Source organism: Mytilus edulis, chromosome 8 (assembly GCF_963676685.1).
Source record: "Mytilus edulis chromosome 8, xbMytEdul2.2, whole genome shotgun sequence".
Lineage (NCBI taxonomy): Eukaryota > Metazoa > Mollusca > Bivalvia > Mytilida > Mytilidae > Mytilus > Mytilus edulis.
Genome location: NC_092351.1, coordinates 45,163,785 through 45,235,873, shown reverse-complemented (window position 1 = coordinate 45,235,873; position 72,089 = coordinate 45,163,785). Strand labels below are relative to the sequence as shown.

Here is a 72,089-nt window from a genome sequence, read left to right as displayed (position 1 = left end):
ATAAGCATCGTTGACTGTCATGTCATACAAGTTAGAGGTTTAGCTAGCTATAAAACCAGGTTTAATCCACCATTTTCTACATAGGAAAATACCTGTTCCTAGTCAGGAATGTGACAGTTGTTATCTATTCATTTTGGTTTGTTTGAGCTTTTGATTTTGCCATTTGATTAGTGACTTTCCGTTTAAAATAATCCTCGAAGTTCGTTGTTTTTGTTATTTTAATTTTTCTAGTACAATGTTTGCAACCCGCACGGAAAATTCCTGTAAGATATACCTTGATCATAAAAAGAATACATATCACGCATTTGTCGATATATGCCCCACCGATGGAATGCTAAAATAATAGTTGAAAAGCAATGAAATTCAAAAGTTACCAAAAGGTTTAATCTAAATGTAGTTAAGGCCATCTAGGAAAATATCGATGTTTAAACAGTTTTCTTTCGTTAAGATATGATGGCGACAATATCTTAGTGTATGAGGGTTGATAAAATGAAACAACTCATTGTCTAGGAATGATCTACATCATGCAACTCTGAAGACGTTGACAACTATAATTGACCTCTCATGCTTCATCCATTCAAAAAGAGTAACTACGTCTTCATTTCGTGATTGCGTATTATTCCTGTATATCACTCTTTGAATTAATGTAGATTCGTATGGTGCGGGTAATGTTTGAACAACAAGATCAGTCCATCGATCCTAATATTTTGCAACAGATTAGGCAAAGTTACCATAACGTTCGAATCGATCACGAATGAATATCTCTATTCTCCATGGTAAACATGCTAGAAAATCCCAATGCATTTAGCTCTAGTGATAGATTTTAATTATTAAAATAAGAAAATGTCGTATTACTACTAATGAGACATTTCTCCATCAGAGACTAAATGACATAGAGGTTAACAATTATAGATTACCATACGGCCTTCAACAATGAACAAAACCTATACCGCATAGTAAACTATAAAGGGCCACAAAACAAACGGCCTCATTTATGTACAAAACAATGAATGAAATACAATTATGGTATAAAGCACCAAAACCAAGGACTAAATTACAGGATCCTAACTTGGAACAGGCAGATATAGAATGTGGCGGGGTTAAACTAGTCTGCTGGCGTCAACTCCTCCTACATGGGATAGTGGTGTAACAGTAAATCATAATAACAAACTATAAAAATAAGTTGAAACTTAACTTATTTGATCGATGCAAATTAGCGGAAAAACAACAAACCACAGATCGGACGTGACAGGGAATTTATACATCCCTCGCAACAAAAAAGACACAAAATACAGATCTGAAAGTACTCACAGATACTGACAGCTAGTGCAAAGTCAATAACAGCCTATGTATCTAAGACTAACTAGACTTTCGTTTAGTGGTTGTCGTCTGTTAATGTGGTTGACTACGGGTAATCTCACTGCCCCGGAAGAGTATTTAGATCCTGCTCCACATGTGATACCAACTGTGTTCTTTATTTTAGTACAAACCCGGTAATAAGTCTAATTTGGTAGGTCACATTCGGGAAAAGTGACGGGATTGTAGTTACGACATTAGGTACATATTCGCTATCATCTGTGAAATGGATATTCCATAACGGTCACCCAACTCGTGATGGCGTCCGTAAAACTTACGAAGGAATGATTTCAACTTCTCCACTTTCAACTCTTGGTTTGATAGGTTCCTTATGAGCAACAACTCTCTATCAAGGAAATCATGATAGGAAATACAAGCCCTGGAATATCATGTCAACTGGGAGACATATGCTCCGTATGCAGGTGCTGCTGGAATGTTGCTACATAAAAATGGAAAGTTCACAATTGGGAAGCTGATATCATCTCTTTTGTCGTAAACTTTTGTTTTTAACCGACCCTCATCATAGAAATAAGTCAAGATATGAGGTAGATCTAACTGTATCTGTTAATTGTTCCCTTGATCCGAAGTTCGATTGGATAGATGTGTTCAACATTGTCACCAAATTTTGAAATATTTAGTAAGAGAACACCATCTTTATAGCTGAAAGTAAAGTTAAAAGATACAGCCAACTTCTTTTCTTTCTTCCAAAGCAATTGCTGACTAAATGCAGCAATATATGATTAAAGGAACAAGTCAGCAAGAAGAGGGGCACAGTTTGTTCCCATGGGAATGCCGATTGTTTGTTGAATACACGTCCTCCAAACGTAACAAATATATTGTCAATCATGATATCAAGCATCTTGATAATGTCAGTTCCAGAGAATTTTTTGTTTAAACTAAGTGATTTTTTACAAAGTAGGATTGATCCATCCCTTAGACTAGATACTTGTATCAATGTTGGCCCTTTTTTTATGAAACAAAGCAGGACCAATTTTTCAGTTTGCCATTTAGTTTGGAATGTGGAATGCCTGTGTAAAGTGTAGAAAAGTCAAATGTTTTAATACTTTTGCAAGATGAAAGAGTCTTAGATTGTATGCACTCTAAAAGATCTTTGGAATTTTCAGTATCCACTACGATTCACGCCACCTCTAGCATAGGCAGTATAATAATAACTTTGAAGCCCAGCTTTGATTGCTTATAAAATTTATGTAAATAATCTAAAAAGAAGTTTCATGGGGTACTTGGAAGACCCAGCAATATACCGTTATTTGTAAAGACACTTATGTAGTTTATGTATCCTATACAGTGATGGAAGATCCAGTTTTTCATCTTTGCGTGAAATGACCGGATTGTGCTGAAATATTTACACAATCTGTTGTATTGCATTGAAAAAAGTAATTGTTTTCCTTATTGACTTAATTTTGAGAAGACTTTTTCGAATACCTGGATTTCATAGCTGTTCCTTTGAGGACTTCCTAACCGAATTGTTCTGAAACATTTTCACAATCTGCCAACCCGTATTGCATTGGAACTTTCTTTTTAATGTTTTTATATAATGTATCTTATTGTTTTGATTGAGGAATTCCTTTAGAAAAACTTGATCATAACAAAATCTGAAATAAATTAGACACATCTGATGACACTTGAATCAACAACTCTTTCATTAAACACCGTTTTATTTCACAGTAAAATTGTAAATTGCGAACAATCTTAACACATTACGAAATTGTAAGTCGGACATTATACATTTAGGTCTAAATTAGTTTTGATATTTCCAAGGGTCCATCATGTACTTAGCCATATATATAAACAATTTTGCATTTCATGTACATTCTGCTCGTAAAACAGTTACCGGCTTTTCCGACATGGGGAGCGGTAATTTGAATCTGTGAGTTCTGCTAACATATCTTTTTTAGTATAGATATGCGAGTTCTACTAACAGTTATGTTCTAGTAAGAATTTGTGTGTTTTTTTCAATTTTATCATGTACAAAGTTCTTCTTAATTAATTTCATACGTTAAAGCTTCCATTAACGAATACTGAATCAGAGAGCAAATATGTTATAAAGGCCATTACGGTTGACATTTTTAAATGCAATATAACTCAGATTCAAAGACCCGAAACATGCAGAATCTGATAATAACAAAACAAGTACATGTACACAATTTATAGCTTAATATACTGGATGGGTTCTACTTATAGCTGAAAGCCGGTGACCTACATACATTTCTTTCATTGTATCATTGACTAGCATATCCGATTTACTACGTTTTATTAAATAATTCATAGTCGATTTTAAAAAAAAAAAATTTCCGTAAATTATGTTTCATACTACATAAACCATCTTATTTAGATTCATATACATGATATATGGCGGTTATACTCCATTAACTGATGTTTTCAGTTACGCACGAAAGATCTTGAAGGATGAGTTGCTCCTTTGAAATAATGAAAGGCAGTATTTTGCTTTCTTAAATGAACATTTAAGATCATTTAACAACCTTTGAACGTTTCTTATTGTAGACCATCTCATAAATGACGGAAAATGAACTAAAAAGAAGTAAAAATAAGGAGAACATCATAAAGTATCTGAGTATCTTACGATACTGCGAACTGTTAGTACTTGAAGTGCCACCCACCCAGTAACAAGTGATTTGACGATAAGTACTCGTATGATTTATATACAGTAAAGCAATTATTACGATAGATAGCCAGATTATATAAATGATAACATTAAACCAAAACAAAAGTTTCATTATTATCCTACAGAAAGAAAAGAATAAAAAGGGTTTATCACTGACTATAAACTCTACGGTCTATCCGGGGTTATAATAACATAAACAGTCCCAATTGCGATGGGTACCCATTTTCATTTTTATTTCAATATTTTACAAATTAGTGACAAAATTGAAATATGCTGCTTACGTTTGTGATCACTTTAGAGCGTTTAGCTTTTTTTATAACAACAAACAGAAATAAACATTCTACTGCTATTCAGTTTGCACCATTCACTTTTCACTGATAAGTCAAGGTTAGAATGTTATTGTAGCAACTTCTAGAACAGTTGCTTTATTATATTCGCAATCTTACTTTGTCAGTAAAATATTTGTTGAATTTGTTTAAGTATAATTAACATTGAGACATCAATCAACCAAAGACCAAAGTACTAGAATGTAAGCAACTATATGTCACCACACGGCTTTCAACAATTGGTACTATCCGTACCGTGTAATAAAAGCCCCATGTATGACCAAATGTGAAACAATACAAGAATCAAAACCAGCTTATGAGTGCTATAAACAAATAAACGAAAAACGAATGCGGCATACAGCAACCATCGACAACCATGTGTGCCGGTTTTGTTTTAATCAGAGAGAATGAAATACCAGTTTTTGATCAATGTTTGAATGAAATCACAAGAATACTCAACCTCTTGCTGCCGCTTATTTTAAAAAGTGACAACATGACCAATAATGACGTCATTTGATATGTGAAGTCACGTCCCAATGACGTTACATTTGGGACCCATTGAATTGAAAATATTCCACTGTTTTGGTTATTGATTTGAAAGAGATACAGCAATGAATAGACGCTTGCATGAATTATTCATATAGACATATGTTGCGACACCTGATTTATGTAGTAATCGTAATTTGTTTCTAAATAGCTTTCTGTAATTGGGAGTACTCTAAGATCAGTAACATCCTACTTTTTATGTTTTTCTCCAATCTAATGAAAAAGAAATCCTTCATAAATGATTTTTACAGTTTGTTTTTACGTTGTGCTGTTACACGACAGTATCGGGTTGAGATGGAAGTGTTGAGCACTTACAAACATGTTTATTCCTACCCAATCATGTTGTGACTGCCGGAAGTCAGAAGCCTGTTGTATAATCGTTGTCGGATGCCATATTTTATTTTCGTTCAGTGTTTAAGCATAAATCGGGCCGTTTGTTTTTTCGTTCGAATGTTTCCCTTTGTCATGCCTGGACCTTGTATAGCTTCCTATGTGATATGGGATTTGCTCATTGTTGACGGTCGTACGATAACCTCCAGTGCGGAATGTAATTGATTCATTCCACTATCGTTTGTATCTGGTGGAGGTTTGTCTCATTGGCAATCATACGCCATCTTCTTGGAAGAAAATATTGGTTCAGTTTATAATAAACTTTTATTCAAATCAGTTAAAACTAAATCCATTTGTGAAACCGAGATATATTATCAATGCCCTTTTTACAATGGGGAAATGGCAAGAATTTTGACAGTCAAGGGATTGGATAATGGGCAGAATTTACACCATGCAAAAAATAATTTACAGACCCCTTAGAAGTTGTTGTAAGATTTCTCTAACGTGGAGATAGTGTGTCACTCTCTCCAAACGAGGTACAGATTAAATGTCCCAATTCCAATCGTATGTATGTCATAATTCTTTATCGTCAATCACATAAATTTAATATTCGAATAAGTAATTGAAAGAGTCTACTCGCTGCCCTTTATGAGTTTGACCAAATGTAGTTTGGAACCTGAATGTTGTTACATCGTTAGTTATAACAATCTGAAACTTTATTACAAGCCTTTTCAACGCATTCCATCATATCATTTCATTACTATTATTCTAGTGTGAAAACAAGAAAAGAAAGGTAATTTTCTATAGTTCCACGTTCGTAAGAAACAGCACATTATAAAAAAAATAGTTAAACCGAAACTATAGCAAAATGCAACTACACACTTAACTACAAACCAGGATTCTTTTTGATATAACTTTTTGATATTTTAGGTGAAAAGAATCGTTATGGATATTGAAATACCATCGCCGTCGCATATTGACTATATCAACATACATTATGAATTAAATAAAGATAACTCTGTCTTGATATTAACCACTTGAATTTCCGTGCGTATTATATAGACAAGATTAATAAAAGATCCAGCTCAGATCGATAAACATGATTTGAGTTTCAAACTTTGGTTCACAAGCATAGACATGAACAAGCATATATACTAAATTAAAGCAATATTATAAAATATGAAAAAAAGACTTGCCTTCCAATAACTGAAACAGGACGGTATGACGGTATGAAAAATTAATGGTTTAATAGTTTATGTTAATAAACTGTTCATGCGTGTACCGTCAACATTTCGCACTACATTACTAGTCAACTTATTAAAGTTTATAGAGTCTAAAAAACAGATGGGAGAATGTTAAGGTGAAATTGATTTTGTTATGTAACTAAAAGGTGTTTTTGGTAGTATCAAATATACACAAATCTTCATATTTCTATCAAACAATTATACAAATCTTCATATTTCTATCAAACAATTCATGCCTATTTTAAAATGTGGTTCCCAAATTTGAGGCACTTGAAATCTTAAAAATCACTAAATATTAATTCTTATAAATGAGAGCAAAAGTATAGTTAATTTCCTTGTGAAAATGTATGCCTGAAATTGTACAAGTATATACTTAGAGTGCAAAGTAAATCAACTAATTTAGCTGTGTATAAAAAAGTTATTTATTTTGAAACTGACCATTCAAACTCTTAAGTCGAACACAAAGTCGTGTGCTATTTTGATCTGAGTTCCAAGGCAAAGTGATTTGAAATTGAATTCTTAGCAGCCACAGTCTTATATAATAATGTATAATACTTTTTAAACCAGCATATACAAAAATGTATTATTCTGGAGGAAGGCATGTCACCTACATATCAATTATTTATTAACTTAAAGCCTTACTGCTCATTATAACCGTTCAAATACAATATATACATATGGCATATTACACAAACTATAAACAATTTGTATAAATTACATGCAGGAGGCGACGTCAGAAATTTCACGTTTACAAAAAAATAAATAAACTGTTTCTTAATTTAAAAGAGAAAAGTAAATCATTTATATAAATGTTAAACTAATTTCCAGGTAACAAAGTTTTTTTTTTTTTTTACTTTTCAACAGACCATTATTATATTTACTTGAAAGTTGATGGCCTAGAAAATAAGCATATCTACTACATTGTAGGATGACAGGAAATTCATCCTCTATCCCTCTAAAATCACACAAAAAACACAATTTATATCATCTCAATTAGTACCAACATAACTTCCAGTTAAGACAAAATGATCCTTTGACATAATTATGTAATAAATTGGAGAAAAGGTACACGAATACATTTCCGTAAGTGAAAATGTAAATCTGAATTTGCTACCACTATTTATTTTGTTTAATCTACAATTGAAAGAAGAGTCTTGTAAAAATTGGAACTCGTTTTTGACTTGATCAAATAAATGTTGTCTAGTTAATCGTAAATATAAACTCTCTACATTCAACAGCAACTGATTATCAAAATCATTATTCATACCAAGACTGAATAACAATTTTTCTGACTCATTCATACTTTTTGAACAGTTGAACACTTGTTCTTTATTACAAGAACATAAGATACAATCCGAAGATGACCGTCTGATTCCAGGTCGTTTTTTGACACGTAAAACATTTTTTCTACAACATTAACCTTTTCTATTATAGGAAGTGTGTGTGCTCATATCTTACACCAATAATTTGATATATCTTGAAGGGTCAGCAGTCATTGTTCTTCTAATTACAACTGTGTATATCCTTGTACAATTACGATTGGTGAGTCATATATCATATGATAAGACATCAAATAAATTTTAATTTGTCAATTTATCTTCAAAAGAGACATATAAAAAGAACTGAATTTTAAATATTTTATAAAGCACTAACAGCTTAACTATATATCGCCTTGTTATGCATACGTTAATGAACGTTCTGAGATTTTAGTCAGAGGTATGATTATGCAACACTGTTCACAAATATTCGTATTATGTTTATTTCATTGATAACAGGATAGTTGTCTATATTCATGAATGATGTTGTAAAATAACTGCTCCTTTGTATAAATTGATAAAGCTGTCGTGCTGTGTTTTTGGTTTCCAACACGTAATTGCAATGTTTACAAATTTATTAAAATAGTTGTTATTATTTGTAGGTAATAGGGATGACAGGATACAAGGTTATCTAGTTACTTTTTGTTCCATTAAATGTCTTTTCTTTTCTCTACACTGATATGCAAGAAACATGATGTGATGATTGGTCATCTGAATCACTGAATATTTCCATATTCATAGCGGAAACATTTAGTAATTGATTTAGTGGTGGTAACAGAATAGATATGCATGTCATGTACGCCGATTGAATAAATTTTGTTGAAAAAATGTTACATATAGTAGATATGTTAATCATTTTACATTTTTCAAGTCGGGCCTATTATAGTTGAATATACGGTATGGATTTTGCTCATAGTTATAAGCTGATTTAACTAATAAAAATGTTCTTGCGGATAAACATACTAACATACTATGTCCATATTTTCTACAAAGTTTTATAAAATTCTGTTGTGTGGTTTCAGAGAAATTGCAATGACAAACTGTTGCAGTAATATATTGAGGCCAAAACGTTCAGAGGGGCATAACTCTAAGAAAAAACCTTAATCTTAATGTTCTATCGACATGCACATCTACATGTTATGTCCTTCTTATCTTCAAAATTTCATGAAATTCTGTTGCATGGTTTCAGAGGAGATGCAATGATACTGTTGCAGAGGTATATTGATACCAATAAGTTCAGCGTGGCATATATTTTAACTCCTAGAAACACATTTTAATCATGGTTTCCTGTCGAAAAGAACATCTACATGCTATGTCCTTTCTATTTACTATTTACAATGTTTCATAAAATTCTGTTGTGTGACAAGAGGGACGATGACAAACTCTTCGGTAGTATATTGAGGAAGGACATAACTCAAAAAAAATAATGGAGTCATAATTTCTTGTCGAAATGCATTTCTACAAAGCATGTCATTTTTATCTACAAAGTTTCATGAAATTATGCTGTGTGGTTACAGAAGAGTTGAGATGACAAGAACATGACTGACGGACGGACGGATAAACAGACGGATCAAAAACATTCTACCAGGAGCAATAACTTACATGGTATATAATTAAATTCAAGACTGCATCTTTTATTGAGCCTAAATCGTTTAGGTGCCACTGTGTTGATCCTTAGTATTTCGGAAAAAAAATCAACGTTGTTTTGTAAACAGTTCAGAATAACTACTAATATATCACTGACATTTTGACGTCAATAAGAAGTCCTGACTACTTAGCTTAGATGCTCACAGGAAGAGAACGTCCACCAGCAGCATGCTTTCTATCAAATATACATTTTATATATCAGGTAATATTATAATCCGGAGTATTTGTGTTAACGCTTTTATTAAACACATGTTTTCCCACAAATAGATACCATATTCTAGAAATACTTACAGTTATGTGATTAATTAGTTATCATAGGGGTTTAACATTTAAAACACCTACTAAATTGAAAATGGAAATGGGGAATGTGTCAAAGGGACAACAACCAGACCAAATGGGAGAAAACAACTGAAGGCCCCCAATGTGTCTTCAATTCAGCGAGAAAACCACGCATCTGGAGGCGTGCTTCAGCTGGGCCAAAAACAAAAATATGTACTGATTCAGTGATTATGGACACATACTAAACTCCGAAATATATACAAAACTAAAATAAAAAATCATTCAAGATTAACAAACGCCAGATTCTCCTGACCCGAGACAAGCGCAAAAATGCGGAGCGGTTGAATATGTTTTTTAGCCAATGTAGAAAAAACAAACACACAGCAATACTCACTCAGTTCAAAAGAAGTCCGAGTCCGATGTCAGATTAGGTAACATACATAAGTTTACAAAGGACAACTAGCAGTTACTGACATGCCAGCTCCAGACCTCAATTAAACTGATTGAAAGATTATGTCTTCAGCATGAAAAAACTATTTAGACTACAATATTGGTATATGAGACAAGACGTATTTCCTTTATCCTACACCTTTAATGAATAATTTAAATCTATGTTAAGTCAAAATATACATCCAGTTCATACATGTGTATACACAGAAACATAATGTTAGAAACAAATGATAAATACAAAAGCAGGTTAGGCAAATTGCGATATTGTCTACGGAGGAACCACACTACCCTTGCCCTTATAATTTTATTCAAGGTAACACAATGTGAATAAGTTATGATGTATTTAAAACTATTTTTGCAAAAAATTCCACTGTAGTCGGTTCTAGGGATCTTAAACTTCAGTTAGGTGAGAGTTTGTTTAGCCTGTTGAACGCCTCGCTGAGACTTTGACAATAGAAACAGCAATACAAGCGCTGCTCCTTTGCTTTTTGTGTATGTGTATGTTTTTTGTTGTTGTGCTAATTATGTGTGATGAATAGATACCCCACATTCACTATTTTAAAAAAATGTTTTCACAAACGTTTGTCTCGCCAAGTAGGTTAAGTTTGATTTTCTCTAGTACATTCAAGTCTGTAATTTCACACGGTCTCGTATTCTTGACCAACTGGTTTCCATTGTGATGTTGGTTTCAATGCATTTTCTGAAACAAATAAGAAAACACTATTATCCGATTACAAATAAAATGTACACGTATGTCGATATTTATTTGCTAGGTAAGTCCTTCATTTGGTAATTAAATATCTTCATTTCAATACCCACAGTTAATTAACACATACACAACAATAATCTTATTACTTGTGATTTTTTGTGTTTTTATGGAGAGAAAGGGATGTGATATGCCCAAAGCGTTAGGCAGATACTTCTACCTAATGGCACTAAAAATTTGATTAAAACGTATGATGCATTTGTCGAACGATCATTTATACCAACATTTGTTTTTATCAACTATCCTATGTTGCTAACGAGATTCAGATGACAAAACTTTAAAAGTTACAGCTAAACATCAACAGTTCGAATAATATGCATACAGTATTACTTTGTTGCTCTGAGACCAAAACAATAATAAATGAATACATGTACATACGTGAACCAATACATGAAAGCAAAATCTAAGAATCGATGCATTTTAAATTTGAAATAAGTGTGTCAGTTAGGCTATAGTTAAATCGGTAGTCAGTGCTTCGGTACTGACCTGATTTATAACATATTCTTTGTCAAAATTTCAGTTCATCAATAAAAATATAATTACAAGATTAAGGTTCCAACTCCTTCATACGAAGTTGACGTGAAATTAATAATGGTATTTTGTTTAGGTCCTTTTTGTGGTATAAACATGTAGCTCCTAATGTTGACGTGTATTTGTGCATCTATATCTTTCAAATGTGTAGATTTAATTTATCACGCAATGAAGATAAATAAAAGGACGAACGAAATGTATAGGCGTTTATTGTATGAAATTAGTATTAACATGATTAATGCATGTAGATAATATGTACATGCAATACTTAATAAATTGAGTTTCCCTTAGCCTTTATGATTGCATCCAATGCACAAATGATAATAAGTACTATAGGCAGAATAGATATCATCATTCCAAGGGTGACAGCTGTTGTGGTATACTTATAATTACCGGATGTCGGTGGCTGGTATCCAATTAATTTGGAAATAATTAGTACCTATCAAAACATTATATATCATATTATTATTAATAACGGTGACAGTAGTATACCGCTGTTAAAAAAAATCGATTGAAAGTAAACAAATGCGGGTTACAAACTAAAACCGAGGTAAACACATCAAGTATAAACGGAAAACAACGAAACAAAAGAAACGCTGAAGTACAACAAAAGCAAACGCCAAAGCAACATACTTAGATGCAAACAATTTGATGAAACTATTTACTACTCGTACCATATTCCTGACTTTGTAAAAACTCCGTTAAATGCATGTATAGAAACTTGTGTAGGTCTAATTATAAGAGAATTTATAATGTCATCTTAATATCTCGTTTTTGTTGTAAATTGCTATCAAAATGACGTTTGATTCACAAAATATTTTTTTCATATTAAATTTCGTTTTGTTTTGGTGTGGGTTCATGTTAAATGCCCTTTCATTCATATATTTGTCGTTAATGTTGAACAAATGTTCACTGACGCATCCAAATGTTATTTAATATTAATATTTCCCTAACAAAGAGACGGACATTACCAGAGACTCACCAAAAATAGAGGCATACTCAAATAGTCCTCAATTATATCAAATGTTTCATCATGCTGCAATCTACTTTGGGACCAGTAAGTTTTGATATTGGTTCTTCTGTTTAGCTTTTTGAGTTGATTTTTCTGACACGTTTGATATATAAGCCAACTAAGTTTAACTAACTTTCGGTATCCCACAAAACGGATGACTGTGAATCTGATATTAAATTTAAATTCGATACTATACGAAATGTCATACTTACAAACATTATTAGAGGTGTCACGTACCTGTAATGCTGTTTATAATGATCGACTAAAGGGTATGTACATGTTTTACAATAGTGACATCCACTGTTTGAATTTAAACTCTAATCCATAATTATTAATAAGGTTAATAACTGTCTTTACATTAACTTCCTATACGCTGGTAATCGGCACAGATCAGAGAGAGAGACTTAACTTGAAAATCGGCAAATGTTTATATAGGATGTGAAACGAAATGTAGTATTGATAAGAATATTATAAACACTTACATGCATTACACACATACACTCCCACAATAACACATTAAAGCTTACACTATATATTATCATGTTATATATTAAAATTCCATAGCAAATACAGTCACAGACACAGACTTACATTCAGACTTTTGCATTCAAAGAAACAAAATTTCACAAAACAACTAGCCACAGATAAAACGGCCAGGACGTATGCAATCCTCGACAAAAAAAGGTTATTCTAATGCAACAACGTTTGTAACGTTCATTTTGATTGGATAACGTCACTTTCTTACATGGCATCAATTGACAATTGATGCTATGGGACGTATGCGCAAGCGCAGACGGCATATAACAGATTTTAAATACATGTTTAACGTTGTTTTCTGTTAGTTTCATTAGAATGGAGATAACAATATTGTATTTTAAGCTCCGACGGCATCAATTGGGGATTTGATGGTCGCAAATACCCGTTTACTGTCTCCGCTAACGCGTCGCCAGTAAACTTAATTTGCGACCATCAAATCCCCAATTGATGCCGTCGGAGCTTAAAATACAATACAGTTATCTCCTAAATACTGATATTCTTGATTTGATATTCCTGTTATATAACCATTTTCTCATTTAAATATAAACATTAACCTTTCTTCACAGTGCTTTCTTTCACGTCCGCGATATGGTTTATAAATAGAATTTGAAAATGAAAGTTCTAGTACTATTTGTAGTGTACTTTTTTTAAACAAATAATTTATAGTAAAAAAAATATTGGAGCAAAAGAGTTTATTTGCCACCTGTGCGACATGTAATTTAGGAGATACTAGTACCTGTATTGTATTTTAAAGTTCCGACGGCATTAATTGGAGATTTGATGGTCGCAAATTAAGTTTAATGGCGACGCGTTACTTTATTGTAGTTTTAACATGGGTAGGCATTATATTCGTGATTAGTTTTGCCCGAGCGATAGTGAGGGCTAACATAACACGAATATAATGCCACACCATGTTAAAACTACAATAAAGTATAGCTTGCATCAATTGTGTCGATTCTGATTAGGACAATGAAGGTAATTTCTATGTCCGGTGTATAAGTGTAGATCGTTTTTGTAGGCTCTTCCATGGACCTCCCTTTTTTGTTTCAGTTAAACAAGAAAACGAATGGCAATGTGATTTTTCAGAGGGAGGAGTTTGAACAGCCAGCATGAACGGTTGTCGTATCTAGGTCAAATATATCAATTTCCAATTTCAACACATTACAGTCATAATAAATGAATTGATCACAACATGTGCATCATTTAACATGTTTAAGTGTTTTAAGTTAATGAAATATATTAAATGCATGCATGCCACTTTGATAAAGTTCATTATTCTGCAGTAGTAAATGAACGCATTTGCCAACAATTTTATTGGATTAAGAGCACGAGTTTATTCATAAAGCGAAAGAAGCACGTCATATTAGAATAGTATTTATAATTCGATACCAATTAAAGGTGAAAGTTAATGAATATACAAGTGTCTAGATAAATCATCACAAATCAGAATGAAACTGCCTGCAATTTTATACCAATTAAATAGTACCAGGATTATAATTTAGTACGTCAGACGCGCGTTTCGTCTACATAAGACTCATCAGTGACACTCATATCAAAATAGTTATAAAGCCAAACTATACAAAGTTGAAGAGCATAGAGGATCCAAAATTCCAAAAAATTGTGCCAAATGGGGCTAAGGTAATCTATTCCTTGGACAAGAAAATCCTTAGTTTTTCGAAAAATTCAAAGTTTTGTATCAGGAAATTTATAAAATGATCACATAATTGATATTCCTGTCAACACCGAAGTGCCGACTACTGGGCTGGTGATACCCACGGGGACGAAACGTCCACCAGCAGTGGCATCGACCCAGTAGTGTAAATAGTTATCAAAAGTACCAGGATTATAATTTAGTACGCCAGACGCGCGTTTCGTCTAAAATGCTGACCTTAACGTTATCCCTGCCAAAAGAAATGTATTGTAGGTTGCATTTCTGTAAATATTGACATTGCAATTTCCCATAGGAATTCCTTTATCGGCTCAAACTGTACCACTTTTACTATGAAGTTTTGAAAAAAATCTTATCCTAGAATTGAAAGTTCATTTGCACCACAATTTATTTCAATGGTCAAAATATAGGGCTGTGTGGCATATTTTCAACGTTTATATGCCCTGAACTTCTCAGAGTTTAAACTAAACACTAATTTTCTTAACTACCCCTACCTCGAATGAAAGGTTACCACAGATCTCAATGTAAACAATATGCACATGTAAATGTACTGGTAACATTCCCAAGTTATGGTACACAGAGAGCATAACTGGGAACCAGGATGTAAACAAAATTAATTTTCTATGAATATTTAAGATCTCCACAAAAGAGGCGTGTTTTGAGAAACAGCTGTATTTACAAAGTGCAACCTGTAGTATGGATAAGTTTTCACTGCATGGGTGCACAATACATACCTCATAACTATATAGAGCAAGTGTCATGTTGCTCCGTGTTCTATTTAGATATAGGAAGATGTGGTATGAGTGCCAATGAGACAACTCTCCAACAATGTCACAATTTATAAAACTACAACATTATAGGTCAAGGCATGGCCTTCAACACCGAACAGAAAGCTATAAAGGGCCCGAAAAATTACTAGTGTAAAACCAATCAAACTGGAAAACCAACGGTCTTATCTATATAAAAACGAGAAATCATAAACACGTATGAACTATACATTAACAGACTACAACCACTGTACATCAGATTCCTACAAAAACATATAAATATCAATTTCTTTTTATATCATAAATAATATTCGTCCAAATATGAGCAATAATTCTATACAACGAGTATAAAACGTTTGGTCGGTCGTAACCTATAACAAAAGTCGCATTAGCCACTTGTTCGTTAACATCCATTTATGCCTGTGAATCAATATACTAGATATACTAATAGTAGATAACATCAATTATAATAGAAAAACAAAGAAACAACAGGAACATCACGAAAAATCCAAAACCGAGGGAAACACATCAATTATAATATGAAAACAAAGAAACAACAGGAACATCGACGTGCTACAAAAGAAAAACGCCAACGCACATAGATACGACCTATTTGGTAACAACTGCCATATTCCGGACTTGTACAGTATACGTATCAGTGAGAAATCGAGGAATGATACAGTATTTATATCGAACACGATGTTGTTGACGTTATTGCTGAGAGCGTTGTAAGATCGCGATTTCAACGTGGTATCATCGTAGTATGGTCGTGGAAAGTTCGTGCTATAATCGCAGTAGAAGCGAGGTAAGATCGTATTGCAATCGAATAAATCGTGGGATGATCGTAGTGAGGACGTGATTAGCGTAGAAAGATCGTGATAGCCGTAGTGAGGTCGCAGACTAAGCGTGCTGACAACGTGGTATAATTGTAGCGGGATCGTTGTAGAAGCACTACGATCTATGAAAAATATGAAAATTTTGACGATCGTAATGCGAACGTGCAGATCGCAGTAAGGTCATATTACGGTCGTGGTGAGGTTTTGATGATCGTGATGAGCGTGGCCAACTTTGGACATGTTCAAAACAATCACGGGGCGGTCGTGGCGAAATCAGGTCGTAGTTGAAGCGTAGTGAGAGCGCAGTAAGATCGTGGTAAGATCGCAAAGGTCGTTGTACCATCGTAGCGAGAGCGTAGCGGATGCGTGATTCTATTCGGAGAGACTGCACTACGATCTCACAGCGACGTTATTACGACCTCACTACGACCATCACGTTCTCACAGCGACCAAACTACGCTTCCACTACGACTTTACCACGTTTACATCACGCTGTTCAAGACCATAGTACGATTCTAGCACGCCTTTGCCGTCCTCATCGCGCTCTTCCTGCGACCTGACTACGTTCATACTACAACTTTCATTCTTATTGTCATTTTCACGTAAAATATATTAAATCTCTCCAGGTTTTGTTTGTCTGTATGTAATAAGGACTTTTGTCCATTTTCTCTAACTGCTCAACCATGCCACATTAAGTATGTTTGTGCCTATCCCAAGTTAGGAGCCAGTGTTTGTCGTTTGTTAATGTGCTATTAATTCATTTTTTGAACATAAACAAATCCGTTTGATCGTTTGAATTGTTTTACATTGTAATTTCGAGGTCTATGCCGAATGGGATTTTCTCATTGTTGAAGGCCGTACGGTGACCTATAGTTGTTAATTTCGGTACCATGCTTGTCTCTTGTGGAGAATTGTTTTACTGACAATCATACCACATCTTCCAATTTTTTTTTATATTTACACATCTATGTCATCTCTACAATCGTTCGCTAAAATATCGTCATTTGAGCTTGATGGACCAGGAATAGGTTGTAATTCAGGTTGTATTGGTCGTTCCGATATCTTTGCTGGGTCAGGGTTCGTAACTATCAGAGCTCTATCTGCCTCTGAATCAACCCCTACCACCACGTCCACGTGTTCTTGTAGATTTTGGTGGCATGACTGTATTGTTTCCGAGAAATCTACGTATTAATCAGAAATAGAAGGATTGGAACTGTATTGATATGGAACACGATTTTGATATTATTGCTGGGAACGTAACTTAAGATCGATATGAACGTAGTATAATCGTGATAAGAACGTCCTATAATCGCAGAAGATATATGGTACGATCGTGTTGCAATCGGATAACTCGTGGTATGGTCGTAGTGAGAACGTGATGAGCGTAGACATATCTTGATAAGCGTAGGGAGGTCGGTGAATACGCGTGGTGAGAACGTGGTATAATCGTAGCGGGATCCTTGTAGAAGCGTAATGAGGACGTAGTATCATCGTCAAAGCAACAAAACTTTACATTTTCATACCGCTCATACCGCGACCTCACTACGATCTGAATTTATTTTAGATCAGGGTGAGCGTGGTGCGATCGTGGTCTAGTGGTACTTGGGCGTTATGAGGACGTAGTATCAACGTGAAAGAAGCGCGCTCACCACGATCTGAATTTATTTTTAGATCACAGTGAGCGTGTGCGATCGTGGTTTATTAACAAGGCATTTCTTCATTTAATAGTTCCAATTGTTGAAATTTTAATAATCTGTTCGAAATTTTAGCAGATGCTTTCACGAGTTGGTTGACCGTTATATACAGCTGTATCACAGGTGAGTATGAACATGTTCCAACTGTCTTTATTACAATCCTGTTCTCTTTTCAACAATTGTGACACCAACAAATGAAAGAAAATTTTGACATGAAATATGTTTTCTATCTAACTTTATACAGATATTCGGGACTGGCAGAAAAAAAATTAAAAAACGAAAGCTCAGGATTAAAAAGTAAAACAAAAACCTTTTAAATCTGCTTCTGATTGATAATAAATATTTTTTCTTTGAATTGTTGAGAACGTGATGAGCGTAGACATATCTTGATAAGCGTAGGTAGGTCTGTGAATACGCGTGGTGAGAACGTGGTATAATCGTAGCGGGATCGTTGTAGAAGCGTAATGAGGACATAGTATCATCGTAAAAGCAACAAAACTTTACATTTTCATACCGCTCATACCGCGACCTCACTACGATCTGAATTTATTTTAGATCAGGGTGAACGTGATGCGATCGTGGTCTAGTGGTACTTGGGCGTTATGAGGACGTAGTAGCAACGTGAAAGAACCGCGCTCACCACGATCTGAATTTATTTTTAGATCGCAGTGAGGTGTGCGATCGTGGTTTATTAACAAGGCATTTCTTCATTCAATAGTTCCAATTGTTGAAATTTTAATTATCTGTTCGAAATTTTAGCAGATGCTTTCACGAGTTGGTTGACCGTTATATACAGCTGTATCACAGGTGAGTATGAACATGTTCCAACTGTCTTTATAACAATCATGTTCTCTTTTCGACAACTGTGACACCAACAAATGAAAGAAAATTTTGAAATGAAATATGTTTTCTATCTAACTATATACAGATATTCGGGACTGGCAGAAAAAAATAAAAAACGAAAGCTCAGGATTAAAAAGTAAAACAAAAACCTTTTAAATCTGCTTCTGATTGATAATAAATAATTTTTCTTTGAATTTTCTACAAAGGAATATTATGACGCGACTTAAGGCAAACTTTCCAGCCAATCACCAACCAAATCCACCAGAACCAAATTGTCGCTTTCTTAGTATTATCATGAACATTTTTTAGCATTACGTGATGCTGTCAAATTTATTCTGTTACGAGTCAACAGGTACATTTAAGTTCAAATGATATTTATCTTTCATATACTATACATGAACTACATAACTGTACATGAATGTATGTATGATTCATATAATCTCATTGACATTAAAAGACCTTGAGAACAGATAAGGATTCCGAACGTTACACAATGAAAGGGTATTTTCAATGTGCTCTGGCACTTTGTGCTTTGACAGTTTGTTTTGCTGGGGAAAAGGATGTAAAACGTCTATTGCTGAATGACCCAGATGTAATCAATGATCGTTTGAACAGGATGGAGAATATGTTATCGATCCTTAACACCACGGTAAAACAGCAATCACTAACCATACAGTTACAACAATCAGAGATCAAACAATTGCAATCTGCTGAAGGTAAAATGTACCAATTACTTTTAAATTAAGGTATTGGTCACTAAACGGATTGAAAAATATTCATATATCAATCAAATGGAATGTAATCAAGGAAAAACACAAAAGGTAAAAAAGTCCATTTGCTAAAATGGCATGTTCATCATTGTTAAATAAGTAAAGGCAACAGTTACCGGTGTTCAAAGGTCATAAATGCCCTTTACAGTAAACGTTACCTTGTAATCAAAATGTACGTGTTACGACATGTCGCAAATGACAATTTAATACAGATAATTTGTCGATATCTTACACAGTTTTTGAAAAACAAAGGAAAAAAAAGGAAAAAATCAAAATTTGGAATATGACCTTGACCTTTAACCTTGACCTAATTTTCGTTTTTGTTTTAACCAAGGACCTCAAATCAAAAGACACTAGGTCTATATCACTTATGGTTTACCAGTTAAAAATGCATACCTCTTATATCAAATGCATAAGGGAAAATAACTCTCATATGGCGTTTCCGGATAGCTTCGGTTCAAAAGCCACCTTAATCCTGAAGACGATACGAGCAAAATGGTAAAATAAATTAATCGTAATCTTTAACGGTTGCGAAATGGACACAAGACAAACAGTGTTTGGGGAGATAACTCTTACAATGTAAAGTCTTCGCCTCAATGGTGTCAGTTTTAAAAATGGCTAAACTGTTCGATAATATATACGAAATATCTCAGCGACATTTAATATGAAGTGTTTGTACTTTTTTATTTAAGTTGCAATTTCATTTTTAGCCTGGCGTTGTCAGTTTATTTTCGATTTATAAGTTTTACTGTCCTTCTGGTATCTTTCGTGCCACTTTTACATGACCTTAAAATCCAACCGAAAATGACTTTGTGTAAACAGACAATAGCTTAATTTTGTACTTTTTTTTATGTAAAAGTATATAGAACCATATATTTTTGGAATATGAAAAGTGAGAAAACTCCCCTTTACATTCAATATACCCTTGCAATCAAAATATACGTGTAACGACATGTCGCAACTAACAATTCAGTAAAAATAATTTGTCCATATCTTATACGGTTTACGAAAATAAATGAAAATAAGCAAAAATCTAAATTCAGAATATGACCTTAACCTTTGACTCTACATAATTTTCATTTTTTTTTACCAAGGACCTCAAATCAAAAGACTCTAGGCCTATATCACTTATGGTTTACCAGTTATAAATACATATCTCTTATATCAAATGCATATGGGAAAATAACTCTCATATGGAGACTCTGGATAGCTTCGTTTCAATATGCCATCCTGAAGACGTTAAGACCAATTTGGTAAAATAAAATTCTCGTAATCCTAAACGTTGCGAAGGAGTAGTGAACACAAGAAAAACAGTGTTTGGGGAGATAACTCTTACAAGGTAAAGTCTTCGGTTCAAAGGTTTCAGTTTTTAAAGCGTCTAAACTGTTCGATATCATATATGAAATATCTTAGCGACTTCTTGTAAAATAACAATACCCCGCAAGAACAAAATTTAGGTGGAAGAAAGCAAAATAATAATCAGAACAAAATCAATAGATCTTTCCACTTGTCCGTGGAAAGACATTATAATTAAAATAATATCAATAGTTCTTTCAATGGAAAAGTGGAAAGACCTAATTAATTACAGGATAAAGAAAATAACTGTTAGTATCTTTAAATATCAACGGAAATGTGTACTCGGGTCAAAACAGGAATAGGAGCTGGCTGAAGCTTGCATTACACCTCTTTCTAAGCTTCGTACAAATACAGCTAATATTTGAAGACACTAGTTTAGTTTATCGAAGGTTATTTTGTGACTGAATAAGTTTTATTCAACATTGAATAGTTCAATTTTGCCTGATATATGTTATTAGAATTAAACCACACATCCTGATTTTCCTTTGTTCGTTTGTCAGTACATCTGACAAAATTTTGATTCTCGGTCAAAACTGGTTAAATTGTTAGAGAATATTTTCAAAAATGAGAGGTTATTAGATAAATAAAGAAACACTACAATGATGCTTATAGTTTACATCGGAAAATGTAACTGCAAATTAAATCTGTAACACATTGCGTTTTATTTGTTTGTAAATATAAAATTTAAATTAATTGAGAATGATAGCGTCCCTCAATATTCCAATGTCTTGATAAACATACAAACAATTGTTGTCTTCTTCTACGATTCGTCAATATGGAACAACAAAAATCATTGAGAGAAAACCAATGAATAACATCTTAATTTTCTCTATTCTTTTGTAGGCACTGGTTCTACCTATGTTATTTGGGGACGAAGAAATTGTCCAAACCACACAGACACAGAACAGGTGTATTCGGGTAACTATTGTATTCTCATCATGATTGTAATACATTTCTTTGAATGATTTCTGCGTACAAAAATTTAATATTGTGATCTGTTATAGTTTACTGTAGTCAGATTTCACCGTGAATTGTCCTTCGTTTACGATACAAAACGTTAGTCAGTTATATTTGGTACCATTTAAACGTTTAATCCCGCTGCAAATGTTTCCACCTGTCCTATGTCAGGAATCTGATGTACAGTAGTTGTCGTTTGTTTGTGTAATTTATACGTGTTTCTCGTTTCTCGCGGTTTTTTTGGAGTATAGATAAGACCGTTAGTTTTCCCGTTTGAATGGTTTTACACTAGTAATTTGGGGGTCTTTTATACCTTGTTGTTCGGTGTGAGCCAAGGCTCTGTGTTGAATGCCGTACACTGACCTATAATGGTTTACTTTTATAAATTGCTATTTGGATGAAGAGTTGTCCCATTGGCACTAATACCACATCTTACTATATCTATTTAAATGATAAAATAAAAGGGTGTTTTAAGTCAATGTAAACGACACAAAAACAATTTAAATGTTATATTCTGGTCTTCCAAAATACAGATGTAGCCATATTTCTATAAATTTGATGCAACAGAAGTTAGAGTAAACAAATAAGATGAGGACAATAGTAATACTGGTGCGTCAACAGACTGATAACAAAAAACGGAAGCGTCGCTGAAAGAAACATGCATCAGCATTTACTAAAACATTTTTTTATATTCCACTGTTCAAGGTCCTAAGTCAGGAGCATGTTGTTCTGTGGTTGTCGTTTGTTAGTGTATTTCGTATGTGTTTCTAGTTTCACGTTTTCAAATCTACAGACATCGTAAATTATAAAAAATACAATGTTAAAGATACCAAATTTAGTTCACGAGATGCGCATTTTAGTAGGGTGCCCAATCAACACATGTATCATAGTAACTGTTGATATACCATGATGCTGCAAAATTGATTCGTCAAGAAACCTGATTAAGGCCTGCTGGTTCTTACTGACTCAAAAAAACTTTTTCTAGGCAAGAACTTGACGACCTTCTCTATATGACCTGAAACACTTTTACAGACGAACAAGAATTTGATTTAAATTTAAAATAACTGCTGTTGTGTCTGCTAGTATAAGATTCATAACTAGAATGGTGATACAATATTTTGTAATTATCTGTACGACGGGTTAGGTTTGAAGCATCATGCAATATACTAAAATATACCTGATCTTTCTGTGCTCCCATAGCCTCGATAAAGCTTTTGTTTGTGTTGATTTTTCGCATATTTATAAGCAATTCAATAGAAGAACCCTTAACTATAACACACTTATTCCATTCCAAAATATTTCCTAATATAAAACAACGATCCTCTATCTATCTCGACTATCCAAAACATACAAATCGACCTTACAACAAGCCAAAAAAAGTAATGAATTTAGTGACAATTGTCCTAGTTAATGACCTGGCCTTGACAATTTAGAATCAGATTTTTGTACTCATACTCTTAAATCAACCAATCAAAATGCTTGATTTCATCTTTCGAGCATGATGTTTGTGCTCCAAGCATTGAGCGAAGTTTTATGACTTCAACTCCTGATAGTGTAAGCTACAAAACGATTAACGGCACGAGAAAAGGCGTGTTTGAATCAAGGCAGAATTATCACTGTGTTTAAAATTTCTATTTTCTTTTCACAAATTGGCATTACACGAATGATATTTGGCACACATATGAACCATGTCTTATTGATGTATACGTATCAGAGTAAAATCCTGTGAAAGTTTCACGCAATAAATTTTCTTTCGTTCAAAATGTGGTAACTTTCAACTAAAAACATAGTCTTACTAAAATTATTTAAATTATATAAATCTTTTCAGCTTTCGTTATATGATCAATTAAATGTTAAAGCTAAACGATTATTATCATTTGAACAAATAACACAGACAGCAATACCTTTATTTTTCGTGTTGAAGATGGCCTGTATGAGGAGGTATCTTTGGGTACAATAAGAAACTACAAATTTAAAAAAAAACACGTGAGCACAGGAGCGTACGACGACATTCATGATTGGAAAATATAATGATTTTCCATTAGTTTGCATAATTTATAAATATAGCCGTGTGTTATCTGTTAACTTAAACTCGTTAACTAGGCGTCTTTTCCGATACTGGACACCCTACTATTTCCCAAATTAATGATTCTATAGAAGTGTTTGAGGCCAAAATATTTCAAAATCCAAAACTTTACGGAAACTTTGAGAATCTAATTTAATCCATAAAAAGGTAACATTATACTCAAATTCAGACATTGAAACATCTTTAAGCGAGGAAGATATGTTACGGAATTAAAATTGAATTCAAAAATTATAACAACAAATTTCATTCAAAATTTAGAGTAATGAAAAATACTTTCAAATAGGAAAAAATAGATATGATTTTTTTTTCAATTTAAATTTATTTTTAACTTTATATATACTCCAAAAAATGAATATGAAAGTCTATTAAAATACCATACGACAGCAGATTGTATAGATCGTTGTACAATTTTTGTATTTATGAACCAGAAGTCGGATACATGTTCTTCTATTTCTTGATTATTGTCTAAAGCGTGACCTTTCTATTTTTGTTAGGTTATGCTGGAGGTGGATATTATACCAATCCAGGTTCCGCAGCAGAGTATGTCTGTCTTCCACCAGATCCAGATTTTGTGAAGACTAGTGGTTCTGATGGCGGACGTATGTATGGCGCAGAATACGAAACGAACTTTTTTGGTAAAGATGATGAAGATGTACCATGTGCTGTCTGCAGAAAGATACGTTCAACTTCAATCCTTATGGTTCCTGGGAAGAACAAATGTTATAACGGATGGAATATAGAATACCATGGATATCTAGGTTCGGGAGATCATGGTCATGCAGCCGCGTCATCATATGTATGCGTGGACAGCCATCCTGAATACCTAAATGCTGGTGTTCAAGATACTAATGGCAAATTATTGTTTTCTGTGTTAGCAAAGTGTGGAGCCTTACAGTGTCCTCCCTATATACACAATTATCCTCTGACATGTGTTGTGTGCTCAAAATAGTACATATACATGTGCATTAAAATGGAAATTCATAAACTATTATTTTGTCTAGTTAAACAAAATCTACTTTATTATGCCTCGGAAATACCCCCATATTTTAAAGACATTTCGTAGTTACATTCTCCTTTCTTTCGTTAACTGTTATATGATTCAAGGCGACTTATTACAGAATTACCATGTGTAAAACGATGGAAGTCACAAGTGAATCAAAATAAAGATTACAGAACGCCATGACTGCATTACGTTGATGATTATCAATATAAACAGTCATGATAACATCATTTATCATATATTTAGTACAAAAAACAGCAATTTTGTATATATATTAAAGGTTCTTTTTTTCCATTCTGCATCACCTACCCCGTATCGCATAGTTAAACCCATATCGCATAACCCGTATCGCATAGCAAAAAAAAATAACAAATAATTAAACAATAAAACGTCAGATATTTCTACATCTTATTGTGTCTTTTTTATATAAAAATCGCTCGTAAAGTAACTCAGTAGTCTAATATTTTTTGGGGGATCATGTTTTTAGTGAAAACTCATTTTTTTCCAAAACCGAGAAATACAGCAAGGTAGGCGATACGAGTTTTGATATGCGATACGGGGTATGCAATACCGGTATCGTTAGTGGATGCATTTAAATACACGGTCTTCAATGTATATTGAGAAAGACAAAAGGTTATAGGAGACTTAACGATGTGGATATTAAGAAAATAAGGAAGTCTAAAAAAAAGTCAGTTGGAAAAATACAGGAAAATTATGTTCTTTTCTAGCTTATATTTTCGGACGATTTAAAAAAAAAAGATATCCCGTGAATCGGATTCTATTAAAATATATGATAAACAGAATAATACATGGCAAAATCCGTATCGCATGATGTATCACCACTCGACCAATATCAGCCCTTGGGACCTTCGGCCCTTGGGACTGATATTGGTTTCTCGTGGTGATACAGCATGTGATACGGATTTTGCCATAAATTATTCTATATATATAATCTCTTGGTAATTACAATAAATGTATTAATGTTGTTTATATTCGAATATCAGACCTCCGAAAAGTATTCTGAAATAATCAAAAGGGTACATAATATGCCTATTTCTAACATCAGGAACAAACTTCAAAAACCAAAAAGGTGTTGATGGTATGCAATATATACAGTCGTGATAACATCATTTATCATATATTTAGTACAAAAAACAGCAATTTACTCGGAATTAAGTTCTTTAGAATATATTTTTTTTTTTTTTCAAAATAGAGTCAAATAGTAAACATTCATTTAATAACCAGGTCACACCTTACCAATGACAAAATTGATGGTATAGGTATTCTGTCTAGTCCTTCGTGTAACTCGGTGAATGTGATGAATATTTTCAACTCGACTCCTCGACGTAGATGCAGTCCTGGTCATCGTCATTATACATCACCTTCGCTGCATGATATATCTATTAATGACTTGCTGCCATTTATACAAAAGCCTTTAGGTATTCATCACATTCGCATGAAACTTTATTCATTACCCCTTTCAAAACTTCATTCTCTGTTCCATTTATGATCGGAATCCACTGTTACAAACCCTCATTCAAACCAATACAAAAGTACAGCTATAATTTCGGATATTGCAAGTCACAGACTTTTCAAGCTAGTCCGCATTGGCAAAGCTGAAAAAGAGAAAAGAACTTTCCTTAATCTTTCCTTTGCCAACAAAGGTATCGATGGCGTCAACTTAGGCAATATCCTATACCGATACCAAACTATTGCAACTGAAATTTTCAATTACAAACACGTTTTGCAGGATCTCGATATTCACGACTTCAAGTCTCAACCTCCTGATTGCACTTGTGCTACTTCCCAATTCACATATAATCCTCCTGGCCACGTTATTACCGGTGACCTCAACATTGTTAATAACACTTCTCTACGAAATGTGTTATCGAAAGGTCCGAAATATCGTGATCCTAAATCCATCAATTGGAAATACAACTTTAAAATTTTGATGGATTCAGTTGAGGATTATGCCAGGCAATAGACTAAGCGCGAGAAGGAAGACGTAGACACTCTTTCCGAATGGATTAAGGCAGTGAGGTCGTTGATACAAATCAGAATTAAGAAACTGAATCGGTCTATCAATGCCCATGCTACATCAATCTTTAAAGACCCAAATGTTGCAAAACACCTATCCTACCTCCGTGACAAATATTTTGTTGTCTCCGCAGATAAAGCCCCAAACAACATCGTTTTTGTGTGTAAAACTCATTACATTAACTGCTTGATAAACGAATTAGGTATTGACAATTCTCTTGGAAACTCAACATATACCCTCACGACACTTACCAAAGAGGAAATCCTGGATAATCATAGGTCTGTTCTGTGTTCCTTTGGAATTTCAACCAAAGATGAAGAACTGGATCTTCCATCACTGTATTGGATACCTCAACTACATAAGTGTCCTTACAAACAACGGTATATTGCTGGGTCTTCCAAGTGCTCCACAAAACCTCTTTCTAAATTATTAACATCCATTTTATCAGCAATCAAAGACCGGTTTCAAAGTTATTGTGAAACTGCCTATTCTAGAGGGGGCGTGAATCAGATGTGGATACTTAAAAATTCCAAAAATCTTTTAGAGTACATACAATCTAACTCTCTTTCATCTTGTAACAGTATTAAAACATTTGACTTTTTATTCTTTATACTAGTATTCCACATTCCAAACTAAGAGACAAATTGAAAGTGTTGGTATTGCTTTGCTTTATAAAAAAGAATGGCCAACGTAGATACAAGTATTTTGTCTTAGGGAGGGATAAATCCTACTTTGTAAAGGACCACTCTGATTCAAACAAAAAATTCTCTGAAACTGATGTTATCAAGATGCTTGATTTCTTGATTGACAACATATTTGTTACGTTCGGAGGACGTGTTTTTCAACAGACTGTCGGCATCACAATGGGAACAAACTGTGCCCCTCTACTCTCCGACTTGTTTCTTTATCATTATGAGGCTGACTTCATGCAGGAACTTCTTAGGAAGAAAGATAAGAAGTTAGCAATATCCTTTAACTCTAATTTCCGCTATATAGATGATGTTCTTTCACTAAATAATTCAACATTTGGTGACTATGTGGAACGCATCTATCCCATCGAGCTAGAGATAAGGGATACTACAGATACAGTTAAGTCGGCCTCATATCTTGACTTACATCTAAAAATTGACAAAGAGGGTCGCAACATTCCAGCAGCACCTGCATACGGGATATATATCTCCCAATTGATACGATATTCCAGTGCTTGCATTTCCTATCATGATTTTCTTGATAGAGGGTTGCTGCTCACAAGGAAGCTATCAAACCAAGAGTTCCAAATGGTGATGTTGAAATCATCCCTTCGTAAATTTTACGGATGCCATCACGAGTTGGTTAACCGTTATGGAATAACCGTTTCACAAATGATATCGGATATGTTCCTTACGTCGTAACTACAATCACCTTCCCTTTCATGAATGTGACCTACCGAATAAGACTATTTACCGAATTTGTTATCACATAAGCAACACGACGGGTACCGCATTTGGAGCAGGATCAGTTTACCCTTCCGGAGCACCTGAGATCACCCCTTGTTTTGTTTTGTTTTTTGTTTGTTTTTTTTTTGGGGGGGGGGGTCGTGTTGTTTATTCTTTAGTTTTCTATGTTGTGTCATGTGTGCTGTTTTTTGTTTGTCTTTTTCATTTTTAACCATGGCGTTGTCCATTTGTTTTAGATTTTTGAGTTTGACTGCCCTTTTGGTATCTTTCATCCCTCTTTTAAGATGCACGTATGATATCGGATATGTTCCTTTTGTACTAACTACAAACCTCTTTTCTTTTCACGAATGTGACTTACCGAATTAAACTGTAAACCGGGTTTGTAATAACATGAGCAACACGACGAGTGCCACATGTGGAGCTGGATCTGCTTATCCTTCCAGAGCACCTGAGATAACGCCCAGTTTTTGTGGTGTTCGTGTTGCTTAGTCCTTAGTTTTCTATGTTGTATCGAGTAAACTATTATTTGTCTGTTTGTCGTTTTCTTTGTTAGCGTTGTCAATTTGTTTTCGACCTATGAGTTTGGCTATTCCTCTGGAATCTTTCGCCTCCCTTTTATGGCGTTTTCTTAACATTCGAAGATCTCTATCATGTATTTGTTGCATAAATTACACCAAAAAAAACACACGAAAAAACCGTTTCATCTCGGCCTCTAGAGAGTGTTTTACAACTTATATTTTAGTGCTTTTAACTAGTTTCTTAATCCGCTATCAAAGAACGGCATCCAGAACAATAAGATGCTTTATAAAACTTCAGCATTATTATAAGAAATTGAGAATCTTCTGTTTTTTCATAAATTTGCTCCATAATATTTACAAAAAAGTAACCAACAATTCAACAAAACATATAAATGGTTTGTACTTTTATTATCAATTTGCTTATGTTACTAAAACAAAAACATACAACAACTTAAACATGACAAAAATCGGAGGTCATACGACTATCATGCTTCAAATTACCATAGGTAAATATCTATTCCTAATTTGTCTTCGAAAACATATTCACACATGAAACAAATTTATGTTTAGTTTGCATTTCTGTAAATATAAACAATGCATTTTTCCATAGGAACTCCCTTTACGGCTTAAACTGTACCACTTTTACTTTGAAGTTTTGAAAAAAAATCATATACTAGAGTGGAAAGTTCATACGCACCTCTACTTTTTACAAAGATCAAAATATAGGGCTGTACACCATATTTTCAACGTGTATATTCCCCGAACTTCTAAGGGTTTAAACTAACACTAGATTTCTTAAATATCCCTACCTCGACTGTAAGGTTACCACAGATTTCAATATAAACAATATTTACATGTATATTTACTGGTAACATTCCCAAGATACGTCTCTATGAGATGCAACCTACAGATCAGAACTGGGAACCAAAAACAAAGTTAATTATCTATGATTATTCAATTTCTTCCAAATAGAGGCGTGGTTTGAGAAACAGCTGTATTTACATTTTTATTTGATTCTAAATCTGACATCTTTTTACATTGACGTTTCAAACGATTATAAAAAGTAACAAACAGTTTTACATATTTGATATTTGTTTTGGTGAATTCACTTGACACGAGACTACAATATCTGATCAACAGTCTCTCTCAAATATTTTGCATAGCTCTAGTGGATCTACCATTCATTATTAATGGGAATTGAAATTGAAAAATAATTGCAGGACAGGATTTTTTAGCTTGAAAAAAGGAAGGATGAGTCACTTTGGGGAAAAAAGGCAGGGCAACAATTTAAGAACAAAAAGTAAGGAATAACTTATACAAAAGGCAGGATCGCATAGAGTGAAAAAAAAATGCTGAATGGACTTCGATTTTTTTATCCTAACCATCAATAAAAATCAAATGGTAGCTCCGTAAGGAAAAGTCTGTACTATTTCAGAAATATAACAGCTGTTTTCCATTTGATTGTTGTACATGTTACAGCTTGAGATTTTTATATTTGATATGGGACTTTCCGTTTTGAATTTTCCTTGGAGCTCTGTACTTTTGATATTTTAATTTGTACTTTAATGAGACATAGATAATGAAAATTCATTATTTGTTCAGTTATAAGACAGCAGTAACTCTTGTGTTTGCTATATACTATACATTGCATCAGTATAGAAAGAAAGCTAAATATGTTATATGTTAACACAATTTATGTAAACAGTTAATACCAATTTGAACTGTGTTATGCAGTATGCTGAGCTACCATTTAGCTAATAAATTATATACTTTGAATGGTGTCTGTTTGTGTGCCAGAATTTGCTTTTATTCGAAAGTCTATTGTGGAGGACACTTTAGTCACATGTGTTATTGCGTGAACCCTAGTATATATTGAAAGATTTCTAAAGTCTTTCGGAACACCAAAAGTCTTTTAGGATTAAATGTGTTCTTTTTAATGGTCAACAGCGTAAAAGGTTATTAATTGATCCAATGAGTATTCATTAGCGTTTTGTATTTACTATAGATAAGTGTTTAACGCCATTGCATGATATCCTACATCAGTAGTTTATTATTGAGAGATACAAGTTTTGTAAAATACAAGCTGTGTTCACATAATGTAAATGAAATTTTAAGTGAACAAACGTTACCGTCAATAGTTAGGGCTTGTATTTGAAATTTTATTATATATCCATTTTAGCAAACTTTTAATAGAGTGCTATCCATTTAAGCATCTATCAAAAGTATATGCCCAGGACAGACGCGTACAGTCGAAAAATGACATCTACAATTTATTACACTTCTAATGTAAATTAAGTTACATAGGTACGGTTACTTTATATTTTCGTTTCAAGGAGAATGTATCAGGAAAACATATACATATTTTAGCGTCAACAAAACATAATAAATATAGCCAAAAACATAATAAAGTACGGTCATTAAAGCGATACGATTGCCTGTCATCATTGTTTTTATATCCTTATCATTCGAACTCTTGTGGATCGCTGTCTCATTGACAATCATACCACATCTCTTAATCCTTTTTAATAATCTTATTAAAAAAGAATGCCAATTTACCTTGGAACTTTAGACGAAATTGAAAAGACAACTTTTGAATGTGATAAATCAGGGACATCTCTGGTTAAATACAAACATTTCGTCATTTCGAGATAGATATGAAACGCTTTGAAGTCCTCGAATTTATATTAATATATACTGACAGACTATAAAAACGCAACACACAGTGTGTTCATCTTTTTCATCCAAGCATGACGTTTATTCATTACATTGCTTTTCATGCTTCCCGTTTTAATCAGTAAAAAGTTATCGATTTTCCTTTTTGTCATGACTGAGAAATGAAAATTTGAATTAAGTCATTAGAAATTCACAGACAAGTTTGAGTGCACGTGCTTTTGAGAACCAATTCGCGCTAATAAATTACTTTTAAGTTGGTGAAACTTGAGAACAGATAGTCATAATTCGTAAATGAAAAACAACGGACCCGGTTAACCTGTAGTTTAACGTTACGTCATTTCAATAAAAAAAAAAAAGACATCATCATTTGCAACACTGTATAACGGCTACAACGTCAGTTGTTTGTTTACCAAATTGTTGGATGTCATAGCAATGATTCTCTTATGCTGAAATGCCACATAAACAACTTTGGTATTGCTTATAAAGATTTCATTGTATGCAACATTACTGCAAACCAGACTAAAATTAGTGGAAATAATTAAAATAAGAAATCAGGAATATGACAGTTGTTATACATTCGTTTGATGAGTCTGATCATTTGTTTTCACCACTCGATTAGGGACTTGTCGTTTTGAATTTTCATCGAAGTTCAGTATTTTTGTGATGTTGCTTTTGACTAAAATATTCCCATAAGTATTGGTTAACCTTTCTGTCAATAATTAAGCGATTTTTAACAGCTCTCTCTGTCTTCGACGATTGACATAACCATAATGAAGAGTTAAAAACCAAGATGTGTGTGCCCAGCACACGATTTAAACGTTAAGCATAACGTAATAAATTCAAATTTTGAATTTCAAACTTACTTTAGAAGATAAAGAAATGATTTAACTTTATATTCATTATAAATATTTAGTATTTCATGAGTAATGTTTATTTTAAATGTAACTAGAACACACCCGCGAAATCGCGGAAATATACAGCTTGTGAACTGTTGCAGGAGGATTTTTTGTAAAAGATATTATGTATGGAGAATTTCATAAAAGGTATCAAAAGCCCTGTCCTTTTTTCCAAAGTCCAATATTTGTTTCCTTTCTGTTAAATTCAATTATTTTCGTGTTTCTTGCCTCGGACCACAATTATTCTTCTCCTTTGCTACAATGCTTAAAAAATTAATTTGCACCGTTTCAAACATGAAATAAATGTAAGTGCTTATATATAGACCATTATTAGTCTAATAAAATATGCTTCTAGGACAATCCATCAGTGCTTTTTCTTTTGAGAGCCTTATAAACATGCCAATGGTAGGATGTGAATCATGTATAAAAGACTAAGACCGACTAAGGCTAATTTGAGGGGTGGTCGGCGGGGTCCTGATCTCGAAATCCCGGGTTTAAACCATGAAATCCCGAAATGCAGAACGTAAAGAAATTCATATCCCGAAATCGAAAATTTTGAGAGCCTTATTAACATGCCAATGGTAGGATGTGAATCATGTATAAAAGACTAAGACCGACTAAGGCTAATTTGAGGGGTGGTCGGCGGGGTCCTGATCCCGAAATCCCGGGCTTAAAACCATGAAATTCAGAGATGCAGAACGTAAAGAAATTCATATCCCGAAATTGAAAAATATATTCCCTGATCCCGTAAGGATCAATCCCCAAATCCCGAGCTTACTAACACCCGATCCCGACGCCCAGAAAAAGGTCATGCCTTCCTCTAATCTCTAACATACTTTTATTTTTGCCAAATCACTATTTTCCCTTTCAACAATTAATTTGTATGCCCCATTTATGGGCATTATGTTTTCTAGTCTGTGCATCCGTGCGATCGTTCGTTTGGTCGTCCGTCTGTCACGCTTCGGGTTAAAGTTTTTGCTCGAGGTAGTTTTAGATGAAGTTGAGCATGTGTTACTTATTTTAATATATATGCAAGTGGTATAACCCCTTAAAAAGTAAACATTTCAACGAAATCAGTAGACAGAATTAGGGACTTTCTATACTAACATAGAAAGTCCCTGACAGAAAACAGAGACTCTATATATTAAAGTAGTATATTCGTAGTTTACATGTATATATGTTACAGTAAATAGGTGAAATTAGGAATTACACGTAATTACTAAACATTTCAGTTAATACCTGTAATTACTAGACAATTTAGTAATTACCTGTATTTACTAGTTGTTTCAGTGATTACTGGTAATTACTGATTTTTTTGGACATTTTTACAGCTATTTACTAACTTGATTTTTTGTTTTAAAATTAAAAACATAACTCAAGATTCAAAATAAGAAAGTAAAGGGGTAGGGATTTTAAGGGAGCTTACTTGAGGATGTAGGAATATAAGGCACATCAAAAGTGCATACTCTTTACTGTTTGTGAATTGAAACTGGAAAATGGTTGTTTTATATGTCTTGAAATTCCGTAAATGTATGCATGCAAGACAATGATATCAATCCAAAATTGATTTTCATAATTTTGTTAAACTAAAATCTCAATCATGCGCTGTGGTTTAAAACTTTAAAATAACTTTCTCCAAATATCTTGGATTTCTATCAAACTTGGACAGAAGCTAAATGTTATGATCATAAGATAATATCCGAAAGTAAAGCTTGTAAAAACAATCCTTTTTTTTCCTATATCAATTATAATCAGGATAAATGGACTAGTTTTTTCCCAGTAAACATTGCATACACTCTGAAGTTTAAGTTTTTAAAACATTAGATTTTATAAACCATCCTGGATTTTTACCCAATTTTGACAGAAGTTTCTTATAGTACTAGTTAAAGATAGTATCTAGAGGAAAATGTTAACATTTTTTCCTCATTTTTGTTGAGCCTGCGATTAATAGCAAAAGTATTCGAGACTGTTTGTTCTGCAAAACCCTTACAATTTTAATAGCTTAATACATCGATAACCCATCTTCAGCTAGGGGTTGAATTGAAGGTCACATGAATACGTATTCAATGAGGTCCAAATATTCACTCGCAAGTGCACAACTCATCAACCTTGTTTCTCAGCTAATTATAGAACTGGATTGGCTACTAACAGTGAATTATAATTTCACTATATCATTTTTATTAATGATTTAACAACAAAAAAAATATATATATTTAACTTTTTTTATATCTCGAAGCTAATGCACATAACAGTTCATTCCTTTTCTTTACCTTCACAATGTTATCTGATCTTTATTTAAGGAATGACTGTAATATTTTTTCTGTCTATGAAGAAATAACATAAAAAATTTGGTGCATACTGAATAACGAGCGTAGCGTAACATTGTGCACCACATTTTTTTTTTATGTTATTTCGAATAGACAGAAAATATATTACAGTCATTTCTTATAATTTAATTGTAAATTCCATATTTAACCGTAGAAAACCATGAAAAAACGTTGATGACGTCACGGTAACATGACTAAATTATGTCTATGGGCTCATAACAAAATAACGTCAGCCAATCAGAAGACCCGTTAAAATTAAATTATAAGGTAATAAGTCTAAATATTCTTCAAACTCAAAGTTGTTTTGAAAAAAGTTAAAACATAATGCTTTGGGAGAATTTTCCATTTCTGATTTCCATGTCTGCTGAAATTGGTCAAAAATTATCTGTATAATGCTTAACTTTAACCATTTTGGATTAAAACTAAAGTTACTCAGATTTAACCAAATATTTGAAAGTCCATAATTATTCAAGATATTTTGAATACAAATCAACCATTCAATATTCTAAGAGTACTTACTGATCATCTAGTTAGTATTACCATAACTTTTGATCATCTGACCATAATAAAACATTGTTTTAGCAGTCAGTAAATAGGTGTAAAAACTCATTTTAAAGTTAGTAATTACTGGTAATAACTGGGCCGTTTCAGGAATTACCTGTATTAACTAAGTGCATCGGGAATTACCTGTAATTCCTAAATTTTAGTAATTACATGTAATTCCTAATTTCACCTATTTACTGTAACATATATAAACGTGAAAAATAATTGTCCTCTCTAAGGAGGTATAATAGTTGTGGCTCTTGTGATCTATCACCATTATATGAAACGCGAAAAATAATTGTCCTCTCTAAAGAGGTAAAATAGTTGTGATTCTTGCGATTTAAACAACAAGATATAGAGAACGCTCTGAATGGCTTATTTATTTTTCATATTTGTTATCTATCATACGATTGGTTGTACTTGTGTCACATGTTTTACTTATTTTAATATATATATGCAACTGGTATGACCCCTTCAATAGTAAACATTTCAAAGAAAACAGTAGACAGAACACTGAGAGTCTCTGTATATTGTAGGTGTCAGACCACCAATTACTCCCTCCAATTTAGAACGTATGTAAAAGTAGTCCTACTTTGACACAAAATAGTGCTTTTGATGTCATTGTTTACTTAAACTAATCAACAAATTTGCAGAAATGAAACTTTTGGTGAAAGGGAAATATATTTAGACCATTTTGAGCCAAAATTCACTTGTCTATGAGTTTGCATTAAAAATTCAGGATTAATGCGCTACATAGTACACTAATTTAAGATTTCCAGAAAACCGGGAGTTATTTTGGTAGTACCTGTCTTTTCAAAATCAGAAATTTGTTACAAGACTTTAAACATTGGTTGAAAATTGGCATGTAGGAAGGTGATACATGTACAATTCAGGATATACCTGGTTTCCTTGAAGTTAAACTTAAGGTAATATATTTAGAAAGCTGTGAAAATTGCAAAATTTGGTTGAACAGATAGGGATTTTTAATTGGTGGTCTGACACCTAAAGTAGTATATTCGTAGTTAACATGTAGTAGATAATCGCGAAAAATAAATGTCCTCTATAAGAAGGTATTTTAGTTGTGGTTCTTTCTATCTAACCACCATGATATGGAGAACGCTCTGATTGGCTTATTTATTTTTTTCAGTTTTGTTATCTATCATACGATTGGTTGTATTTGTGCATGTCTCAAACCGGAAGTCTTATCTATGACTAAAAGTCATATCCGGACTCCTTTTTTGTCGTTTTTCTCTCAAAATAACTCAATCTGAATAATCATAAGAATGGATGACAAATGCGACTATGCATGTCACCTATAGGACACAGAGGCATGATGATTGATTTATTGTGGAAAGAAGAGAATCGACACACAACATGAGGTCTTCCCGTTTAATAGTATAGAAACTAAAAAAAAATTATCGAGTGTTGCGTTTCTAAAGTCCGTCAGTATATAAAACGATTCACGTATATTGAGTGATTTTCTTTGGCGTGAAGTTATAACTTTCTATTTATTTAAATATTTTGGTTATTGCAATTAGATAAATGAGGTAAGATATATTCCTCTATGTTTGTCATCACAATTATCGTAAATTACTTCCATACCTTGAAGATTAAATTATTTTGTTATGATTATCATATCAATCTAGAGATCCGTTTTTCTTTTTGAATGGGAAAATGTGCGATTTTTTGCAGGTTCGGCTATGTCAAATAAGCGCTTCAATAAATATATTTAAAAATGGAAAAGTAATTTGTTTTGTTTTGGTGTATATACACCTCCCCGTAATAAATCAGATTTAAAGTAAATGAGCAGGTGCACAACTACATGTCCAAGTTCTCATTGCAACATCATTGGAATTCCATCAATTCATTTTCAAGAAGTCGTGATATTCTGTATTTAATGTCAATGTTAGAGTGTCTAGTTGACAGATGAATGGAGCGTGTTTTGCGACAAAATATGACTACATGCTAAAAATGTACGTAGACGATTTTAAAAACAAATTGTAACTCATAAATTGAAAATAAACTGATAACGCCATGCATTGCTGTTTTTGTCACTATAACGTATTTGTTAAACGGTTAATGAAAATACGTTTAGTGCACATTGTTTTGGATAGTGTTTTCCTATCGGTAGTATCTCATATATATGGCATAATTATGAGAATAATTTGCATCGCTTCCTAATAAAAGAGACACAAAATACAAGTCGAATCTAAACTGACAATTCCATGGCAAACAAATAAACCCCCCAAAACGATAAAAAATTAGCAACAGTATAACAAATCACAAAAAAAACCATAAAATCGAGCAACACGAACCCCACCTAAAACCAGGGTTGATATCATGCCCTCCGTCCTCGCCTCCGTCCGGAAGAGTAAGCATATACTGATTCACTAATAACACCCGTCGTGTTGCTCATTACATTCTCTTTTTAATAAAATTGAGAATAGAAATGGGGAATGTGCCAAAGAGACAACAACCCGACCATAGAAAAAAACAACAGCAGAAGGTCACCAACAGGTCTTCAATGTAGCGAGAAATCCCGCACCCGGAGGCGTCCTTCAACTGGCCCCTAAACAAATATATACTAGTTCAATGATAATGAACGCCATACTAATTTCCAAATTGTACACAAGAAACTAAAATTAAAATAATACAAGACTAACAAAGGCCAGAGGCTCCTGACTTGGGACAGGCGCAAAAATGCGGCAAGGTTAAACATGTTTGTGAGATCTCAACCCTCCCCTTATACCTCTAGCCAATGTAGAAAAGTAAACGCATAACAATACGCACATTAAAATTCAGTTCACGAGAAGTCCGAGTCTGATGTCAGAAGATGTAACCAAAGAAAATAAACAAAATGACAATAATACCTTAATGTTGACCAACAGCAGTCTGTTATTTTAACTTGAAGTTAATCAGAAGATTCTCAAAAAAGCTACTATGAAAAATCGAAGATATATACTTACCAATGAATCCACTTTGTCACATAATATTATCATTAAATCATAATATTATTAAACTAAAATGATTTTACCTGCACACACGAAAGACGTCAAACGCTCCTTCCATCAGAAAGGTAACAAGTGCTACGATCTTAGCATAATTAGAACTTTATGTTTTGATTGTGAATTTCCAATTAATAAAATTTTGTAACTGTTCTAAAGCTGTGGTTATAAATCCCTCAAACGGAGCAAAACCCGAGTTTTGTCTGTTCTTTAATGACTTTTTGTATTTATCCTTGAAAACACTTTATGTTTTTTGAGTTTCTTAAGCGTGCAATCTCTTCAATGGTTTATTTTCTTTGAAAAGCACGTGTTATGCGTTTCGACTACCACTGCAGGACTTTCTTATTATTTGCTTTGATTTTCCGTTGTTATTTTTTGTAGATTTTTTTTTTTTTTTAATTTTTCTAATCTGTTCTTTTAATTCTTTTTATTTCCTACAACGTGGGTTTAACTAGACTAGTCTTGAGATACATGGGTTTTTATTAACTGTGTTTGACTTTGAAGTAGCTGTCAGTAACTACAAATACTCCCAGATATTTACTTTGTTTGCTAGAATGAGGGATAGAGATATACCATGTCACGTTCTGTCAGTCTTTTTGTTTGATGTTTTTTTGTGTATCGATTTGCTCTGTTAAGCATTTTTCAACGATTTTCAATTTTTGTTCTTAATTGTGCTGTAACAACTCTGTCTGCCTCGTAATAGTGTTGAGCGTGCACACACATTTTTAACTCCGCCATATTCTGCATGTGTCTGTCTAAAGTCAGGATCCTGTAGTTCAGTGGTTGCTGTTGCCTCATGTCTGTCATGTTTACTTTTCGTGAATTGTTTGTTATAGATTAGGCCTGTAGTTTTCTCAATTGAATTGGTTCATATATTTAATGTCGGGCCTATTATGGCTGACTACAAGTATACGGTATGGACTTTTTTCACTGTTGAAGACTGTACTGCTGCATAATTGCTTACATCCACATTATTTTAACTTTGGTAGATACTTGTCTCATTGACAATCATACCACATTTATTCGTTATGAAAAACTACGTATTAAAAAGGCAAAATGTGTTTTCTCTCTTTTAGAAATCAAAACGACTTTCAGATGGTCTCGACAATACATTGGCCACTTGCGATGTTAGCACCACATATTCAAGTAATGAGGACACAGAGAAAAAGAATAAAGATTAACAAAAAGGTGAAGAATAGTGCGACAAAGCAAAAAGTTCCACAGATAATATCAATAGCGTGAGGTAATGTGCACCAGTTTCTTTAATTATGAAGTCTGTTAATTTAAGCGAATTAAAAGCAGGAATGAAAGTATGAGAATTAGGTTACTATATTAATCAGTATATATTTATATTGTTATATAGCGAATTGACAGAGTATTATAGTCAAATGTCTTTATAGTATATAAGTGTATCTTAGTGATATAGCGAATTGACAGAGTATTATAGTCAAATGTCTTTATAGTATATAAGTGTATCTTAGTGATATAGCGAATTGACAGAGTATTATAGTCAAATGTCTTTATAGTATATAAGTGTATCTTAGTGATATAGCGAATTGACAGAGTATTAAAGTTAAATGTCTTTATAGTATATAAGTGTATCTTAGTGATAAAGCGAATTGACAGAGTATTATAGTCAAATGTCTTTATAGTATATAAGTGTATCTTAGTGATAAAGCGAATTGACAGAGTATTATAGTCAAATGTCTTTATAGTATATAAGTGTATCTTAGTGATATAGCGAATTGACAGAGTATTATAGTCAAATGTCTTTATAGTATATAAGTGTATCTTAGTGATATAGCGAATTGACAGAGTATTAAAGTTAAATGTCTTTATAGTATATAAGTGTATCTTAGTGATAAAGCGAATTGACAGAGTATTATAGTCAAATGTCTTTATAGTATATAAGTGTATCTTAGTGATATAGCGAATTGACAGAGTATTAAAGTTAAATGTCTTTATAGTATATAAGTGTATCTTAGTGATATAGCGAATTGACAGAGTATTATAGTCAAATGTCTTTATAGTATATAAGTGTATCTTAGTGATATAGCGAATTGACAGAGTATTAAAGTTAAATGTCTTTATAGTATATAAGTGTATCTTAGTGATAAAGCGAATTGACAGAGTATTATAGTCAAATGTCTTTATAGTATATAAGTGTATCTTAGTGATATAGCGAATTGACAGAGTATTAAAGTTAAATGTCTTTATAGTATATAAGTGTATCTTAGTGATATAGCGAATTGACAGAGTATTATAGTCAAATGTCTTTATAGTATATAAGTGTATCTTAGTGATATAGCGAATTGACAGAGTATTATAGTCAAATGTCTTTATAGTATATAAGTGTATCTTAGTGATATAGCGAATTGACAGAGTATTAAAGTTAAATGTGTTTATAGTATATAAATGTATCTTAGTGATAAAGCGAATTGACAGAGTATTATAGTCAAATGTCTTTATAGTATAAAAATGTACCTTTGTGATATAGCGAATTGAGAGTGTATTATAGTCAAATGTCTTTTAGTATATAAATGTATCTTAGTGATAAAGCGAATTGACAGAGTATTATAGTCAAATGTCTTTATAGTATATAAATGTATCTTACTGATATAGCGAATTGACAGAGTATTATAGTCAAACGTCTTTTTAGTATATAAATGTATCTTAGTGATCTAGCGAATTGACAGACTATTATAGTCAAATGTCTTTATAGTATATAAATGTACCTTAGTGATATAGCGAATTGACAGAGTATTATAGTCAAATGTCTTTATAGTATAGAACATTTGCTTCATGAAATATTTTTAACCTTAATGATATGGTTATTCTTATCATAAGGCAGTTGTGGCGTTCCATACTATTTACCGGATATTCTATAACATGAGCAACACGGCGGGTGTCACATGTGGAGCAGGATCTGCTTACCCTTTCAGAGCACCTGAGATCACCTTAAGTTTTTGGTGGGGTTCGTGTTGCTTATTCTTTGGTTTTCTCTGTATTGTCATGTGTACTATTGTTTGTCTGTTTGTCTTTTTCATTTTTAGACATGTCGTTGTCAGTTTATTTTCTATTTATGAATTTGACTGTCCCTCTGGTATCTATTGTCCCTCTTTTGTATTTAACGGTGAAACATAACATATATAAAGGTTGAGGCGTAACAAAAATGTCGCTACTTCCATTTTTGACAGAAAAAAAAACATCCGAAAAGTGCGGTTTGTGGCATTTTTGATAGGATTTTTATAACTTAGCTTGAATTTAGCCGTTTTTCATGTCCAAATCAGTTCAATAGTTTTACATAGACTACTGAAGACGACTCTTTAAGTGTCTAAATATGTCCAAAAGTTGAATCAGATATACTTCACATTTTAGGCCATAATAAGCCCCTACCAGACCTTCTCCTTTAACAAGACAATTCCTTCAGACACCAAGATGTGTACTTTTTGTAAACTTGGTGAAGAAACCATTGAACACCTTTTTTTTGAATGCCCAATAACTTTTCAATTGTGGCAGTCTTTTTCAAATGTAGTAAATCTTTTTTTTGTAAACTTTGTTCTTAACAAAGAGAATGTGTTTCTTGGTTGCAAACATGAAAGTTTATTACTGAATCTGTTAGTCATAATTACAAAGAATTATATATACAAATGTAAATTAAATGAAACGAAACCAAAAATGGTTGGGTTAAAGAATAGAATAAAGAAATACTAATGTCTTGAACATTATATTGCAGAGAAAATAACAGAGTCCAAGTGTGTAAAATATTTTGGTCTCCTTTACATGTAATATTTAACTAATTATTGTTACATATAGATGAGAAATTCTATTTTCTATGTAAGTCAAGATACATATTGTAGCATAACAAATGAGTGGAGAGTATTTGTACTGTATGAGAAAAAGTCAGAGAGCGAGAAAATATTACCAAATTAAACTTATATGTTGCCTTAAATACTATAAATGTAAAAAATCAATTTGTCAGTGATAAAAATTGTATACTGAATTAGTTTTCTAGAATATGTAACCCCTTATTACCCTTGTCAGGTGGTATGTAGGGGGTACATGTATGTTAAATCCTGGCTATTGAAAAACAAATAAAAAAAATTAAAAAAAAAGATAATTCCTTCAGGCAAATATGAGTCATTGGATGGATTCGGCTAACATTTTAGATAATGTTTGGTTATAAAGCACTTTACGTTCCTGAGGACGATAAATACAGAAAAGCGTGCAGGACGCTTAACATGTTTATAAACTATTTTAAATTTGCAAAACAAATTGTTGCAGTGACCTGTGGGAGCAAGTACATTCCATCTCCGCAATTACACTATAAATTCAACTTAAATTGATGCATGAGGAGGACTATTCAGTCATTCAGGTTCTATAGCAGAATATTTTTGTTTACCTCCGGAACCACACTTTCAACAAACAACAAACAGCAGCTTATGAAGGCGGCCATATGTATGGTGCAGAATTCAAATCAACCTTTTTCCGTACCCCGCATGAAGATGTTCCATCTGCTGTCTGCAGAAAAACTGGTTCGACTTCAATCTTAATTACCAAATGGTATAACGGATGGAATACAGAATACCATGGATATCTAGCGTCAGGGAAATATGATCATGCAGCCGCTCACCAAGTTCTATGTGCATCTTCAACAATCAACTACAACAGAATCCATGGCCAAAAAAATCTTTTTTTTGTTGATTTAGGAATTACAATTGCAACTGGAATGTTTCTAAGAGACAAAACCCCTACCGAAAAGCAGAAATACCCCCGAGGCCACAAATGCAAAGATAAAGTCCTACACTCTGAAGCGAGCTTTAGCTGGCCAATGAATGAACCAATTGAAAAAGACATTAGATAAACAATGACTACTGGTTCATGACGTGGCGCCAAAAACTGGGGGATATGTTTGGTAAAGGGGTAAGGGTTTTTCACTCCTTCGGGTTATAGACGATTTCTGCAATATTCGGTTGGTAGATTTTGACTTGCTGATATAATTTTTGCTTTCACAAAACCACAAACACAATTTGTCTTTAAAGAGCAGTAATTCAATTTTTGATGTGACACGTCTTTTGATCATCTGAATTTTTTTTATCTATCAGCTTAAAGACATCATTTTGGAATGTGATCCTGACGTCATCAACGATTGTTCATCAATTATTCCTTGAACTTGAAATTTAGAATTCAATTATAAGCAATGTAAAAAAAGGTCTGTCTATCGAAATAACCGTAAACTTGTAGTGCAAAATATTGACTTACAAGCTACGCGGGTTATTCAGGGTACACCACATTTTTGATGTTCATTCTTCATAAACAGAAAATAATATTACAGTCGTTTCTTTAATAGCTTTAAAAAAGTCTGCCGAAGATTTGGACCATGTTTACATGTTTGTAGATTTTATTTACCGATCATTGTTGCTTATTCAAGTGTCTATCTATGTGTTCTAATTTATCAGATATTAGCCAAAAACAAAAACAAAAATATGAAAATCTTCATTATAGGGCAATTACTCCAATATAGAGTTGTCTGAGGATTCCGGTAATGTATGATACCAGAGACATATTATTGTATTATATGTATTATATGTCTCTGATGATACTATGTGTAGATATAATTTTCCTAATCATTTTTGCCTAAATAAATCAAGTATAAAACTCATCATTCTACACCAATAACTCCTATGAGAATTCGTCCAACAGTTTTAATGTAAAAAGACAATAAATAGATCTAGTCGTTCTGAATACTTATTAACCTGTTTGATCTTCACTTTGCATAGATAGGATAGCTGTTTTTAAGATAATAGACAAAATTTGCCTATTACTAGTTAAAGCCATGTCGGCCATGTTGGTTGGCAGATGAAAGCATTGATCATTTTTCAGACAAGATGCCCTAATAATAAGAAGGGCAAAGTTTATTTACATTTGTTCTAGCAGTTTCAAATAAGAAGACCAACTACGCAGACAAACGCCGACGACAAAGACAAACGGCTGACGCCAAATGATTAGAAAAGCTTACTTGCTACTTTGAGCCAGTTAAGCTAAAAATGAGTGGAGCAACAAATGATTTTAATTTTACATAATGTATCTAAAATATAATCTATATACATATACATAACAATAAATGTGTAACCATAGGACAGGAAACAATACATTGCGATTTAACACGACATAAAACTCCATAATAAATATGTTTACTTTCGAAATTTTCCAATTTCAAGAATTGATGTTGCTGAAATATTTTGCTCAATATAAACACAACGTTTTGTATATCAGTTAGTTCATTCATTCATCCATCAAAAAGACTGACTAAATAGAAAAAGAATCCAATCAGTTTCATATTATAAAGTTACATGGTAAATATGTGAAGTTGGGGTTTTTTGGTGTTAGGATAGACAGGATAAGTAAGATTTTTGTTTAATGCAATCAACAGATTAATTTTTTGTAATATCGGACATGGCAGTTTTTATGTTTTGTTGCCTTTGTTCGACAAAAGTTGCACTTTTTCTTTGTCCAGTTCTAATCGTTCTTTCTCCACTTCAAGTCTTCTTTTGTCTACATCAAGCCTTTCAATTTCCACCTTAAGAAGCTTCTCGTGCATCTCTTCGATTTTAGCTATAATATTCTGTTCAAGTCGATTAAGTGTTGAAATGATTTGTTTTCTTTCTCGAGATTTCTCTTCCATAGCCATATCGTCATTTGGTGTTGTAACATAGTCGTCCCTAAATAATGATAATGTATAAAGATGAACCTTACTGGGATAGTATTTCTATTTCGCAACAGGAAGGACTCCAGACTGGATATACATGATTCACTAAAATTGGTTCTTCCAATACTTTGCGAATTTAAAATACGTTTAGCTTAAACATTACAACAGTACACATACAAATTATTAATTGTAAAGACAATAAAAACCGTGTGAGAAAAGCATAACCTTTTGTGCAATGCCAAAATATATATACATAATATCGACAGTATATACGTTTTCATAAACGAAAAATAATACATATTTGGTAATGATTTAATGTTGAATTGTTTATCACTTGATTGTTTCGATATTTTAAAAAGAAATCCGACTAAATGTATTGTATTTAACCGTTAGCAGTTGTATATTCATGTGTGTGTATGTTTTTTGTATGGTAATCAGGTTTTATAGCAGTATTTTTTTTCATTTATTTACCTTTTATTATGTTGTATTGCTTTTATTTCAATGGTTTTATTTTTTTTCAAACTTGAACGCGATCATGGCGTTCAGGGCTAAGAATTGCTTTTTTAACATACTATAAATATAAATATATACTGATTAATATAGTAACCTAATTCTCATACTTTCATTCCTGCTTTTAATTCGCTTAAATTAACAGACTTCATAATTAAAGAAACTGGTGCACATTACCTCACGCTATTGATATTATCTGTGGAACTTTTTGCTTTCTCGGACAATTCTTCAACTTTTTGTTCATCTTTATTCTTTGTCTCTGTGTCTTCATTACTTGAATATGTGGTGCTAACATCGCAAGTGGCCAATTTATTGTCGAGACCATCTGAAAGTCGTTTTGATTTCTGAGAGAGAGAAAACACATTTTGCCTTTTTAAAACATACTTTTTCAAAACAAATAAATGTAGTATGATGGTCAATGAGACAACTATCCACTAAAGTTACAATAATGTGGCTGCAAGCAGTTGTATGCAACAGTACAGCCTTCAACAATGAAAAAAGTCCATACCGTATACATGTAGTCAGCCATAATAGGCCCGACATTAAAAATATAAACCAATTCAATTGAGAAAACTACAGGCCAAGTCAGACATAAACCACTGAACTACAGGCTCATGGCCTGAGACAGACACATGCAGAATATGGCGGAGTTAAATATGTGTGTGAGCGCTCAACCATACTACAAGTCAGACAGAGTTGTTACAGCACAATTAAGAACAAAAACTGAAAATCGTTGAAAAATGCTTAACTGAGAAAATCGATACCAAATAAACATTAAACAAAAAGACTGACAGAACGTGACATGGTATATCTCTCCCCCTCATCTTAAACAAACAAAGTAAAAATCTGAGAGTATTTGTAGTTACTGACAGCTAGTTCAAAGCCAAAAACAACAAATATAAATCCATGTATCTCAAGACTAGTCTAGTTAAACCCACGGTGTAGGGAATAAAAAGAAAAAAAGAACAGATTAGAAAACTTTAACAACAAAATATACAATCTTCAAAGAATAACAGCGCAAAATCAAAGCAAATACATGTAATAAGAAAACTCCGCAGTAGTTGTCCAAACGCATAACACGTGCTTTTGAAAGAAAAACAAACCTTCGAGGAGATTGCAAGCTTAGGAAACTCAAAAACATAACGCGTTTTCAGTGATAAATCCAACAGGTCATTTAAAGAACAGAAAAAACTCAGGTTTTGCTTTATTTGAGGGATTTCTAATACAGATTTAGAATAGTTACAGAATTTTATGAATTGGAAATTCACAAACAAAACACATCGTTCTGATTATGCTAAGATCGTAGCGCTTGTTACCTTTCTGTTGAAAGGAGCGTTTGACGTCTTTCGTGTGTGCACGTCATATCATTTTCGTTTCTTTAAGTATTGTGATTAAATGACAATATTATGTGACAAAGTGGATTCATTGGTAAGTGTATATCTTATATTTTTCATAGAAGCATGTTTGAGAATCTTCTGATTAACTTGAAGTCAATAGAATGCTGGTATGTCAACATTAAAATAAAATTGTTATGGGCAACGTGACGGGTGCTATAAGTAAATAGTTATCAAAATAAGTAAAACAATGAATGCTTACCTTTCCGAAGCGCATGCTATCACCCCTGGATTTAGGTGGGATTCGTGCTGCTCGACCTTTAGTTATTTACTTTGTGATTTGTATACTGTTGCTGACTTTTGATAAAAAAAATTGTTTGCAAAGGAATTGTCAGTTAAGATTCGACTTTTATCTTGTGTCTCTCTTTTATTAAGAACGATGTAAAATCATACTTATGCCAAATATATGAGATACTTTCGATAAGAAAACATTATCAAAAACGATGTGCACAAAACGTATTTTTTCTTAACCGGAAGAACAAATATGTTATAGTAACAAAAGGTGCACAGTAATGTTATCTAGATCTTTGACTACTTTTTAAACCAAATATACAACAATTAGAAAAAAGTTAATTATCATTCCATGCCAGTGATAATTTTAAATGTGTGTAAAATTTGAGTGTAGGAATACAGTTTATTAGATTTGCAAAAATAAATGCCGTAATAGCTGTGGTATTAGTACCCATGAGACAACTCTCAATCCAAGTCATAACTTGTAAAAAGTAAACCATTATAGTTAAAAGTATGGCCTTCAACGCGGAGCCTTGGCTAACACTGAACATCAAGCTATAAAGGGTCCTAAACTGTTTATTGTGACGCTTAATTTTTAAGTGCGACAACAACTTCTGGATATATCAGGTTTGATATATTCCTTTAGTGGCATAAACTTACCATCTAGACCATTAAACATTGAAAGTCAGCTTGTAACAAAGGATCATCATTGGTTTGAGATCACTCGGGACCATTTCGTTTCTTTCGACTAGGTGTTGAGACATAATGTATTCAACTGAACGAATTAATATCAGATCTTTCATTCTGCTCTGTTTAATTAGCTGTAAAACGTCATTATAAACTAGTTTCACGGAGCAGACAACTTTGATATAACGTTTGAAAACACACATTTGTCTCCTGCTGTTTCGAAAAATTGTTTGTCATATATGTTACAGTCTGTTTGTTTTCTCTTAGCTTAATAATTCTTACCTCTTTACGAAGATTTTCTATGGAGTTTTCTATAAATTTTTTCTGTTCATTAGTAGCTTGCCTTAGAACCTTTTGACTGAAATCTTCTGCCAATACAAAGTCTTCGACTTCACCTTTTTGATAACAAAATCGAACAAAGCTTTTATATGCTTTAAGTTTGTAGCGGGTTGGTAGTTCTTGTTTCTCAAAGGCCATTTTGAAATGATGTTTTGCCTTTTCGGCGCGCGGTGATACCACTGTCATGTACGTTTCTGCAATGTCTAAATGAACGCTTGTTAAAGCTATCCATGGCTCCATTTCCGAAAGGATAGATTCCATTTTATCACAATGGAATAATGCTTGTTGTATATAATTTTCTTTTTCAGTCGGAACTTGCTCAGATAGAACCAGATTGCTCAATCGTAATATATTCTGTATCATACACCGTTGATAAAGATCATAATTTTTACACATTTTCAAAACCCCGAAGTCAAAATATAGTTTTTCACTACCAGACTTAATCATTTCATTTAAACTTTCGATTACTTCAAAAGTTATTTCTTTACTTTTCAGTCTGCGCATGAAATAATAAATACCACCTCTTTTCGTCAAAATATATCTTACGGAATGAAGATTCGTACTAATTTCCTTGATGTAGTCGTCAAGTTTCGCGGCAATGTTCAAAGCATAATGATATTCATGCAAAGCTTCCCTGTTAACCTTATATTCAGATGTATGTGTTTTGGAATCAATTGAGTTATCTTCATTTTCGTCTTTTGCCTCGTCAATAAATACCATATTTTTACTATGGTTATACATGATGGTTGCGAATAACTCAGCAAGAAACCAGACTCAAGCTGGCAGCCACTTTCATCGGCCAATCAAGATAGCAGCCACTTTTTTCCAGCAGCCAATTTTGACGATATGTCTAAAAACCAAAAAACTGCGTGAGGCTCAAACGTTCCAAAAATCGCTAAATCTTAGTAAAATGCAATCTAACAGCGGAAATCGACAATTTCACGGTTTCTGCTAATTTCTAAAGCATTTCATTCCGTTTTAAATATGTATGTAAGCGGTCTGTCCTTTATTTGACATTCGATAATTGATATTCAATATCCAACCGACTGCTAGCCGTCGGTTCAATATTTAAATTTAGTTGAAAATCATTATAAAGCCTGAGAGAAAAGATACCATTTTATGACCCCTTCAAGCTGTAATAAATTTTCGTTGTCCTCGAATATAAACCCTGATACAAGTTGTATATTTGTCTTTATGTTATATAGATTTTCATCAATAAAACATTACAGAGGATTCAACAAAGATGTAATTTAATATATAAAATATGAAACAAAATCAAATTATTCCAGAAACATATAGAAATATACATAGAAATACTTATGGAAAGCCAAAAAAGAAAAGAAATTAATAGTGAAAACCTACCAGAGACTGCTTAAATGACGGTGACCACCCTAAGACGACTTTGAACCTCTGTGGTGGCCAGACGGGCCCGGATCCCAGAAAAATATTTAAGTGGGGAATAGCTTGGGTCAATACCTTTAAAATGAACTAGGTCCGGTTCGGAACTTTGCCGTTGGTATATGCCGAAAAGTACCGAATGTGTGGTTGAAATGGAAAATTACGTTAAGGGGCACCTTTGAACCTCTGTGGTGGCCAGACGGGCCCGGATCCCAGAAAAATATTTAAGTGGGGAATTGCCTGGGTCAATACCTTTAAAATGAGCTAAGTCCGGTTCGGAACTTTGCCGTTGGTATATGCCGAAAAGTACCGAATGTGTGGTTGATATGGAAAATTACGTTAAGGGGCACCTTTGAACCTCTGTGGTGGCCAGACGGGCCCGGATCCCAGAAAAATATTTAAGTGGGGAATAGCTTGGGTCAATACCTTTAAAATGAACTAGGTCCGGTTCGGAACTTTGCCGTTGGTATATGCCGAAAAGTACCGAATGTGTGGTTGAAATGGAAAATTACGTTAAGGGGCACCTTTGAACCTCTGTGGTGGCCAGACGGGCCCGGATCCCAGAAAAATATTTAAGTGGGGAATTGCCTGGGTCAATACCTTTAAAATGAGCTAAGTCCGGTTCGGAACTTTGCCGTTGGTATATGCCGAAAAGTACCGAATGTGTGGTTGATATGGAAAATTACGTTAAGGGGCACCTTTGAACCTCTGTGGTGGCCAGACGGGCCCGGATCCCAGAAAAATATTTAAGTGGGGAATAGCTTGGGTCAATACCTTTAAAATGAACTAGGTCCGGTTCGGAACTTTGCCGTTGGTATATGCCGAAAAGTACCGAATGTGTGGTTGAAATGGAAAATTACGTTAAGGGGCACCTTTGAACCTCTGTGGTGGCCAGACGGGCCCGGATCCCAGAAAAATATTTAAGTGGGGAATTGCCTGGGTCAATACCTTTAAAATGAGCTAAGTCCGGTTCGGAACTTTGCCGTTGGTATATGCCGAAAAGTACCGAATGTGTGGTTGATATGGAAAATTACGTTAAGGGGCACCTTTGAACCTCTGTGGTGGCCAGACGGGCCCGGATCCCAGAAAAATATTTAAGTGGGGAATAGCTTGGGTCAATACCTTTAAAATGAACTAGGTCCGGTTCGGAACTTTGCCGTTGGTATATGCCGAAAAGTACCGAATGTGTGGTTGAAATGGAAAATTACGTTAAGGGGCACCTTTGAACCTCTGTGGTGGCCAGACGGGCCCGGATCCCAGAAAAATATTTAAGTGGGGAATTGCCTGGGTCAATACCTTTAAAATGAGCTAAGTCCGGTTCGGAACTTTGCCGTTGGTATATGCCGAAAAGTACCGAATGTGTGGTTGATATGGAAAATTACGTTAAGGGGCACCTTTGAACCTCTGTGGTGGCCAGACGGGCCCGGATCCCAGAAAAATATTTAAGTGGGGAATAGCTTGGGTCAATACCTTTAAAATGAACTAGGTCCGGTTCGGAACTTTGCCGTTGGTATATGCCGAAAAGTACCGAATGTGTGGTTGAAATGGAAAATTACGTTAAGGGGCACCTTTGAACCTCTGTGGTGGCCAGACGGGCCCGGATCCCAGAAAAATATTTAAGTGGGGAATTGCCTGGGTCAATACCTTTAAAATGAGCTAAGTCCGGTTCGGAACTTTGCCGTTGGTATATGCCGAAAAGTACCGAATGTGTGGTTGATATGGAAAATTACGTTAAGGGGCACCTTTGAACCTCTGTGGTGGCCAGACGGGCCCGGATCCCAGAAAAATATTTAAGTGGGGAATAGCTTGGGTCAATACCTTTAAAATGAACTAGGTCCGGTTCGGAACTTTGCCGTTGGTATATGCCGAAAAGTACCGAATGTGTGGTTGAAATGGAAAATTACGTTAAGGGGCACCTTTGAACCTCTGTGGTGGCCAGACGGGCCCGGATCCCAGAAAAATATTTAAGTGGGGAATTGCCTGGGTCAATACCTTTAAAATGAGCTAAGTCCGGTTCGGAACTTTGCCGTTGGTATATGCCGAAAAGTACCGAATGTGTGGTTGATATGGAAAATTACGTTAAGGGGCACCTTTGAACCTCTGTGGTGGCCAGACGGGCCCGGATCCCAGAAAAATATTTAAGTGGGGAATAGCTTGGGTCAATACCTTTAAAATGAACTAGGTCCGGTTCGGAACTTTGCCGTTGGTATATGCCGAAAAGTACCGAATGTGTGGTTGAAATGGAAAATTACGTTAAGGGGCACCTTTGAACCTCTGTGGTGGCCAGACGGGCCCGGATCCCAGAAAAATATTTAAGTGGGGAATTGCCTGGGTCAATACCTTTAAAATGAGCTAAGTCCGGTTCGGAACTTTGCCGTTGGTATATGCCGAAAAGTACCGAATGTGTGGTTGATATGGAAAATTACGTTAAGGGGCACCTTTGAACCTCTGTGGTGGCCAGACGGGCCCGGATCCCAGAAAAATATTTAAGTGGGGAATAGCTTGGGTCAATACCTTTAAAATGAACTAGGTCCGGTTCGGAACTTTGCCGTTGGTATATGCCGAAAAGTACCGAATGTGTGGTTGAAATGGAAAATTACGTTAAGGGGCACCTTTGAACCTCTGTGGTGGCCAGACGGGCCCGGATCCCAGAAAAATATTTAAGTGGGGAATTGCCTGGGTCAATACCTTTAAAATGAGCTAAGTCCGGTTCGGAACTTTGCCGTTGGTATATGCCGAAAAGTACCGAATGTGTGGTTGATATGGAAAATTACGTTAAGGGGCACCTTTGAACCTCTGTGGTGGCCAGACGGGCCCGGATCCCAGAAAAATATTTAAGTGGGGAATAGCTTGGGTCAATACCTTTAAAATGAACTAGGTCCGGTTCGGAACTTTGCCGTTGGTATATGCCGAAAAGTACCGAATGTGTGGTTGAAATGGAAAATTACGTTAAGGGGCACCTTTGAACCTCTGTGGTGGCCAGACGGGCCCGGATCCCAGAAAAATATTTAAGTGGGGAATTGCCTGGGTCAATACCTTTAAAATGAGCTAAGTCCGGTTCGGAACTTTGCCGTTGGTATATGCCGAAAAGTACCGAATGTGTGGTTGATATGGAAAATTACGTTAAGGGGCACCTTTGAACCTCTGTGGTGGCCAGACGGGCCCGGATCCCAGAAAAATATTTAAGTGGGGAATAGCTTGGGTCAATACCTTTAAAATGAACTAGGTCCGGTTCGGAACTTTGCCGTTGGTATATGCCGAAAAGTACCGAATGTGTGGTTGAAATGGAAAATTACGTTAAGGGGCACCTTTGAACCTCTGTGGTGGCCAGACGGGCCCGGATCCCAGAAAAATATTTAAGTGGGGAATTGCCTGGGTCAATACCTTTAAAATGAGCTAAGTCCGGTTCGGAACTTTGCCGTTGGTATATGCCGAAAAGTACCGAATGTGTGGTTGATATGGAAAATTACGTTAAGGGGCACCTTTGAACCTCTGTGGTGGCCAGACGGGCCCGGATCCCAGAAAAATATTTAAGTGGGGAATAGCTTGGGTCAATACCTTTAAAATGAACTAGGTCCGGTTCGGAACTTTGCCGTTGGTATATGCCGAAAAGTACCGAATGTGTGGTTGATATTGAAAATTACGTTAAGGGGCACCTTTGAACCTCTGTGGTGGCCACACGGGCCCGGATCCCAGAAAAATATTTAAGTGGGGAATTGCCTGGGTCAATACCTTTAAAATGAGCTAAGTCCGGTTCGGAACTTTGCCGTTGGTATATGCCGAAAAGTACCGAATGTGTGGTTGATATGGAAAATTACGTTAAGGGGCACCTTTGAACCTCTGTGGTGGCCAGACGGGCCCGGATCCCAGAAAAATATTTAAGTGGGGAATAGCTTGGATCAATACCTTTAAAATGAGCTAGGTCCGGTTCGGAACTTTGCCGTTGGTATATGCCGAAAAGTACCGAATGTGTGGTTGATATGGAAAATTACGTTAAGGGCACCTTTGAACCTCTGTGGTGGCCAGACGGGCCCGGATCCCAGAAAAATATTTAAGTGGGGAATTGCCTGGGTCAATACCTTTAAAATGAGCTAAGTCCGGTTCGGAACTTTGCCGTTGGTATATGCCGAAAAGTACCGAATGTGTGGTTGATATGGAAAATTACGTTAAGGGGTACCTTTGAACCTCTGTGGTGGCCAGACGGGCCCGGATCCCAGAAAAATATTTAAGTGGGGAATAGCTTGGGTCAATACCTTTAAAATGAACTAGGTCCGGTTCGGAACTTTGCCGTTGGTATATGCCGAAAAGTACCGAATGTGTGGTTGAAATGGAAAATTACGTTAAGGGGCACCTTTGAACCTCTGTGGTGGCCAGACGGGCCCGGATCCCAGAAAAATATTTAAGTGGGGAATTGCCTGGGTCAATACCTTTAAAATGAGCTAAGTCCGGTTCGGAACTTTGCCGTTGGTATATGCCGAAAAGTACCGAATGTGTGGTTGATATGGAAAATTACGTTAAGGGGCACCTTTGAACCTCTGTGGTGGCCAGACGGGCCCGGATCCCAGAAAAATATTTAAGTGGGGAATAGCTTGGGTCAATACCTTTAAAATGAACTAGGTCCGGTTCGGAACTTTGCCGTTGGTATATGCCGAAAAGTACCGAATGTGTGGTTGAAATGGAAAATTACGTTAAGGGGCACCTTTGAACCTCTGTGGTGGCCAGACGGGCCCGGATCCCAGAAAAATATTTAAGTGGGGAATTGCCTGGGTCAATACCTTTAAAATGAGCTAAGTCCGGTTCGGAACTTTGCCGTTGGTATATGCCGAAAAGTACCGAATGTGTGGTTGATATGGAAAATTACGTTAAGGGGCACCTTTGAACCTCTGTGGTGGCCAGACGGGCCCGGATCCCAGAAAAATATTTAAGTGGGGAATAGCTTGGGTCAATACCTTTAAAATGAACTAGGTCCGGTTCGGAACTTTGCCGTTGGTATATGCCGAAAAGTACCGAATGTGTGGTTGATATTGAAAATTACGTTAAGGGGCACCTTTGAACCTCTGTGGTGGCCACACGGGCCCGGATCCCAGAAAAATATTTAAGTGGGGAATTGCCTGGGTCAATACCTTTAAAATGAGCTAAGTCCGGTTCGGAACTTTGCCGTTGGTATATGCCGAAAAGTACCGAATGTGTGGTTGATATGGAAAATTACGTTAAGGGGCACCTTTGAACCTCTGTGGTGGCCAGACGGGCCCGGATCCCAGAAAAATATTTAAGTGGGGAATAGCTTGGATCAATACCTTTAAAATGAGCTAGGTCCGGTTCGGAACTTTGCCGTTGGTATATGCCGAAAAGTACCGAATGTGTGGTTGATATGGAAAATTACGTTAAGGGCACCTTTGAACCTCTGTGGTGGCCAGACGGGCCCGGATCCCAGAAAAATATTTAAGTGGGGAATTGCCTGGGTCAATACCTTTAAAATGAGCTAAGTCCGGTTCGGAACTTTGCCGTTGGTATATGCCGAAAAGTACCGAATGTGTGGTTGATATGGAAAATTACGTTAAGGGGTACCTTTGAACCTCTGTGGTGGCCAGACGGGCCCGGATCCCAGAAAAATATTTAAGTGGGGAATAGCTTGGGTCAATACCTTTAAAATGAACTAGGTCCGGTTCGGAACTTTGCCGTTGGTATATGCCGAAAAGTACCGAATGTGTGGTTGAAATGGAAAATTACGTTAAGGGGCACCTTTGAACCTCTGTGGTGGCCAGACGGGCCCGGATCCCAGAAAAATATTTAAGTGGGGAATTGCCTGGGTCAATACCTTTAAAATGAGCTAAGTCCGGTTCGGAACTTTGCCGTTGGTATATGCCGAAAAGTACCGAATGTGTGGTTGATATGGAAAATTACGTTAAGGGGCACCTTTGAACCTCTGTGGTGGCCAGACGGGCCCGGATCCCAGAAAAATATTTAAGTGGGGAATAGCTTGGGTCAATACCTTTAAAATGAACTAGGTCCGGTTCGGAACTTTGCCGTTGGTATATGCCGAAAAGTACCGAATGTGTGGTTGATATTGAAAATTACGTTAAGGGGCACCTTTGAACCTCTGTGGTGGCCACACGGGCCCGGATCCCAGAAAAATATTTAAGTGGGGAATTGCCTGGGTCAATACCTTTAAAATGAGCTAAGTCCGGTTCGGAACTTTGCCGTTGGTATATGCCGAAAAGTACCGAATGTGTGGTTGATATGGAAAATTACGTTAAGGGGCACCTTTGAACCTCTGTGGTGGCCAGACGGGCCCGGATCCCAGAAAAATATTTAAGTGGGGAATAGCTTGGATCAATACCTTTAAAATGAGCTAGGTCCGGTTCGGAACTTTGCCGTTGGTATATGCCGAAAAGTACCGAATGTGTGGTTGATATGGAAAATTACGTTAAGGGCACCTTTGAACCTCTGTGGTGGCCAGACGGGCCCGGATCCCAGAAAAATATTTAAGTGGGGAATTGCCTGGGTCAATACCTTTAAAATGAGCTAAGTCCGGTTCGGAACTTTGCCGTTGGTATATGCCGAAAAGTACCGAATGTGTGGTTGATATGGAAAATTACGTTAAGGGGCACCTTTGAACCTCTGTGGTGGCCAGACGGGCCCGGATCCCAGAAAAATATTTAAGTGGGGAATAGCTTGGATCAATACCTTTAAAATGAGCTAGGTCCGGTTCGGAACTTTGCCGTTGGTATATGCCGAAAAGTACCGAATGTGTGGTTGATATGGAAAATTACGTTAAGGGCACCTTTGAACCTCTGTGGTGGCCAGACGGGCCCGGATCCCAGAAAAATATTTAAGTGGGGAATTGCCTGGGTCAATACCTTTAAAATGAGCTAAGTCCGGTTCGGAACTTTGCCGTTGGTATATGCCGAAAAGTACCGAATGTGTGGTTGATATGGAAAATTACGTTAAGGGGCACCTTTGAACCTCTGTGGTGGCCAGACGGGCCCGGATCCCAGAAAAATATTTAAGTGGGGAATAGCTTGGATCAATACCTTTAAAATGAGCTAGGTCCGGTTCGGAACTTTGCCGTTGGTATATGCCGAAAAGTACCGAATGTGTGGTTGATATGGAAAATTACGTTAAGGGCACCTTTGAACCTCTGTGGTGGCCAGACGGGCCCGGATCCCAGAAAAATATTTAAGTGGGGAATTGCCTGGGTCAATACCTTTAAAATGAGCTAAGTCCGGTTCGGAACTTTGCCGTTGGTATATGCCGAAAAGTACCGAATGTGTGGTTGATATGGAAAATTACGTTAAGGGGCACCTTTGAACCTCTGTGGTGGCCAGACGGGCCCGGATCCCAGAAAAATATTTAAGTGGGGAATAGCTTGGGTCAATACCTTTAAAATGAACTAGGTCCGGTTCGGAACTTTGCCGTTGGTATATGCCGAAAAGTACCGAATGTGTGGTTGAAATGGAAAATTACGTTAAGGGGCACCTTTGAACCTCTGTGGTGGCCAGACGGGCCCGGATCCCAGAAAAATATTTAAGTGGGGAATTGCCTGGGTCAATACCTTTAAAATGAGCTAAGTCCGGTTCGGAACTTTGCCGTTGGTATATGCCGAAAAGTACCGAATGTGTGGTTGATATGGAAAATTACGTTAAGGGGCACCTTTGAACCTCTGTGGTGGCCAGACGGGCCCGGATCCCAGAAAAATATTTAAGTGGGGAATAGCTTGGGTCAATACCTTTAAAATGAACTAGGTCCGGTTCGGAACTTTGCCGTTGGTATATGCCGAAAAGTACCGAATGTGTGGTTGATATTGAAAATTACGTTAAGGGGCACCTTTGAACCTCTGTGGTGGCCACACGGGCCCGGATCCCAGAAAAATATTTAAGTGGGGAATTGCCTGGGTCAATACCTTTAAAATGAGCTAAGTCCGGTTCGGAACTTTGCCGTTGGTATATGCCGAAAAGTACCGAATGTGTGGTTGATATGGAAAATTACGTTAAGGGGCACCTTTGAACCTCTGTGGTGGCCAGACGGGCCCGGATCCCAGAAAAATATTTAAGTGGGGAATAGCTTGGATCAATACCTTTAAAATGAGCTAGGTCCGGTTCGGAACTTTGCCGTTGGTATATGCCGAAAAGTACCGAATGTGTGGTTGATATGGAAAATTACGTTAAGGGCACCTTTGAACCTCTGTGGTGGCCAGACGGGCCCGGATCCCAGAAAAATATTTAAGTGGGGAATTGCCTGGGTCAATACCTTTAAAATGAGCTAAGTCCGGTTCGGAACTTTGCCGTTGGTATATGCCGAAAAGTACCGAATGTGTGGTTGATATGGAAAATTACGTTAAGGGGCACCTTTGAACCTCTGTGGTGGCCAGACGGGCCCGGATCCCAGAAAAATATTTAAGTGGGGAATAGCTTGGATCAATACCTTTAAAATGAGCTAGGTCCGGTTCGGAACTTTGCCGTTGGTATATGCCGAAAAGTACCGAATGTGTGGTTGATATGGAAAATTACGTTAAGGGCACCTTTGAACCTCTGTGGTGGCCAGACGGGCCCGGATCCCAGAAAAATATTTAAGTGGGGAATTGCCTGGGTCAATACCTTTAAAATGAGCTAAGTCCGGTTCGGAACTTTGCCGTTGGTATATGCCGAAAAGTACCGAATGTGTGGTTGATATGGAAAATTACGTTAAGGGGCACCTTTGAACCTCTGTGGTGGCCAGACGGGCCCGGATCCCAGAAAAATATTTAAGTGGGGAATAGCTTGGGTCAATACCTTTAAAATGAACTAGGTCCGGTTCGGAACTTTGCCGTTGGTATATGCCGAAAAGTACCGAATGTGTGGTTGAAATGGAAAATTACGTTAAGGGGCACCTTTGAACCTCTGTGGTGGCCAGACGGGCCCGGATCCCAGAAAAATATTTAAGTGGGGAATTGCCTGGGTCAATACCTTTAAAATGAGCTAAGTCCGGTTCGGAACTTTGCCGTTGGTATATGCCGAAAAGTACCGAATGTGTGGTTGATATGGAAAATTACGTTAAGGGGCACCTTTGAACCTCTGTGGTGGCCAGACGGGCCCGGATCCCAGAAAAATATTTAAGTGGGGAATAGCTTGGGTCAATACCTTTAAAATGAACTAGGTCCGGTTCGGAACTTTGCCGTTGGTATATGCCGAAAAGTACCGAATGTGTGGTTGATATTGAAAATTACGTTAAGGGGCACCTTTGAACCTCTGTGGTGGCCACACGGGCCCGGATCCCAGAAAAATATTTAAGTGGGGAATTGCCTGGGTCAATACCTTTAAAATGAGCTAAGTCCGGTTCGGAACTTTGCCGTTGGTATATGCCGAAAAGTACCGAATGTGTGGTTGATATGGAAAATTACGTTAAGGGGCACCTTTGAACCTCTGTGGTGGCCAGACGGGCCCGGATCCCAGAAAAATATTTAAGTGGGGAATAGCTTGGATCAATACCTTTAAAATGAGCTAGGTCCGGTTCGGAACTTTGCCGTTGGTATATGCCGAAAAGTACCGAATGTGTGGTTGATATGGAAAATTACGTTAAGGGCACCTTTGAACCTCTGTGGTGGCCAGACGGGCCCGGATCCCAGAAAAATATTTAAGTGGGGAATTGCCTGGGTCAATACCTTTAAAATGAGCTAAGTCCGGTTCGGAACTTTGCCGTTGGTATATGCCGAAAAGTACCGAATGTGTGGTTGATATGGAAAATTACGTTAAGGGGCACCTTTGAACCTCTGTGGTGGCCAGACGGGCCCGGATCCCAGAAAAATATTTAAGTGGGGAATAGCTTGGGTCAATACCTTTAAAATGAACTAGGTCCGGTTCGGAACTTTGCCGTTGGTATATGCCGAAAAGTACCGAATGTGTGGTTGAAATGGAAAATTACGTTAAGGGGCACCTTTGAACCTCTGTGGTGGCCAGACGGGCCCGGATCCCAGAAAAATATTTAAGTGGGGAATTGCCTGGGTCAATACCTTTAAAATGAGCTAAGTCCGGTTCGGAACTTTGCCGTTGGTATATGCCGAAAAGTACCGAATGTGTGGTTGATATGGAAAATTACGTTAAGGGGCACCTTTGAACCTCTGTGGTGGCCAGACGGGCCCGGATCCCAGAAAAATATTTAAGTGGGGAATAGCTTGGGTCAATACCTTTAAAATGAACTAGGTCCGGTTCGGAACTTTGCCGTTGGTATATGCCGAAAAGTACCGAATGTGTGGTTGATATTGAAAATTACGTTAAGGGGCACCTTTGAACCTCTGTGGTGGCCACACGGGCCCGGATCCCAGAAAAATATTTAAGTGGGGAATTGCCTGGGTCAATACCTTTAAAATGAGCTAAGTCCGGTTCGGAACTTTGCCGTTGGTATATGCCGAAAAGTACCGAATGTGTGGTTGATATGGAAAATTACGTTAAGGGGCACCTTTGAACCTCTGTGGTGGCCAGACGGGCCCGGATCCCAGAAAAATATTTAAGTGGGGAATAGCTTGGATCAATACCTTTAAAATGAGCTAGGTCCGGTTCGGAACTTTGCCGTTGGTATATGCCGAAAAGTACCGAATGTGTGGTTGATATGGAAAATTACGTTAAGGGCACCTTTGAACCTCTGTGGTGGCCAGACGGGCCCGGATCCCAGAAAAATATTTAAGTGGGGAATTGCCTGGGTCAATACCTTTAAAATGAGCTAAGTCCGGTTCGGAACTTTGCCGTTGGTATATGCCGAAAAGTACCGAATGTGTGGTTGATATGGAAAATTACGTTAAGGGGCACCTTTGAACCTCTGTGGTGGCCAGACGGGCCCGGATCCCAGAAAAATATTTAAGTGGGGAATAGCTTGGGTCAATACCTTTAAAATGAACTAGGTCCGGTTCGGAACTTTGCCGTTGGTATATGCCGAAAAGTACCGAATGTGTGGTTGAAATGGAAAATTACGTTAAGGGGCACCTTTGAACCTCTGTGGTGGCCAGACGGGCCCGGATCCCAGAAAAATATTTAAGTGGGGAATTGCCTGGGTCAATACCTTTAAAATGAGCTAAGTCCGGTTCGGAACTTTGCCGTTGGTATATGCCGAAAAGTACCGAATGTGTGGTTGATATGGAAAATTACGTTAAGGGGCACCTTTGAACCTCTGTGGTGGGCAGACGGGCCCGGATCCCAGAAAAATATTTAAGTGGGGAATAGCTTGGGTCAATACCTTTAAAATGAACTAGGTCCGGTTCGGAACTTTGCCGTTGGTATATGCCGAAAAGTACCGAATGTGTGGTTGATATTGAAAATTACGTTAAGGGGCACCTTTGAACCTCTGTGGTGGCCACACGGGCCCGGATCCCAGAAAAATATTTAAGTGGGGAATTGCCTGGGTCAATACCTTTAAAATGAGCTAAGTCCGGTTCGGAACTTTGCCGTTGGTATATGCCGAAAAGTACCGAATGTGTGGTTGATATGGAAAATTACGTTAAGGGGCACCTTTGAACCTCTGTGGTGGCCAGACGGGCCCGGATCCCAGAAAAATATTTAAGTGGGGAATAGCTTGGATCAATACCTTTAAAATGAGCTAGGTCCGGTTCGGAACTTTGCCGTTGGTATATGCCGAAAAGTACCGAATGTGTGGTTGATATGGAAAATTACGTTAAGGGCACCTTTGAACCTCTGTGGTGGCCAGACGGGCCCGGATCCCAGAAAAATATTTAAGTGGGGAATTGCCTGGGTCAATACCTTTAAAATGAGCTAAGTCCGGTTCGGAACTTTGCCGTTGGTATATGCCGAAAAGTACCGAATGTGTGGTTGATATGGAAAATTACGTTAAGGGGCACCTTTGAACCTCTGTGGTGGCCAGACGGGCCCGGATCCCAGAAAAATATTTAAGTGGGGAATAGCTTGGGTCAATACCTTTAAAATGAACTAGGTCCGGTTCGGAACTTTGCCGTTGGTATATGCCGAAAAGTACCGAATGTGTGGTTGAAATGGAAAATTACGTTAAGGGGCACCTTTGAACCTCTGTGGTGGCCAGACGGGCCCGGATCCCAGAAAAATATTTAAGTGGGGAATTGCCTGGGTCAATACCTTTAAAATGAGCTAAGTCCGGTTCGGAACTTTGCCGTTGGTATATGCCGAAAAGTACCGAATGTGTGGTTGATATGGAAAATTACGTTAAGGGGCACCTTTGAACCTCTGTGGTGGCCAGACGGGCCCGGATCCCAGAAAAATATTTAAGTGGGGAATAGCTTGGGTCAATACCTTTAAAATGAACTAGGTCCGGTTCGGAACTTTGCCGTTGGTATATGCCGAAAAGTACCGAATGTGTGGTTGATATTGAAAATTACGTTAAGGGGCACCTTTGAACCTCTGTGGTGGCCACACGGGCCCGGATCCCAGAAAAATATTTAAGTGGGGAATTGCCTGGGTCAATACCTTTAAAATGAGCTAAGTCCGGTTCGGAACTTTGCCGTTGGTATATGCCGAAAAGTACCGAATGTGTGGTTGATATGGAAAATTACGTTAAGGGGCACCTTTGAACCTCTGTGGTGGCCAGACGGGCCCGGATCCCAGAAAAATATTTAAGTGGGGAATAGCTTGGATCAATACCTTTAAAATGAGCTAGGTCCGGTTCGGAACTTTGCCGTTGGTATATGCCGAAAAGTACCGAATGTGTGGTTGATATGGAAAATTACGTTAAGGGCACCTTTGAACCTCTGTGGTGGCCAGACGGGCCCGGATCCCAGAAAAATATTTAAGTGGGGAATTGCCTGGGTCAATACCTTTAAAATGAGCTAAGTCCGGTTCGGAACTTTGCCGTTGGTATATGCCGAAAAGTACCGAATGTGTGGTTGATATGGAAAATTACGTTAAGGGGCACCTTTGAACCTCTGTGGTGGCCAGACGGGCCCGGATCCCAGAAAAATATTTAAGTGGGGAATAGCTTGGGTCAATACCTTTAAAATGAACTAGGTCCGGTTCGGAACTTTGCCGTTGGTATATGCCGAAAAGTACCGAATGTGTGGTTGAAATGGAAAATTACGTTAAGGGGCACCTTTGAACCTCTGTGGTGGCCAGACGGGCCCGGATCCCAGAAAAATATTTAAGTGGGGAATTGCCTGGGTCAATACCTTTAAAATGAGCTAAGTCCGGTTCGGAACTTTGCCGTTGGTATATGCCGAAAAGTACCGAATGTGTGGTTGATATGGAAAATTACGTTAAGGGGCACCTTTGAACCTCTGTGGTGGCCAGACGGGCCCGGATCCCAGAAAAATATTTAAGTGGGGAATAGCTTGGGTCAATACCTTTAAAATGAACTAGGTCCGGTTCGGAACTTTGCCGTTGGTATATGCCGAAAAGTACCGAATGTGTGGTTGATATTGAAAATTACGTTAAGGGGCACCTTTGAACCTCTGTGGTGGCCACACGGGCCCGGATCCCAGAAAAATATTTAAGTGGGGAATTGCCTGGGTCAATACCTTTAAAATGAGCTAAGTCCGGTTCGGAACTTTGCCGTTGGTATATGCCGAAAAGTACCGAATGTGTGGTTGATATGGAAAATTACGTTAAGGGGCACCTTTGAACCTCTGTGGTGGCCAGACGGGCCCGGATCCCAGAAAAATATTTAAGTGGGGAATAGCTTGGATCAATACCTTTAAAATGAGCTAGGTCCGGTTCGGAACTTTGCCGTTGGTATATGCCAAAAAGTACCGAATGTGTGGTTGATATGGAAAATTACGTTAAGGGCACCTTTGAACCTCTGTGGTGGCCAGACGGGCCCGGATCCCAGAAAAATATTTAAGTGGGGAATTGCCTGGGTCAATACCTTTAAAATGAGCTAAGTCCGGTTCGGAACTTTGCCGTTGGTATATGCCGAAAAGTACCGAATGTGTGGTTGATATGGAAAATTACGTTAAGGGGCACCTTTGAACCTCTGTGGTGGCCAGACGGGCCCGGATCCCAGAAAAATATTTAAGTGGGGAATAGCTTGGGTCAATACCTTTAAAATGAACTAGGTCCGGTTCGGAACTTTGCCGTTGGTATATGCCGAAAAGTACCGAATGTGTGGTTGAAATGGAAAATTACGTTAAGGGGCACCTTTGAACCTCTGTGGTGGCCAGACGGGCCCGGATCCCAGAAAAATATTTAAGTGGGGAATTGCCTGGGTCAATACCTTTAAAATGAGCTAAGTCCGGTTCGGAACTTTGCCGTTGGTATATGCCGAAAAGTACCGAATGTGTGGTTGATATGGAAAATTACGTTAAGGGGCACCTTTGAACCTCTGTGGTGGCCAGACGGGCCCGGATCCCAGAAAAATATTTAAGTGGGGAATAGCTTGGGTCAATACCTTTAAAATGAACTAGGTCCGGTTCGGAACTTTGCCGTTGGTATATGCCGAAAAGTACCGAATGTGTGGTTGAAATGGAAAATTACGTTAAGGGGCAACTTTGAACCTCTGTGGTGGCCAGACGGGCCCGGATCCCAGAAAAATATTTAAGTGGGGAATTGCCTGGGTCAATACCTTTAAAATGAGCTAAGTCCGGTTCGGAACTTTGCCGTTGGTATATGCCGAAAAGTACCGAATGTGTGGTTGATATGGAAAATTACGTTAAGGCGCACCTTTGAACCTCTGTGGTGGCCAGACGGGCCCGGATCCCAGAAAAATATTTAAGTGGGGAATTGCCTGGGTCAATACCTTTAAAATGAGCTAAGTTCGGTTCGGAACTTTGCCGTTGGTATATGCCGAAAAGTACCGAATGTGTGGTTGATATGGAAAATTACGTTAAGGGGCACCTTTGAACCTCTGTGGTGGTCAGACGGGCCCGGATCCCAGAAAAATATTTAAGTGGGGAATTGCTTGGGTCAATACCTTTAAAATGAGCTAGGTCCGGTTCGGAACTTTGCCGTTGGTATATGCCGAAAAGTACCGAATGTGTGGTTGATATGGAAAATTACGTTAAGGGCACCTTTGAACCTCTGTGGTGGCCAGACGGGCCCGGATCCCAGAAAAATATTTAAGTGGGGAATTGCCTGGGTCAATACCTTTAAAATGAGCTAAGTCCGGTTCGGAACTTTGCCGTTGGTATATGCCGAAAAGTACCGAATATGTGGTTGATATGGAAAATTACGTTAATGGGCACCTTTGAACCTCTGTGGTGGCCAGACGGGCCCGGATCCCAGAAAAATATTTAAGTGGGGAATAGCTTGGGTCAATACCTTTAAAATGAGCTAGGTCCGGTTCGGAACTTTGCCGTTGGTATATTCCGAAAAGTACCGAATGTGTGGTTGATATGGAAAATTACGTTAAGGGGCACCTTTGAACCTCTTTGGTGGCCAGACGGGCCCGGATCCCAGAAAAATATTTAAGTGGGGAATTGCCTGGGTCAATACCTTTAAAATGAGCTAAGTCCGGTTCGGAAATTTGCCGTTGGTATATGCCGAAAAGTACCGAATGTGTGGTTGATATGGAAAATTACGTTAAGGGGCACCTTTGAACCTCTGTGGTGGCCAGACGGGCCCGGATCCCAGAAAAATATTTAAGTGGGGAATAGCTTGGGTCAATACCTTTAAAATGAGCTAGGTCCGGTTCGGAACTTTGCCTTAGGGATATGTCGAAGAGTATCGAATGTGTGGTTGATATGGAAAATACGTACATGGGCAACTTTGAACCTCTGTGGTGGCCAGACGGGCCCGGATCCCAGAAAAATATTTAAGTGGCAAATAGCTTGGATCAATACCTTTAAAATCAGCCAGGTCCGGTTCGGAACTTTGCCGTAGGAATATGTCGAGGAATACAGAATGTATTGTTGATATAGAAAATACATGTACGTAAATGGACAATTTTGAACCTCTGTGGTGGCCAGACAGTGCCGGTTCCCAGAAAAATTTTGAAGTGGCGAATAGCTCTGGTCAATACCTTTAAAATGAGATAGGTCTGGTTCGGAACTTTGCCGTAGAGATAAGCCTAGGATTTCCGAAAGCATGTGAGGTTAATATGAAAAGTACGTTAAGGCACACCTTTGAATCCCTATAATTTCCAATATCTTTCATTAGTACAACACCTCCAAATATAGATAAATTAAGATGGCTTCTTATAATGCTAGTAAAAAAGAACACGAATATAAAGTGTATGGAACTTGTTTGGTAACCTTCTTTCATTGAAACAGGTTAAATTTAAAGTAGGGGACGGACACAGTTTTAAACTTTAAAGAAAAGAATGTTTAAAAAGGTGGGCCGAGAAAAGTCTTAACTGGTGTCCCAAGTGTTAAACACTTAAGCCCAAAGGTATCGCATCAAGGATTTTACTGACGAAAAAGTACAAAATTCTTTTGATGAACCTTAACTTAAAAGACGGTTCAGGATTTGAACCGCATCGGAAAGGTCTTGCGAAAACAAAACAGGTGTGGGTGAAAGAGGTCTTTGTTCCATGAAAAGGGTAACCTAAGTCCTTAAACTCTTGATTCAAACAATAAGATTTGCAGTACCAACCTTTTAGCAAGTATAGGCTTTGACAATTTGCCCAAGATTATAAAGGATACTTTCGTTATGCGAGTATTAATGTGGTGAAGGCTTAAACATCTGGACTACGTCTTTACCAAATAATAAACCACTAACGGATTTTAATCTCCCACCAGCTTGTTTCGATAGAATACACATCCTCAGACTCTCTAGATTTTCCTTGTTTTGGTCTTAAGCTTATATTGACAACTAAAGTTTCAAGAGTTCATCAATGTTTTATGTGTCGAGTTTTTAATCTGATTTACCTCGAGTTCTTGGTGCAGAGTGGTCTTAAACTCATCTACCTTTTTCTCGAGTTCTTTGATGACTGTATCTTATCCTTTCTCTAGTCGTTTCATATCTCTCTTTATCTGGTTACACGCGGATTGTAATTTTAATTCTAACGGTTTCGTATAGTGTTTCAATTGACGCATGACTCGTCGTTTTGTTGCAGCATCCGTATTATTATTCTAAGATTTAATGTTAGTGATAGGATTGTTGTTCATGTTCAATTCTTCAAGCAATTGACTCCTATTTATTTCTCGATTTCCATAAAGTCCAAATTTGTCTGTCTTGGAAACGCAACTTCATCAAGGTTTTCCTTCAGACAACAATTGTGACAAATACAAACAAAACTGTCCACAGACCACTGGTGCTCTTGTCTGAAGTGCATCGGTGATGTAGTAGATCTTAAGTTTCAAGTAATTTACCATTACGTAAGGGGGAATTAAAGTCCGTAAGAATCAAAATACGCTTTGCTTGTTGTCGTCTTAAACTAAAACGTCCAATGGGTTCCAGGTCTCATAATGGAAGGGTTAAAAGGTCATCAAACACGTCTTGCAATCGTTAAATGTAATGTTCTGTCAATTGTCTTGTTTCTTCGTTCCTTTAGCTTTCCTGGTGTGTTGACCATCACCCATTCGATATTAACACATCTTGTAAGAATCCATACAAAGTAAGCCATCATTTGACCACCACATGCATACCAATCATTTTTTTTTGTTGACGTTGGTCGGAATTCGAAAACGGGTTGTCCATTATAGTTTGATGTGTCAATCTTGTTTTGAATGTGAGATATGTCTTTGTAAAAGTCGTCGGTATAAATTTAATAGGCTTAACTATCAGTGTCGGTAAACAATTGTCGAACTTTGTTCCCGTTGGTTTACGCACAAAGTCCAAATGAATGTCGTACATTTAAAATCTTTGAAATGTCTAAGATAATTGCTTCTTAGTACACAGGCTTGTTAAACTTTAGTTTGGTTTTCTTTATGTTTACTACTACCATGGACTCGTTATACACCACGAATTGGTCACAGTTGGGTGTAGATATTAGTTTCAACGGTTGCTTATCAGTAGTCATTAATATTATATTCACCCGTTAACGTGTGTTTTCCATGGTATTTTCAAACATTGAGTTGTTCATCAGTTTAAAGGAATACTTTTCAGATACGATGCTGGCTATGATTCTACGGTTAGTGTTCAGGTCAATGAAAATTTTAAGCCAAATTGATTGTTAAAGTTTTGACACACAATGCACTTTGGTTAATACCAACCATTGGAAACAACACTGTTTCAAATTTCTAAAAAAAAATAATAGTAAACACATGTAGTACATGAACATAGTCAGCCACACTAATGTGTTTATTATTAAGTCGGTCAGCAGATAGTAGTTGTGTTTTTGTCATGTCGTAATGACCCTTCATGAAATCGTAAGATAAACATTTTATTTTTAATCATTTTTCATAAATTCATTATTCTACCTAAATCACGACTTTCATACCTTAAATTGGTTCAACTTTAAATTCTAAGCTAAATATATAAGGTGTCGGACGAATTTAACATAAACTTACACGAATCAATGAAAAGCATTTCTTACCGGTAATTGACAGTCTAAGTTCCATTTTTTTATGTGCTGCACCACGATACTTACCTGTCGAACGCTCGTGATCACGCACTTTGTCTTCACCTAATTCATCATCGCACATGTGACAATCTTAACTCGCTGTAAAACATTGGGATCTTCTTCAGTCATCACCAGGTCTTTTATCAATGTAGATGTCTGCAATCGCCTTCATTATCTCTTCCATACAAGCCACAAATCTCTGAACAATGTCTTCCAGTGAGTACACTTTTGTTTCTTTATATTCCCTATGAGCATACTGGACACGGTAGTAAAACCAGAAGGTGTGTTTTGTTAGTTAACATCTGTGTAAGCTTTTAGTTTGTCAGGTTGGCAAGTGTCTATCTGTTCTGAGCTACATTGAATGTCAGCATACATAACATAAGGAAATCGCATTTTACGTTGGTACTATGTTGTAAGATATTGTAATGGTATCTTCTTCTGGAATTTCGATTTTCACTCCATTCATCTTATCACAATACATTAAATGTTCGTCTAAAAAGTCCTCACTTTAACAATGATTGAAACATCTTCGACAAAAACACTTTACCAATATGGGATGACACTTGGGGACTTAACAAATATGATAATAGTTATCAAAGTACCAAGATTATAATTTTGTACGCCAGACGCGCGTTTCGTCTACATAAGACTCATCAGTGACGCTCATATCAAAATATTAATAAAGCCAAACAAGTACAGAGTTGAAGAATATTTAGGATCCGAAATTCCAAAACGTTGTGCCAAATACGGCTAAGGTAATCTAATCCTGGGATAAGAAAATCCTTAGTTTTTCGAAAAATTCAGTTTTGTAAACGGGAAATTTATAAAAATGACCACAATATTGATATTCATGTCAACTCCGAAGTGTTGACTACTGGGCTGGTAATACCCTCGGGGACGAAACGTCCACCAGTAGTGGCATCGACCCAGTGGTGTAAATAGTTATCAAAGTACCAGGATTAAAATTTTGTACGCCAGACGCGCGTTTCGTCTACATAAGACTCATCAGTGACGCTCATATCAAAATATTTATAAAGCCAAACAAGTACAGAGTTGAAGAGCATTTAGGATCCAAAATTCCAAAAAGTTGTGCCAAATACGGCTAAGGTAATCTATTCCTGGGATAAGAAAATCCTTAGTTTTTTGAAAAATTCAGTTTTGTAAACGGGAAATTTATAAAAATGACCACAATATTGATATTCATGTCAGCACCGAAGTGTTGACTACTGGGCTGGTAATACCCTCGGGGACGAAACGTCCACCAGTAGTGGCATCGACCCAGTGGTGTAAATAGTTATCAAAGTACCAGGATTATAATTTTGTACGCCAGACGCGCGTTTCGTCTACATAAGACTCATCAGTGACGCCCATATCAAAATATTTATAAAGCCAAACAAGTACAAACTTTTTATCCAACAGTAATGATGTTTAGTAGCATTGGTTAAATACAACGTGTTTGTGTGAGTTCTATTCTTTCTAATGTTATTTGAATTTTTAACGGGTACTTTTTTTGTATTTTTTGTATTGACTCACTCGTAAAATGTACTTTTCTGATCCACCTATTCATGATGTGATTGTGAGAATACAGCTCACGTTAATAATGGCCTTCTTCTGTGCTAGTTTTACTGAAAGGCGTAGGTAAGACTCAAACTTCAGGGATACAATTTATTCATATGAAGGTGTACTTCTTCAATATGACTAACGTTCACTCACTTCCATCACGCATGCAAGTTGCTATGCTTTCTTTTGCCTTTTCTATCATTACTGTTAGTTCAGTGTCTTAGTTGGTTGATTCAGTAATACTAACTTGCCATGCTTGAGTTGACCTTAAAAGTGGAATCACTGTCACCTGTTGCAAGATTTTTTTACCAACTGTACTAGAAGCACCTTCGATGCCTACTTTAAGTTGTCTTCTGAAATTTTACGAATCAAATGTATGTAAAGCACTTCGACTTGCCTTAAAATGAATTAACAAATGGTTCAATAAACACTGTAGTTCTTTTCTACCATCTTTCATCTTAATAACAGGTTTCTTAGCTATGTCTTGTTGCAGTCCTTTTTCCTTTATCTTGATCTATATATAAGGTATACCACGTTTCTTTGCTTTTAGTATTAATTCATTTTTAGTGAAAACTTCTGTATGGGGTAACACTTGATGCGTTTTGTCTTCAATTAGTTTTACCAACACGTCTTTTGGGTTTATACTATATCCTTTTAACCCCAAATCCTTTGCCATTCGATGTAATTAGTTTACAGTTATTTGTAAATGACCCGTTGGTATTGTCTTTATAAACCTAGCGCAACCTCTTTATTATGTATAGCATGTATATTAACTGACAATCTAGGCGTACCCGGTATGTTTTGTTTGTTAATGCCATTGTTTATTTAATACTTACACACATATGTCTTTTATGATTATTTTTTTTTCAATTTTACACCCCTAACCACCACTTGTAATTTTTTTAATCTAATGTTTACTAGATGTGAAAAGAAAAATATGGACACGTACTACTACGCGGTTTTCTGTCTAATAAGGGTATAGGCAGTCGTACTTGCCTATGAACGGTCCTTCCAACATTCTTGTTTCGTAATACAACCCACTACAAGCCCACACCTTACTTGTTACCCGTTTTATTGACTTCAAGATTAGTAGGTAAGTATCACAAATGATTTCATCCCCACTTGTAGTGTCAATAATTTGGTTCACCTCACTTGTTGGCAGGTCCTTCCATTTTTGTTTTTCTTTTGTGTCAAAGGTATTCAGATCAATGAAATAATATTGATTATAAGATGCCTCCATAATCCTAATACTTATAAAAATATTCCTATATTCTGTTTTTTTTTCAATTTAGAAAACACCACCCCGTACTCCTATTCAAATTCTAACCCTAACACCCCTTACCCTAACACACCTTACTCTAAAACCTTAAACACCTTAATGAGCAGTTTTAAATCAGACTACTTTAACTTTTACACCATGATGCTTATTTACCTGTATAATGTTACGTCATAGCTTTTACTTACTAATATGACGTCACTTTTTTCACTGTCACCTTCCTACTTTCACGTTCACTGTTAATTACTAAAATTGAAAGTGTTGCAGCATTCTCTATTCTACACCACTGGTATGAACCCAGGCTATTCACTACTTTTTTTATATAATCCAGAGCCATCTGCATTACAGTGGTTCCGAAATTCATATAACGTATTTAACTTACAAACCACATATTCGGAACATCTTAGCATATCCTTACGGCAAAGTTCCGATTTAATATTTTTCTAGGATCATGGCAATCCTGACCACAATTGGGGTTAAAAGTTGTGCCTAACATATTTTCATAATAATCATGTCAGAAAATACACAAATACAAACATTATGCTATGGTAACGTTGTTACCATAACGCTATAGTGAGTGACGTTATTGTATTATTCATTAGCTATCATGACGATTAAACGTATTTAGAACACACAACGCATTTATTAGAAAATGCCTGTACCAAGTCAGGAATATGACAGTTGTTATCCATTCGTTTGATGTGCTTGGACTTTTGATTTTGCCTTTTGCCTTTCGATTTTCCTTTTTGAATTTTCCTCGGAGTTCAGTATTTTTGTGTTTTTACTTTTTATTGAGATTTTTTAACATTTATGGTGCCATGACGGACGTTAAAGGCAATACGTGTCGGCAACAGAACAGCAGTGACGAAGCTATGGATCAAATTCGAGGAGCTGAAAGAAAATCCTGAAAACGTCAAAATGGAGGAATTCAAAGCCATAGAGTATGCCGTAACCCAGAAAAAGAAGATTATTCATGATTAAAACGAGAAGATGAAAGAAATCCAACACGAGGATCACATTGAACAAGAAATTACAGACTCGGATGAGTATATGTTTGATTTAGACAGTAAACTAAAGCAAATACGAAAACTTAAGCAAACAATCAAATCCCCCAACAATAATTCTAATTTAAAAGAAAGTAAACAATGAACGCTAACACTGAATGCTATATACCTACATCAAACGCTATTTATACAAACA

At 36.1% G+C, this 72,089-nt stretch overlaps 2 protein-coding genes across 2 annotated transcripts; one reads left to right on the top strand and one right to left on the bottom strand.

The window, feature by feature from the left end:
* The first annotated feature begins 19,273 nt into the window (after positions 1-19,273).
* Positions 19,274-25,142, top strand: LOC139487019 (uncharacterized). Its single transcript, XM_071272039.1, has 3 exons — positions 19,274-19,509; positions 21,763-21,837; positions 24,457-25,142. Exons 1-3 carry the CDS (start codon positions 19,287-19,289, stop codon positions 24,909-24,911), a joined length of 753 nt encoding a protein of 250 aa, XP_071128140.1. The 5' UTR covers positions 19,274-19,286; the 3' UTR covers positions 24,912-25,142.
* Positions 25,143-44,450: 19,308 nt separating this feature from the next.
* On the bottom strand, positions 44,451-49,030 carry LOC139485695 (uncharacterized). Its single transcript, XM_071270338.1, has 3 exons — positions 48,212-49,030; positions 45,795-45,961; positions 44,451-45,120 (listed from the first exon to the last, which is right to left on the bottom strand). The coding sequence occupies exons 1-3, from the start codon at positions 49,007-49,009 to the stop codon at positions 44,865-44,867; spliced, it is 1,221 nt and encodes a 406-aa protein (XP_071126439.1). The 5' UTR covers positions 49,010-49,030; the 3' UTR covers positions 44,451-44,864.
* Between the last annotated feature and the right edge of the window lie 23,059 nt (positions 49,031-72,089).

Bases quoted from the DNA above. Each gene is read 5' to 3' on its own strand.
- LOC139487019 (XM_071272039.1), top strand. From the start codon at position 19,287: ATGAAAGGGTATTTTCAATGTGCTCTGGCACTTTGTGCTTTGACAGTT. The intron at 19,510-21,762 runs GTAAAATGTACC...ATTCTTTTGTAG, and splicing joins ACAATTGCAATCTGCTGAAG to GCACTGGTTCTACCTATGTT. The intron at 21,838-24,456 runs GTAACTATTGTA...TATTTTTGTTAG, and splicing joins CACAGAACAGGTGTATTCGG to GTTATGCTGGAGGTGGATAT.
- LOC139485695 (XM_071270338.1), bottom strand. From the start codon at position 49,009: ATGTATAACCATAGTAAAAATATGGTATTTATTGACGAGGCAAAAGAC. The intron at 45,962-48,211 runs GTAAGAATTATT...TCTCTCTCTCAG, and splicing joins TAGAAAATCTTCGTAAAGAG to AAATCAAAACGACTTTCAGA. The intron at 45,121-45,794 runs GTAATGTGCACC...ATCATTATTTAG, and splicing joins GATAATATCAATAGCGTGAG to GGACGACTATGTTACAACAC.